Here is a 72,089-nt window from a genome sequence, read left to right on the forward strand (position 1 = left end):
TACACCTGCTACTATGTTATGTCGAGCTAGTACGCTGGCCACTGGTAGCTAGAGAAGTGACTCTCAATTGTACGGGACTACGTGGACCACTCATAGTTGGAGAACCGAGTCTCGATTGCACAGGAGTACGCTGACGGCTCTGCGAGGCAGAAGGTTCTCCTGATGCCATGGGGGAAGGGGCATAGGACGGCATGGGGGAAGGGGCTCGACCGTGTAGCCGGTTGGGTTGTGTTGACTCCGCTGGGGTAATCTCAGCTGGTGTGGGGTTGGGGTGGTTTGGAGTCTATAGTGCAAACTCCTAGGGGGTGTTTAGAGTACCTGTCATGTAGCTGTATAACTCCCTTGGGCTGGGAGGGTGCCCCAAAATGTTATATAACTCCCAAAAGATGGTCTCTCGAAGATCAAGTGAGCCTAAAGGGCTTCCTGGCCACATGATGAATTGAAAAAAAGAAAAAAAGAAGATTACTGATGAGCTGAGAAGAGAAAAAGAAGAGAAAAGTAGGGAAAAAGAGAGAAGGAAAGAGAGTAGAAAAGAGAGGAAAAGTGAGGATAAAAGAGAGGAGAAAAAGAGAGAAAAAGCGGGGATAAAAGAGAGGAGAAAGAAGAGGAAAAGAGAGAAAAAGTGGGGATAAAAGAGAGGAGAAAGGAGAAGAAAAGAGAGGAGAAAAAAAGAGGGGAGATAAGAGAGAAAAATTACCATGACAAGAGAGGGAAAGAGAGGATAAAAGAGAGAAGGAAAGAGAGGAAAATAGAGGAAAAGAGAGGAGAAAAAAAGAGAGAAAAAGAGAGGAGATAAGAGAGAAAAAGAGAGATGAAAAGAGAAGGAAAGAGAGGATAAAAGAGAGAAGGAAAAAGAGAGGAAAATATAGAGTGCAATCCCTTTTTTCAATCATCTTTCCATCATTCATGCAATCCCCTTCTTCAATCATGCAATCCCTTTCCATCATTCATGCAATCGCCTTCTTCAATCATGCAATCCCTTTCCATCATTCATGCAATCCCTTTCTTCATTCATGCAATCACTTATTTCCATCATTCAATATGCAATCTTTTTCTTGGAAGTGGAAGTGGAAAGGAAAAGGGAAGAGGAAAGAGAAAGGAAAGGAAAGGGAAGGGAAGGGAAGGCCAGGCTAGGGAAAAATAACAAAGCGCATCTATCTTCATGTATAACAGCGTGTCTATAGACGTGGCTATCTGTTTCCAAAAATAGAGTAGATGCATCTATAGACATGCTCTTAGATGCGCTTTTAGACACGCTCTTAGATGCGTCTATAGACGCACTCTGAAAGACGGACTATTCTAAAAACTCGAAAAGGATATGCGCTCGACACAAAAGCACAACACTAGTACAAAAAACATTTGTTTCTTGGATACAACAAAGGATGAATCCAAAGAGAGCAACTTTCAAAGAAGATCAAGTGTAAAGAGACTTACCTTGGATAGAGGTATGGAAGCTTCTTGTCCTTCTTCAAAGCTGCTTCTCTTCCTTGTTCACCCTTTGCTTCTCTTTCTTCTCTTCCTTGTTCACCCTCTTCTCTTGTGTGCTTGGAGATGATTGTGTAAGCCTGGAGATAAGTGTGGGTACTTGGAGATAAGTGTGAATGCTTGGAACTGTGTCTGTTAATAGCAAAGCAAGCCGCACAATGCTAAAAGTATGTGAAGAAAAGCAAGCGCGCTAAAAGTAGTTTTAAAAACTGCATCTATAAGCATCTCTGATTGCATGTCTATATATGTGTCTAAATGCGCGTTTAATTATGCGTCTATAACATAGAGCAGATGTGGTTTTACACACGCCTATAGATGCACACCATAGAATAGACAGACATGGTTTTAGATGCGGTATTAGATGCGCCACAGAGTTTTAAGATTAAATCTTTGATACAAGAGAAAATTTTTTGGGTTGTTTATTTGTAGGATGTCTTCATCTTCAACAAGTAGCTCCAGTGAGGATGAATCCGTTTGTATCCACCATCGCAAAATGTGGTTGGAGCAAAAAATCAAATCTATGTGTGATTGATGTCGAGGAAACATGTATCGTGCACACAAGGTTACACTCAATCACATCTCAAAGTATGGAGAATGGGATGCGACCGTAAACATAGTAAGTGTTAAAGAGTTAAGGTTGATTGAGATACCTATGGGTGTTCATATGTTTGAGTTATGATCCCATTTTAATTTGATATAGGATGCAGTACCACACCCGCATATGTTGCCCTATGCTCATCATGAGGAGGCCATGCGTTGGCGATATGAGGTGGGATCTTCAGGAGGGACCGTTACAAATGCATGGAGTGATGGTGATAGTAGCCTTCTGCCATTACCTCATGAAGCTGTGGAGGAGGAGGTGTTTGATGATATGGTGCAGGATTTATATGTCTATCAATCCGAAGGGAGAGATGATAGCATGGAGTGGGACGATCTTTTTACCGTAGCATCAACTCCACTATTTGAGCGGTGCACATTCTCTGTTCTACGTGCCTCCCTTGAGTTACTAACATTGCAAACCATCTATGGATGGAGCAATGCAAGTTTGAATGCATTACTCAAGTAAGCTTTAAAGTCTATTTTGCAAACATGGTGAATTAGGCTAGTGGGTCAATTACTTGAATGCTTTTCCTCATTTATGCATAGATGCAAAAATTATGCTAGTGCTTTTTCTCATTTATGCATGGACAAAGCACCCATAGACGCAAAAATTATGCTAGTGCTTTTCCTCATTTATGCATAGACACAAAAATTATGCTAGTGCTTTTCCTCATTTATGCATGGACAAAGCACCCATAGACGTGCACACAAACACATTTACTGAACTAAATAAAAAACTTACGGGCGCGTCTATTTACGCGTTTATTTTTGTGTCTGGAGACCCGCGCCTAATAGCGCGTCTATATAGGACACACATGCGCATATAGACGTGCATATAAATGCTTAAATAGACGCTCTTATAAACGCATTTGTAGATGCAAAAATAGACGCTTATCGATAGACAGACGCGTATATAGACACGTTTATAGACGCACTGATAGACATGCTTTATAATATTTTTTTTAAAATTTACAGAATGCTGTGTATGTTGTGTATGCTATATAGTTACAAGAATCCCATTTCCACATTGTGTAATTCAATTCTTACAGCCAACCGCATTTTAATTACAATTCCAAATAAAACATTACAAGTCCAAAACGCAATAAAATTGAAAGCTCAAAAAGTGCTTGTATGTACATATAGCACGAAGCTAAGCCACGTCATGTGGCTTCAAGTACAAAAAATAAGAGGAGTGTATATACAAGAGGCACGAAGCCAAGCCAGTGGCTTTAAGTATAAAAAAGAGTAGCTAGCACTACTACGACTAATCCTCGCTCCCTTCCATGCTCCCTTCTGCGCTCCCTTCTGCACCTCCTTCCTCGTCTTCCTCGTCGTCTTGTGCACCGGGCCTGTAAACAAGGGACAACATATATCAATGTATGAAAAATTAAATCTTTACTTATAATATTGGCATTATTTAATTACTTTCAAATACCTCGGGGGGCCCGCTCCAGTAGCCCGAATATACTGCTCCTCAGTAATCAACCCGTCATCATAGAAGTTCCTCCATGTATCTCCTCTGCGATGGTGGCAGTGGTAGGCTATCTCCACGGGAGTAGGGTATCTGCCCACGATCTCAAGCTGCAAGATGACACAATTTGCGGAGGGATTAGTACAAAGAAACCACCTCCTAATATACTACATAAGCAATATAATTTGAGATCGATACTTACAAATTGGGCCTCCCATGATTCAACACCCCCTGCTCCAAAATGCGCGCTTCCATATTCCTCCATCTGGATCCTTTGTGCCTCCACGTGCTGCAGACTAGGGTCCTCCCTCGCTGACTTCATTGCTTTCTTCCACTCACGCTTGTGAGCGGTGTGGGGTGGGCTCCTTAGTGGTTGACCTCCCTCGAGCATGGCAAGCTCCGCTAGTGCCTGCCTCTTAAGTGAAGATCTTTTATTACCAAGTATGATATAGATATTGAGGCCATTACCCCTGAGGACGAGCCTACCATTAGTGATGCTGATTTCGATGAGCACATGAGTAGCACAAGTAGTAGTGGGTTGAATGTATTTATAGATCTAAACACTTGTTTGGATTTTGAAGTAGATAGTTTGAAAAGGGTTGATCTCATTGAGGATGAGATTGAACCGTAACCCATCATTGATATTGGCAAAACTATTTTACATATTGTCTCATTCTCCTGACCTCACTTAATTCTTGTATATGTGGGCTTGCAAAAAAACATTGATGTTTTTGTTAAAATTATGTGCTTTGGTAATCATGGGCAATGTTTGGAAAGCAATGATGTACACCAAAATCTCACTTTCTGTATTCTCTGGTTTGCGTCTATATACACATCTAAATACGCATCTGATTCCCAGTGTAAATGTGCTAATACACGTGCAAATAGATGCGCTAATAAAGAAATACCTGTCTGATGTATTTCATGTCCCGAACATCACCAAGAACCTGGTTTCTGTTGGTCAAATGGTTGAGCAGGGCTTGCAGGTCAGATTTAATCCTCATGGATGCTTTGTTGAGGATATGAAAAATAATGGTTGCTTGATAGCAAAAGGAAAGAAGAAGGGCAGGATGTTTATGTTGGATGCGGACATGCCTGAATTGAGTGCAGCAATGTTTGCACATGGGACCGGTGTAGTTGCAGATATTGATATCTAGCATAAACGCATTGGTCATGTTAATGCACAGTGACTTAAATCAATGCAAGCCCAAAATATTATTGCAGGATTGCCTAAATTCAAGGTTGCAGAAATGCATAAGGTTTGTGAAGCTTTTGAAAAACAGGCAAGGAAACCATTTACTAGGCATGTTCAAGAGAGTAAAAAGCCATTGGAATTAATCCACTCTGATGTGTGGACTACTAAAGCTGCATCTATTGGAGGCTGTTACTATTTTGTCACTTTTATTGATGACTTCAGCAGAAAAGTTTGGGTGTATTTTATGAAAAAGAAAAGTGAAGTGTTTGGGCACTTCAAAGCTTTTAAAGCTATGGTTGAAAAAGAAACAGGCCTGCAAATAAAATGCCTAAGGTCAGATGGAGGCGGAGAGTACCTCGCAAATGAGTTTGCAAGGTTCCTGCAGGAGCATGGCATAAAGCAGCAATATTCATGCAGTCATACCCCATAGCAAAATGGACTTGCAGAAAGGAAAAATAGGCATATTGGAGAGGTATCTCGGTCCATGCTAAATGAAAAAGATCTACCAGATTATTATTGGGTTGAAGCAGTTGCTACAGTAGTTTACATAATAAACAGGACTCCCACTGTAGCAATACATGGCATGACGCCAAAGGAGATGTATACTGGTAGGAAACCAGACATTTCTCATTTGAAAATTTTTGGTTGCATTGCCTATGTTCATGTGCCAGATGAGTTGAGGTCCAAGTTGGATCCAAAAGCTGAGAAGTGCATCTTTATTGGTTATTCTCTGCAGCAGAAATGGTATAGATGCTATAACCCTTCTACTCGTAAGTTTACAGTGAGCAGAGATGTTGTTTTTGATGAGATGAGCAGCTGGTATAAACTAGTAAATGTGATGATTGATGTAGATGCACAAAATGGTAATGCTGCACAGAATCCACAGCAGCAATCACAAAATATCAGTGGACCTGCAGTGTCCTCTAGCAGTGGTTCACATACTTTGCCATGGACAGGCAGATTGAGATCAGGAGAATCTCCTCAAAGCAATGCAGATAGTGGTACGTAGAGAAAGGTATTATGCTGCTTGTCATTTATGTTGATGATTTGATCATCACAGGTGATAGTGATGAAGATGTCCTTCATGTGAAAATGCTATTGAAGCAGAAGTTTGAGATGAAGGATTTGGGAGAGCTGCATTATTTCTTGGGCATTGAGGTGATTAGATCACCAAGTGGGATACAGCTCTTTCAGAGGCAGTATGGATTGGACATGCTGTCCAAATATGGGATGACAGGTTGTAAGCCTATTTCAGTTCCTTTGGAGTAGAATGTGAAGCTGAGCACAGATGCAGGTGAGCTTCTGGAAGACCCTAATATGTACAAATGCATAGTAGGAAGTCTGATTTATATGACTATTACTAGGCTAGATTTAAGCTATGCTGTTGGATTGGTAAGTCAGTTTATGCAGGCTCCAAGGAAACCGCATTTGGATGTGGCTAGATACATACTCAGGTATGTGAAATCCACATTGCAGTATGGACTATTTTATGAGGCTGGGGTTCAGATACAGTTGCATGGATACACTGATGCTGATTGGGTTAGTAGTACTTCTGATAGACGATCTACCAATGGATATGTGTTCTCTTTTGGGAGTGCTGCAGTCACCTGGAGCAGCAAGAAACAACCTACAGTTGCCTTGTCGAGCACAGAGGCTGAGTACAGGGGTGCAGCAATGGCTGCATGTGAGGTAGCTTGGTTGCATAAGCTACTTTATGATATGCATCAGTCTACAGATGGGACAATTGTCATTTATTGTGACAACATGAGCAGTATACACTTGGCAAATAACCCAGTCTATCATGCTAGGACAAAGCACATTGAGGTGCATTATCACTATGTACGGGAGAAGGTTTTACTAGGTCTTATTGATCTAGTTTATGTCAGCACAGAGGATCAAGTCGCTGTCATATTCACGAAGGCATTGGGCGTAGAGAAGCTGCGCAATTTCAGAGACCTGCTTGGTGTGCAAGAATTGGGATTGAGCTCGATGGGGAGTGTTGAGATATCGAGCTCCACTCGTGATATGCCAGGATGACCGTTGTGTATTTATGTCACCGACTTGTTAGCTGTAGATGCGGTTGGTACACCGCCCACGAATAATAGCTGGATGACAGCTATCCTTATCTACTCTAGTTTGTGGCTCAGTTAGTATGCCACCTTAGTTAGTTGAGTTTGGTTTGAGACCCACATATAGGGTTCTTCTATTTCTTTGTACTAGAGTTCTTTTGGCTTTCACAACTAAGAAGAGGAAAACTGTTTTTAGCCTCCACCTGTGTGTGTGTTCCCCCATTGTGTATGTGAGAAAGCCACAAGTGAGACTCCTTCCCTCTCTCCCACTATCTTCATAGGCATGTCATACCTATTATGCCATGTTCCAAAGTGATGTATAGTATATTTACTAATATGGAGCGTATGGAGGATGATCATGGCCATGGAGGTGATGATGATTGTGATATGAGAGAGGAGGATGATCATGAGATAGGAGATACAGATATTGAGGCCATAATTACCCGTGAGGACAAGCCTACCATTGGTGATGCTGATTTCGATGAGCACATGAGTAGCACAAGTAGTAGTGGGTTGAATGTATTTGTAGATCTAAAAATTTGTTTGGATTTTGAAGTAGATAGTTTGGCAAGGGTTGATCTCATTGAGGATGAGATTGAACCGTAGCCCATTATTGATATTGGCAAAACTATTTTACATATTGTCTCATTCTTCTCACCTCACTTAATTTTTGTATATGTGGGTTTGCAAAAAAGCATTGATGTTTTTGTTAGAATTATGTGCTTTGGTAATCATGGGTAATGTTTGGAAAGCAGTGATGTACACCAAAATCTCACTTTCTGTATTCTTTGTTTTGCGTCTAAATACGTGTCTAATTCTCAGTGTAGACGCACTAATAGACACGCTAATACACGTGCTGACAGACGCAGTGTTAGACGGGCCCATATTTTCTCAATGTAGACGCGCTAATAGACGTATCAATGCAGTGCAAATAGACGCATTGTTAGATGCGCCCGTAATTTCTCTATTCAAGCAATGCCTATAGACGCGCCCACTATTTTGCGCATCTATAGTTGCTTTGTGTTGTTGTGGAAGACGATTGAAGAGAAGAAGGAGACAATCAGGATGCATGCGAGGAAGGCAGAATCATCACACAACAATGTGACATGTGGCGCAATGCAAGCACAAATGACGACACGTGCGACCTTGGAATTATAATTTTGAGAAATTTTCATAATATAGGATTTGTAGTTTCTCTAACACAATCTTTGCTAAGCCCTTCCAAGGGTCAGGCCAAAAATTATTATTGGCTTTTGCTTTCACTTAGGCCTACCCATGGCAAGGCCACAAAAGGAAAAAGGAAGCCTATATTTTATATGTTGGGAGGGCTCTTATAAATGGTCCATTAGAGAATAGGCACAAAATTAATGGTGGTTTCCCATCAAAGAGCCGCGCCTATTCGCAACCTTGACGAGGGATCATCAAGGTTATCAAACATACCCATACACTTTCAAATCGATCAGCCATAGCCACCCAGTAATGCAACAATCTTGCTGTTCCTCGAGATAGTTCCAGCTTTCAGCAGAGCAAGCAAGCCAATCGGATCCTCCCCGTCTCTCCATTACTACTTCCCGGCGCTTCCATCCACCAAAAAGAACCGTTTTTCTATGCCCGCAAGCGGGAAGGTCGTTTACCACTCTTCTTCCCCCATTTTCTGCTGAGGATGTAGAGTTCTTTGCTACTAAAGTTCGTTACTTCTGTTGGCAACGCTCCGCTGACAGATTTGTTCTGTAGAAAGAATGGACACAAAATGAGGCTTTAGTCTTTCCGCAATCCTTTGGATCCAAGCAATACCAGTGTCGACTAAAGCTTTTCCATGCCCGTGCGGCTTTTCAGGGATTCTGCAAAGATTTCATGGCTACCGGTGCACCGGTGGACGTTAAGGAGTTGAGTAGTTCTTTTATATTTGTAGTGGACATACCGGGCCTCAGGAACACGGACGTCAAGGTTTATTCTCCTACTTCTCTTTCTCCCCTTTGATTGAAATGCTCAATCCTTCGATTCTAGCAAATAGGGCGCAATCGTTACGTCTCTTCAACGTTAACAACGAAGAATTTGCACAGAGCCGTTAAGATTATTCGGCTCTTTAACAGGTCCAGATCGAAAACGACACGATTTTGAAGATAAGTGGCGAGCGAAAGCGAGACATTGATGGCCATGATGTGGACGTCAAATACGTTCGCGTTGAGCGACCCGCGGGCAAATTTATGCGCAAATTTAATCTACCAGGGCATGTTAATCTGGAGTCGATCTCTGCGGCGTGCCAGGATGGAGTTCTTACCATTGTGGTGCCCAAACTGCCAGCCCCAGAGCCACACAAGCCCAAGACATTCGACGTTCAAGTGGGCTCAATGACATTCGGGAGCGCTTGAATATGTAAGAACCGGCTAATATTCTAGGTCCAATTACATTTTATGCTGACCCAAGACGTGCAAATGTTCGCGCGAAGTACAGTAGTAATTATTCCTGCCATCGGATTGAAGTTCTGGGCTCTCCGTCTAACAATGCACTCGTGCAACCCGGATTGTGTGAGTTTCTACATTCACGTCGATCCGCAGTCTTCTTTGCTTACAATCAGGATGAACGGAAGATCCAAGTGCATCTGTGGAGTAGCAGCATTTGCCATTTCTCCCTACTGAGGTCCTTCTATATGGCGTCCATGCAGACTACACTACTGCATCACATTATTATCGAATATTATACCACTGATTAAGATCATTCGGTGGCCAATCAAACGTATAGAAGGTTTGATTAGTTTGTAAATCACCTCCATTCTTCTAATTAAATTCAGACTGAAACTTCGGATGCTTAAACTCTCTTACAGAAACTCTGTTGCAGCAAAGGTAAGCCTCCATCTAGGAAAACGATAAAACTATGTACAAAGATATTTATACAGTCATAGCAATATTTACGAATCTTATAAGGAGTACACGACCATTACTCCGACCAATTCTCTTGCTGTTCTATGCTTCAATAAGTAGAAATGTGATAGAAGTTGATGGTGATCGGCCGATTTATAACACTTCTTAAGTGCGACCAATACCAAGTTGAATTTCTCAATTTCTTAATTTGAAATGTAAACGACCGAAGTGCACATGCGTCTTATTCCTTGGGCTTTGGCATTTACTTAAAGCGTGTCACAACGAGTTTAGCTTCATGATGTATTATAAGTAATTTAAAACTATTCTTTGCTTTTCATACTTTACGAGCGGAGAGAGAGAGAGAGAGAGAGAGAGAGAGAGCGCAAGGCTGAACTATAGAGCACAAGTGCACGTGGGGTAAAGCAATTGTACCTAGCCTTTTTAGCCTGTTCTTTAAGATGATCTTTGCTATTGATAGTTTGAAACACACCCTTAATTATTTTTAGAATCACACTTGGAAATTCACAAAAAAGTTTCAATCTTTGACTATAGCACTACCTCTAAAGAGGTAAAGCTAAAAATGTTCCTATGTAAAGGGATCCAATCGGCCACCGAAGTAGAAGTGACAAGGTAGGTTTTACGTCCCTAATAAGACTAGCCATCATCCAAGGCACATGTACTCATTGCTTCCTATTTTTCCATATTATAACATACCCAAAGCATAGTCTAGAAAATTATCACATTGAGAGACATGGAAGTTGATTAATTGTCTGCAAACAAAACTACTAGGTAACTTGGGCACTAACCAGCAAAAGCATGCTCTTTGCATGCTTTTGCATCGCGTGTTAACACGCAGTCCAAAACCCAAGATATTGTGGCATTCATGTTCATGCTCAGGAGCAAATCATTGGGAATAGCTACTATCAAGTCAATGCCCTATGGCCTAAAACTATATGTGAGAAGTTTATCATGGTTAGTATGGTGTCATCACTGAAGGTGTAGGTGATAATGTATGCCACAATATCTTGGGCCAAAAGCATCTCTTTGCATGCTTTTAGACCGCATGTTAACACCAATCCAAAAGTATGCAAAGAGCATGCTTTTGGCCCAAGATATTGTGGTATTCATTGGGAATAGCTAACATTAAGTCAATGCCCTATGACCTAAAAGTATATGTGAGAAGTTTATAATGGTTAGTATGGTGTCATAATTGAAGGTGTAGGTGATAATGTATGCTATGAGGTCTTGGGCCAAAAGCATGCTCTTTGCACAGTCCAAAAGCATGCAAAGAGCATGCTTTTGGACATGTGTTAACACACAGTCCAAAAGCATGCAAAGAGCATGCTTTTGGCCTGAGACATTGTAGCTTATATTGTCATGATCTTGAGCAAATCATTGGAAACAACCACTATTGAGAACTACATGTATCGTGAGAAAACATAGACCATGACATACTAAAATCTAAAATATATTTCCTATGGAGGCTCGTTGTAGAAAAACTACAAAGTTCAAGACCTTGTTTTCACAATTTTCCCCTTTCCTATCTCTTTGACGCACCAAAGGAGAAGGTTCGAAGCAGTTAAAAACATTTCCTAGCTCTCCAACACACCACTTGTTGCATTAGTGAACTTATAGGTTTACTAAAAAGTATTGCGAGGGAGCTTTGATTATGGTAGAAGGAAGGGTTGATGGAGATTGGGCTGCAAGTCTATGGAGGGGAGCTTGGGCTAGTGGGGAGGCATGCACTTAAGTCTATGGAGGGGAGCTTGGGCTAGTGGGGAGGCATGCACTTTGAGTGCATTTGGACCGCGTGTTAACATGTGGTCCAAGAATTAGATGAGCTTGCATGCTCCACGATCATGCTCACACTTTCAAAATCGGTGTATTTCAATGTGAAAGATATTGCAGGTGGTACCTATGGTGTGTGGACAAAGTTGCATGATCTTTATGAGAAGCAAAGTGCCGCTTGTCAAGTGTATTGGCTGAAGAAACTCATAGATCTTCACATGGAAGAAGGGACTTCAATGTCTAGCCATTTAAATGAGTTTAACACAATTTTTAGTCAACTTTCAGCTCAAAAAATTGCCTTTGATGACTCAGTTAAGGCAATGTTCTTATTGGTCACCCTTCCTAAAAGTTGAGACACTTTTAGGACTACTATAGGCAATTTAGCTCGTGCAGGAGTCCTGACAAGCAGTGATGTTGAGAGTAGCCTTCTCACTGAGGAGGTAAATAGAAAGAACAATGCTAGAACTAAAAGTTCAAGTGCCCTCAATGTGAGAGGAAGGTCATATTTCAGGGGGAAATACCATGACAGAGATACAAGCAAGTCTACAAGCAAATCTCGAGGAAAATCCCATGCTAAAAAGGATTTGGAATGCTTCTATTGTGCGAAGAAAGACCATTTCAAAAAGGATTGCTGCAAATGGAAGAACAATAAAGGCAAAGGCAAAGCTAATGTGCAGCCCAAGAAGGAAGAGAAATCCACGATCAATATAGAGGGTGAATGCCATAAGTAACAATAGTGATGAGGGTGATATTCTTTATGCCTCTATGTTTGAGCATGCTTTTCTTGTGACTAGTGATGATGCATTGTCACAGAATTGGATACTAGACTTAGGATCATCTTTCCATGTCACTCCACATAGGGAGTGGTTTACCATTTATGATGTAGGAAGGAAAGGAGCTATGAGACTTGGAAATGATTATCCATGTGACATTGTTGGAGTAGGAGATATCCACTTGTCTCTTCCTAATGGTTCTACATTTGTACTCAAGAATGTTAGGCATGTTCCAAATCCAAAAAAGAGCTTGATAAGTACAGGACAGCTTAATGATGATGGCTATCATGTGTTTTCTATCAACAATACATGGAAAATTAGCAAAGGGTCACTTGTGATTGCTAGAGGTTCCAAGCATGGAACGTTGTACTCAATGCATGTGTCAGGCATAAGTGATAATGTAATCAATGTGACCGAGCAGCCATCCGTCTCTTTGTGGCATCGTCGGTTGGGACACATGAGCATGATAGGAATGAAGATACTTTCTGGTTTGCAGTATAATCCCGTGTTTAACTTTTCAGATTTTAGCATGTGTGAGCATTGCATGTATGGAAAGCAAACATGGTCTTCACATAAAAAATCTTTGGGCAAGAAGAGGCTTGAACCATTGGAGTTGGTTCATAGTGATGTGTGTGGACCTATGCCTATTGTCTCATTGGGTGGTGCTTCTTACTTTGCTACTTTCATTGGCACTAGATGGGAAAGTGCCAGCAGAGGTTTGGTCAAGCAAGCCACCATCTTATGGGCATCTCCGTGTATTTAGCTGTGAAGCTTATGTTCATATCCCTAAGGAAAAATGCAGCAAGCTTGATCCAAAGTCAAGAAAGTGCATTTTTCTTTGATATGGTGATTCAGGTGAGATGGGATACCGATTATGGGATCCAGAGGCCAGGAAGATAGTACACAACCATGATATTATCTTTAATGAGGACAAGATGCACAAGAAGCCAAAAAAGACTGTTGAGATACGCAGAGTGGTGTTTCAAGAGGATGGACAACCACCATATGAGAGGCATGCACAACCTATTCCACATGATGCAGGGCATGGACAACCCATAGATCGTGAGGTGGGAGAGCCACATCTAGGTGGACAACCTTAGGTTATGCAAGAAAATCAATTGGGACAGCAAGATGCTCATGGTGAGCAAGTGTTGAGACGTTTCACTAGAGTCTCACGACCTCCACAGAGATATGCTCCATCTCTAGACTATGTCATGTTGACAGATTGTGGTGAGCCTTCATGCTTTGAGGATGCTATGTCTAGGAATGACAAGCATAAGTGGGAGAAGGCTATGCAGTCAGAGATGGATTCTTTGATGAAGAATGCTACTTGGGATTTGGTTTATTTTCCCAAAGGAAAGCATGCATTGCCCTGCAAATGGGTTTACAAGCTGAAGATGTCTCCAACAAATGCATTGCTTAAGTATACGCCAAGGTTGGTAGCCAAGAGTTTTAAGCAGGAGAAGGGTATTGACTTTGATGAGATCTTTTCCCCAATGGTGAAGATGACTACCCTTCGTATAGTGCTTGCATTGGTTGCCAGAGAGGACATGGAGCTTGTCCAAATGGATGTAAAAATAGCTTTTCTACATGGAGATCTTCATGAGAACATCTATATGCAGCAGCCAAAGGGGTTTGTTGTGCAGGGCAAAGAACAGATGATATGCAAGCTTCAAAAAAGTCTTTATAGGCTGAAGCAGGCTCCTAGGGAGTGGTACCATAAGTTTGATGCATTTGTGCAATCCCAAGGGTACACACGGAGTGAGACAGATCATTGCCTCTACACAAAGAAGGCATCAGATGGCAGCCTTCTTATTTTGATTTTATATGTTGATGACATGCTTATTGCTGGGAAATCTACTTTGGATGTGGATGCCTTGAAGAAAATGTTGCATGAGACCTTTGACATGAAGGATTTGGGTGATGCCAGTCACATACTTGGCATGAGGATTGTTCAGGATAGGAACAAGAAACTCCTTCATTTGTCACAAAAGAGTACGTTAGCAAGGTACTTGAGCGTTTCAATATGGAGAGGGGGAAGTCCATAAGTACTCCGTTGCCTCCATATGTGAAACTCAGCCAAGCGGACATCCCTAAGTCAGATGAGGAGTGGGCTGAAATGGCAAAGATACCTTATGCATCTGCAGTAGGAAGCTTGATGTATGCCATGGTTGCTACACATCTAGATATTGCTTTTGCAGTGGGAGCAATTAGCAGGTATATGGCAAATCCTGGCAAGAAGCATTGGGAGGTAGTGGAAGGTATCATGAGAGATACTTGAATGGTACAAAGAACATGTGCATTTTCTTTGGGAGGAAGGACACATCTGTTGGATATGCAGATGCTGATTTTGTAGGGAATGTAGACACCAGGAGGTCTACTACAGGATATGTTTTCTCATTCACTGGAGGTACAGTTTCATGGGTCTCTCATTTGCAGCCATGTACGGCTTTGTCTACCACTGAGGCAGAGTATGTTGTAGCCACTAAGGCATGCAAGGAAGCTATATGGCTTACTCGTCTAGTGGGAGACTTGAGCATTGTAGAAAAGGTTCTAGTTTTGCACTTTGACAATCAGAGTGCCATCCAGTTGGCATGGAATCCTATCTTCCATGCGAAGACAAAACATATTGATGTGAAGTATCACTTCATCAGAGAGGTGATTGAGGACAAGCGCATCCAGCTTGTCAAGGTTCACACAGATGAGAACCCTACATGTCTTCTTACACAGAGTCTTTCCTCAGAGCGGTTTGCACATTACAGAGTATTGATGGGTGTCGTATGACATTAGGATGCCCATCTTTTCCCTTAAAGGTGCATTGGCCTTTAAGTGGGAGGTTGTTGGGGTAAAGGCCAATGGCCCAAGATATATCCCTTTGTACCATACATACATAATAAGAGCTTACCTTGATCTGGGTGAGTTAGCACCCACAATTTCGGTGTTCTCCCTTTCTTTGTTGCTCTCCAATAAGACCTCCTCTCCATCACCAAGGGGTTGGCTTGGGAAAAAATAGTGAAAGAATTTTGCCCACTAGCGAGAGATTCTTGATCCTCACATCTGGCAATCCTACCCCTCCCTTCATCTTAGGAGCTTTCAGTTGCTCCCACAGAATATAGTGCATTTTCTTCTTGCCCTGGTCCTCGGCCTAGAGGAATGCACAGAAGAGGGCTTCAATTTCCAAATGAATGGGTCTTTTTGAAATGCCCCACAATGAGGCAAGATAAGTAAACGAGGTTGCAAGGACATGTTGAATGACACGGGCATTCTAGCTTAAACACACCCCATTCCAACTCCTAAGTTTCGCTTTTATTTTATCTTTGAACCACTGAAACGGTTGCTTGAGGGAAATGTCTAGACCCAAAGGTGCTCCAAGGTACCTTATGGTTAGCCCTCTAGGAACCACCTTCGCCCCAATCTCAGCTACCCAATCAGGAACTAGGTCTTGATTCAAGTGGAGAAAGAAGGACTTAGTCCAACTATACTTCGAACCCGAGGCTCTACAAAATACATTAATTACTTCCATTAGGCGGGCCATGTTATCCCTATCTTCTTGGATAGCGCTACAATGTCATCAATAAAGAGATATTGGGAGAATTACTCTCTCGAAGGGAGAAGAAGGCCCTTGTTCTCACTGTGGGAAACCTTAGTTTTGAGCATGGACACTAGGAGCAATGTTCAGATCGTGTAAGGAGAGGTGCCAATGGACAACATTGGCAGATAGACCTCCTTAGCCTGAAATTACCTACAACTCCTCCATTAAGAGAAGCCTATACCAAAGCCTATGCTAGCCTTCATCATGAGGCTGTAGTCCTAGCGGACTCTGTCGTAGGCTTTGTCCATCTCCAAGCCAAAGACTAGCACTTTTTGCTTAGTCATAACGACATGGTCTAGGGAGAGGCCATGTTTAATTCTCATAGATGTCCCTCCCTTTGACGAAGCCATTCTGATCCTCATCATCGACTACTGTCCCACACAAATCTCAAATTCTCATAGCTAGCGCCTTGGTAATGATCTTGTAAGAAGTGTTCAACATTGTTATTGTTCTCCAGTCTCCCACTTTGATCCTTCACTGCCTCTTGGGGAAGAGTTTCAGGAGCACGGCATTTACGTCCTCAATCAGGGAGCTTGCCTCGACTGCCGCATTGGACATCTCTGTAATATCGTGCCCCAACAAGTCCCAGAATGCCTTGAAAAATTCTCAAAAAATTCCACATTCAATCGGGGATTTGTCATTTGCCAAAGCATTTAGGGCTTCCTCAAGTTCCTTGAGTCGAATGGCCGATCAAGGCGGCTCCTGTGGTAGTCATACACCCAAGAGTCAACCCTATCAAGAGCTTCATTAATGGCAACCTTCCAATCCGCATCTTGGACAAACTACGTGCCAACTATCACACTCAATTCCTACTGAAACACTACCGTAATGTGCCAGAATTTCGTCTGAACATTACCTTGAGCATCCTCTACCTTGTCAATCAAGTCCCTTTGCTAGTTTTTTTTTGAGGGCTTGAAAGAACCTTTCGAGGGGCAGTCGTCTTGGGCCAACCATAGCTATCTACTCTTAAGGTGCACCTATTCAGCTCCCACAGTTCCCTGTCTTGTGAAGCGATATCCGCCTCCACCAATAGGGTACTAATGACCTTGGATCACACAAGTTTTGCAATAGTTAGGCAACCTCTAAGGTTCCTCAACCACTCAGCCTTAAACTCTTGTATGGTCACCCCCCCTGCACCCCCCTCAAAAGTTTGGTATTTGTTATAGCAAGGTGTGTGAGAGTGCACTAAAGTGAGTTTGGATTCATGGTTGTTCCATGGGTTATAAAAAGGTTGTACATGGATGTAGCAAATCAAGTCTGAATATTATGTTGTGGTATGGGTTACAACAAAGTTTAGCATAGATGTAGCACACTAAGTTTGAAAAAAGAAATTTGGCATTGCCTGCAACAAGTCTTTATATGAATGTGACAAAGAAAGTTTGAATATTATGTTTTAGCATTGCATACAGTAAGATCTTCCATGAATGCAATGCCTATGGTTTGCATACTAGGCTCGTATATGTCTTAGCAAGGGTTTTCATGGAAGAAAAAAAATGGCAAGGTCTTTTGTGATTGTGGAAAAAAAAGATGGTGTCTCTAGTTTTTACTTCTTGTAATAGAAAAAAAGTGAAAGCAATTTAAAAGTCTTGGATATGTATTATTTATAAAAGCATCCTGTCTTTGACATAGGAAAGCTCTAGGTGTTAATTATGTTTGGTAAGAAATAAGTAATATTTATTGTCATTGATTTTTTTGTAAATTTGGCTAATCTAAATTTTGTTCTCACTTGTCAAAGATAGAACATCCATACATATGGTTTTTGTACCATTTTGACAAAAATATATACTTTAGAAAAGTTCCCAATATTTGGCTTTGTATTTCTATAAATGCTATTTCTTTTGGCTATAATGAGCTCTTTGCATATTTCAAGTGACTTTGCACACTTTGTGTGTGGTATCCTTGCTTTTTCTTGTTTAGTTCTTGTTTGTCTTAGTCTCTTGTATCACATGCATTGTCTTGTTTAGTCTATATTTTTCTTAGTCTTTTAGCATTGCCAAGAGTCCAAACTCAAGCCCACCAAACTTGCACATTGCAATTTGCCGATTGTTGCAAGAGGTGTGACCTCTCTTTCATGTGTGTAGATTCAAAAAGCACACATGAAGTACTATGTTATGTTCTGAATACCTGAAATTGCATCCAAAGTGACTCCAAAAATAGTAACATATCTTGTAGAACCAAACAAAATCATTGAACCAAAAACACCTTCATCAACAAGATAATGATCCACTTGCAAAGAGGCAAAACCATATAGATTAAAAGAACCATCACTGGCAAAGAGCCAGATCCCTAATGATCAAACTACCTAGTGAAGCTCTAAATTCGCAATCCTCTGAGTGTTAATAATATGCAATGGTCAGTTCAAAAGAAGCAGTAGAGTTATTTCTTCAACCATGCAAGGTTTAAGTTTTGAATCCTTGAGCCACTTTTTATGCTATTTTTTGTAGCAGTACTTCTCGGTGCCTGACTTTACCACAATACTCACAATTAGGTCTATTTAGATTCTTTTTGCCCTTCTTCTTTCCTTTACTCTTCTTCATTTTGTATTCTCCACCCGATTGGTTGGATCCTATTCTTCTCTTCTCGCTCAATAGCTAAGCAACTACACCTTGAAAAACAAGTCTCTCGAAACTCACATGCAATATATATACTGATTTAGACTATTAATTCCTCATCATTCTTCGTCAACTTTCGATCCCAAACCACTTAACTGCTTCAACAAGGCTTGCATATGATTCAAATGTCTTCTTAATCTCTTTGCCTCACCCATATGAAAGCTTGCATATGATTTAAATGTATTCCTAATCTCTCAGTCTCACCCATATGAAAGTCAAATAACTCTTTCTTTCAAAATGCCTTTGAATTTTTTATTCTTGTAGCAAAAAGAGATTTGACGATCACCTAATTTTTTGTAGCCATTCTCACCATGGTGACATGATGAAACAATTAGGTCCAAGTGCTATGCCTAGCATATCAATTACTTTTTCATTCTTCTACCCCCACATGTTGTATGGGTTGTGCTTCTTTGGCATCTTCTCGGTGCCATTGAAACAACCCCAATAAACCTTTGTGCATGAAGTACAAGGTGGTTCTATCGTTGCCAAGATGCAATTTTTTCCCAGTGAATGTCACAACTAGATGTTCCATAGACTTCTTTGGCTTTGACCAAGTATCCATCTCAAAAATTTTGACATACTTTCTTGACAAACATCTCACAAAAACTATGACTATACAGTCTCAGACCTCTAGAAAGGATGTAGAATTAATTTCACACTCTTTTGATGAACATAATGTGGCTCTAATATCATTTTTATATCAATGATTTAAGATTAGGAAAATTATAATAACTCACAACTCCCTTGTAATTGAAACTCAAAATTAACCAAAACCGTAAGAAGGTCGACATAGCAATAGATAATGACTACATGTAAGGTAAAGACAAAATACACCTCCATGCCTCTTGATAAATCAAAACCGCCTCAACCTCATTGGTCCACATTGTTCACATGCCTTGATATATGGTTGTCCATGCATTGGGAGAGATATCATATTTAAAATACCACTCCTTCAAACCTTAGGAAAGACAAGTATAACCACATGTGACTATAACCATAAATGCATGCATACATACATACATACCGTTAGAAGATTGATAGATGCAACCAACAAGCTCCCAAAAGGTCTTGTAGAATTCAATGGGAAGACCATTTTCTCCAGGGTCTTGCCATTTGCTATTACATCTACTGCCCCATTGAGGTCCTCTAGAGTCAGAGGATTTTCTCAGAAAACTTGTCAAAAATTTGGGCAGTTTTCTGTCTAGCCTCTTGACATATTCTTCTTTCTCTCTGAATAGACTCATCTGGAGTGATGGAATTGAATAGAATATCTATATAATGATCATGAAGTATCTGCAAGTTATCTTTAATGCTACAGGCCAAAGTGCCATCCTTTTTCTTGAAAAGAGGAATTTCTTCATTGGCTCTCTTCCTTCTTATTAACTTGAAGATGTTTTTTGTTGCTCTGTCAAGCTTTCCAACCCACCAATCCCTAAAGTGAACCTTTGTCTTAGTAAGTTTGATCTACTCTTGAATTCTCAATTGCGTTTTTGCTTTCAGCAACTGCTCTTGATCATCATTGTCACCCTATCTTGCCATTTGTTCAAGATGATTGAGTTTTTAATCACATCCATCCTCTGAGCTCTTATCTTGGCTCTATATTCTCTTGCTTCCTTAATAACCCTCAGTGTTTTCTATAGCCATTTTCCAAGCTTCTAAGACAAAGTTTTGATCCAAAAACAACTCCTCCAAATATTAGATATCTGAGCCTGAACACTCTTAAGTGTAAAGAGGCTAGGGTCTAGCTTAAGCCAAGAGGTGGCTCTCCTCCCACAGCCAAAATCATAGGTCAGTAGAACCAATTTGTAATAAGATAAGCAAATAGAGGAGAAAGTATGTCCTATCAATCCAGTTGTTTGGCTACTAAGGTCCTTAGAAATGTGTATCCTATCAAGACTAGCTTCCCTTCTATTGTCCCCTACCTGATTGTTGTACCAAGTGAATTTCCTTGAAAGGGAAGAGTATATAAGGTGCAAACTATCTTTTAATTCATTCTAGGCATGCATTCGTTGACCACGTGATAACTAATCCCTTCCCTAACCATCTGTCCTGTATATTCTCAACCATATCGAAATCCCCTAGTACCATACAATTTCCTTCCATTATTGCCAGTGACTCCCAAGTAAGAACTCTTGATTGTGACTCAATGGGCGCATAAATAGAAATTATAGTAAAGCTGATACCTTGAATTTCACATTGGAGTGATACTAGTTCTTGTGAGGGTCAAGGAGAAGGTTTTTGAGACCCTCTTTGTAATTCCTACAACTACACCTCCTCTTCCATCTTGATAATTTGTATAAAACTAACTTCTTCTCCTGTCTATTTGCTTGAGTATAGACTCTAAAGTAACTTCTCGTAGAGTTGGAAACGTAGGAGAAAGAGTATTAGCTCTTGCAAGGCCAATAGGCAAGTTCTTCACCTCTTCCAGGACCCCTAACATTTAGAGTCATGAATGAAATGGCTTTACTAACCATTCTTCTTTTGACCCTTATTAGCCCTAGGATAAGGACTATTAACTTGTGGGACTTGAAACTGCTATCTTCTTTTATTCTAGACAGTAGCAAAGGCTTTGCCCTATAGGGAAAAGTCCTTTTCTCCAGTGTTGAGACCAAGGATGTCTTCTTCAAATTCTTCCTCTTGTAAGAGTTCTGCGACCATGTCATCCCCTCTATTAACATCATCTTCAAATTTCTTTGACCATCCTTTTAGGACCATATCCTCCATCATGTTCTCATTTTCTTTTATCCATTCTACAATCTTTTAATCTACCAAAAGCCAATTAAAGAATTTTTGGGAACATAAGATATATCTCTCTCCTTACCTTTGTTTGAAGGGATAGCTATAGCCTTTGGCTTCTTCTGAGGACAATTCTTGACACCATGGTTTATCATCCTCACTCTTCTCAGGTAAATCTAAACAGAGTTTCTGAGACCTAGCTGTAAATTCAGTGTTACTCTGGTTATCGAATTGCCTGAACCTTTCCCAACAGAAGGTCAATTCTTATTCATGCCTCAGAGGCATGAAGGTGGCCTTAAGCTACTCTACAAATTTGAACCATTGAAGAATAGGATCTTTTCCCATTTGTAATAAAGACCACCACATCAAAGCATCCTTCTGTAGATGCACTATGGCAAAAGCAAGCTTCTCGTGGTCAATCTTATCTTGATTCTCTCTCGGGGTTGGAATTTAGCTCTCCTTGAGGGGGTACTTAAAACGTCATCCCCAAAATTCAGCACTCTCTTAGTCCCAAATTTGGTCATAATGGGCTGTTCAATCATATGGCTAAGTTGAGAAACCAGCTTATCAACGAGAGACTCCTCTCTCCCTCTTGCACTTGGATTATAATCCATGTGTACGGGATTTTGAGTTAAAGCATAATCTCAACGCCTTGCCCTTGGATAGACTCGTTTCTCCCTTCATTTATCAACGGGAGACTCCTCTCTCCCTCTTGCACTTGGATTATAATCCATGTTTACGGGATTTTGAGTTAAAGACGTAAACTTAGCGCCTTGCTCTTGGATGGACTCGTTTCTCCCTTCATTTCTGAAGGAAAACTCCCTATCAAGAGGTTCTTGAAGGAGAGATGAATTTAATTTTATACGTGGGTTATCATACTCAATATGTGTGTAACTCTCATCTACATTATTCTCTTCATGAGGTGATGGTGTTCTCTCCCTATCTCCTTCTAGTAGTGGAGGAAAAAGGACAAGTTCATTATTAAATATCCCTTATCCTTCCATTCTTTCCTTTTAGTAATACAAGAGAGAAAATTAGTTGCTGTAACTTCAGAAAATGAGTTTTTTTAACACTGAAAGTCAAGTGTTGTAGAGTTGGTGGTACTTATCCGACTCCCGCTTCACCTGTGTCAAAAAAGCACTTCAAATGATCTCTTCTTCCTTCTGTTTTAGGCCTTTCTTCTTGAATTTCTGCTGTAAACTAGTGCGCTCCTTTTGGGCTACTTATTTTGAGTGGATTGGAGCTCTAGATACCATTATAGGGGGTACTTGGTGGGTGGATCACCCCCTTAAAATCTTGTTCCGATCCGACTTTCCATTGGGGAGAACATGGGGGTCTCTTTTCCTCACGATCTAAGGATTTTAAGGGTCTATTCGCACCCGGGGGAAGGGGGGGGTCACCCCGTTCCCCATCCAAAGATAATAAAAAATCAGAGAAAGCCCTTACCTCAAGAGGTCCAAATTCACGCATGGTTCTTCGGGGTGCCATGCACTCCTTCTTGCAAGGCTTCCACGCACGTTGCTTCTCGCCTGGATCTCCGCACCCGTGCCTTCCTACGTTTGGGCTACTTATTTTGAGTGGATTGGAGCTCTAGATACCATTTAAGGGAGTACTTCGTGGATGGATCACCCCCTTAAAATCTTATTCCAATCCGACTTTCCATTGGGGAGAACATGGGAGTCTCTTTTCCTCACGGTTTAAGGATTTTAAGGGTCTTTTCCCACCCGGGAGGATGGGGGGTTCACCCCGTTAGGACACCCGTTCCCCGTCCAAAGATAATAAAAAATCAAACAAAGCCCTTACCACAGGAGTTTCAAATTCATGCACGGTTCTTTAAGGTGCCATGCACTCCTTTGTGCAAGGGCTTTCACGCACATTGCTTTCCACTGGATCTCTGCATTCGTACCTTCCTACGACGCTCTCACTATGTATTTCATTAGTTCACACTCTCGTACGGCTCCATACCACGTGCATTCTACATTGACTGCTATACCGCACGCTTGCACCCTCCCTCGTGCTCGCTTCTTCTCCTTCTATTCTCGTCTCGATGGTGGATCATCGAAGCTCTTATACTAAATGTGAAGAACCAAGCTTTTCAAGAATGCAAATGTGTGAAATGCATGCATGATTTGAATGCCAATTGGCCCTCCAATGGGAAAGAGTGCCCTCGTGAGAGTACTTGTTTCTATTTCGACCTACATTCACGGTGTGTGTGAGATGGCGGATGAATGCAAGGTGAATGAAGAATGCTACGTCAGATTCACAATGAAAGGATAATACCCTTTCATTAATGTCCCTTGAGATCACTTAAGTTCCATCTTCCCATTTTCACCTACCCTTAGCCTATGACCCATACATCTACCATTCAATGCACCTTAATGCACAATTCCCTTCCTATAGCCCCTAGGACCTAGACAAGTGTGCACATTTTTATTAATAGAATAAGTGTCACATGTCCAAATTCGATGCCATATGAAGCAGTGGCTCCAACTCGACTAGTCCTATCTATTGAGATGATCCACCACCATAACAAATCGGTCGGTGTCCATCATAAATACATATACATGTTACACCATTGGCATATAATATATAATAATGTTTTGAAGTCTACTAATCACGGATTGGTGATTTCTCTTGTCATAACACTAATATGGTCGGAATGTTTTTCTACATGATTCCAAGAAAATGCTCAAACTCATCTTCTGAAAACACAACAAATAGTGCAGTTTCAATCTCGTGATAGTCACTTGCAAAGTAGAAAAATAGACTCCATCATGCATAGCAAGGGACTACCTATTGTACATTTGCATAAATAAAAATTATCTCACAACCGCATTTTCCTCATACTAAGGTTGACCCCACCTATGTACTCACCAAATATGAGAACTCTGTGAAGCTAAAGAACACCTTCTAATAGCATGTCGGTGGCTTTTAAACTTGGAGAAGGATGAAGCTGCAACTGGCCTGTGATGAAAAAGACTTGCACACAAGATAGAAGTGATGAAGATAGGAGGCTCATTATAAAAACATTGGAATTAACAAACTTTACAATCAACACAAGGAGTACAGTCAAGGAATCCAAGCCAATACCCTCAGTCTTCCAAAGTTAGGCATCATATTTTATGTAAAAGAGATACTGTAGAGTGTAGGCCTTGACAATTTCCCTCTCACTACTTGATTTGGCGAGCAGAAACTTGGCTTGAAAGCATGGCATAGAGTTCTGACAATAAGCACTGACAACTTCAACAGCCTTCAAGAAAATGTCCAACTGGACATCACTGACTGGGTGCATCAGTCACTTGCCTTGTAAGCTTTCCTTGAAAGAATCTGGCAAAGCTTCCTGCTGCCCCTTTCAATTTATTTCTTTTCTGAGGAGCTATTGAGCTGTTAGCTTCCATGGAATCTGCAGCCTGTTCAGGCGTGTCTGCTGCATCATTTGAAAAGTGGCTTTCCTTGTTTCTCAGAGACTTTGTGTGACTCTTCGATACAAACCTGGGAACCCTTAAATAACTTCCTCTTTCATCAGGTGAATTAGGATCACTGCCAGGCAGAGATCTGATGCGGCTCTTCATTGTTAATCGGCGGACCATCTTCATAGTGCTTCCTTTTCTTTTTTGGCAGTCTGCATCACTGCTTCTTCTGCCATCTACAGAATAAGATTGGAAGTCCAAACATCCCTCGATATTGCTCGGTCTTTGCCTATAACAGAAATTACATAAATCAACTGAAAGGGTGAGAGAACACGAGATCTTATCAATAATGCACTCAGGACAACAGTCAATTCTAGACAATAAAAGCCTGTTAAGAATGTCTCACAAATACCTATGGTCTCATGTTCCATTCTTTTTAGTTAGTCAGGATCTTAACATTATTGAATGGTTCTTAACAAATTAGTCAGATTCATTTCAGGTAACAACTTCATTGGAATTTGATTACAGACTTCACACTCAAGGGACGAAACTGAATATAATATTGTAACCAAACAGAAAACTACATCAGATTTGATGCATTGGTGTTCATATTACTTACCGGTTTTCCTCATCACATATGGCAGCAGCATCATGAGACTCGGGCGAGAGAAGATCAATTTCACCAACCTCTCTCTGTTCTTCACCTGATAGATCAATCATTTCATCATTGTCTAAGTCTCGCATGTAGCTACTTGCACTTGATGGCTTATCTTGCCCTGTTCTTCCACCTTGATATAGCGATTCACTCTCAATCTCTACTGCATCTGTCAGATCCCCGCATGCTGAAGACATTAAGGGAGAGAATCGTCTGGCTTCATGTGTCCAAGCATTTTCTTGTTGCTCTCCCATAATGGTGTTTGCATCGAGTGGATGAGCAGGTTTGCCCCCTTTATCTGAACATGGCATGTTGCTGCTTTTCCAAGTGGAAGCTTCTTCAAAACATGTGTTGTCTTTGGAAGAAGCAAAAGAAGCCTGTGGTATGGCAGGAAAACATCCACTAGCATTTGATTGATGTGCCACACCTCTTTTTGTTAGGCCTCCTTGATTCTTCCAGACATTCAAAGAGTCCGCCTCTAGAGCAACATTCTCTGAGTGATTGCCAATATCATTGGTGGAGATTCCATTGCAATGCTTAACCAGGCCATGTGTTGATCTGGATTGTTCTTCTGGAAACAGCGTCCTAACACCTGGTTTTTCTTCTGCTGGGAGGGAAGCAAGGCTTACTTTCACTTCCACAGGAAAGCCCAGAACTGCTTCGAAAACATTGGAAACGCTCTTCTGTGACCTTTCACATCTGGACTTGTGCTCCAGATGACAAAACTCCAGATGAACAACAGCATCAACTGTAAATCAGTAAGTGGTGTCAATAAAGTTCCAAAACAAACTCTTCTTACAGGGTCAAACAAGCACAGCAACATTTCCGACTTTTTACCACTCAGATCAATAAAAGATGTGAAATTACAGTAATCCATCTGCCCTGATCCGAATTACTTGATGAATTGGTCCAAAAAGTACTGGTATCAGGACTTTTTCCAAAATAAGATAAAATAACATACTGGTATTGGTTTACATTTTGAGCTCCTGGGCAGACACCTTTGCTAACACTGGCCAAGTGCAGAAGAATCTGATAAAAAAAGGCTTAAAGTCATAGAGTAAATTGTAATTATCCTTGGCCATTCACAGTGCTACTAACGTACTATGGCATCCCCACTCAGCTCATCTCCAGCCGTGACTAGGTGCAACTGTCATACTATGGCATCCCCGCTCAGGTCCTAGCTAGCCAGGATCACGTGAATCATATCTTTACAAACAGTCAAAGAAGGAGAGGTTCTATCAGTACATATCAGGGCAAAGTCTAAACTGAAGTCCATATGTCTTCCATTTTCAATACACAAGTCTCAATATTCAATACACAAATCTTAAGTTTAGATTCATTTCCAAATCTGAACAAAGGTTCGACAAGTATTTCTACTACAGGCTTAGATGTCCTATGGTAAAAACAAAGGGTTATTTGCAAAAGGAATTTCTCAAGCTGCAAGCACCATCTAAGAAATTCAAAGGTGGAGGATACACATTCTTGAATCATAAGGTGGAGGATACTCATTCTTGAATCATGAACACATTGAAAAAAGAATGCAAGGAGGTTTGAGGAGCATAATTAAAGACTATTCCACTTGAAACTAAACTAAAGTGGAAACTAGTGCTTCTGAAATCGGTTCATGCAGTATAGGTGTTAATATCGTTAAGCACTAAGAAATATAAGGAATTGGATGCTTATCATGTGAGTGCTACCCATGCATGTTGCCTGTCACCAATGTTAAAGCCCATATGTGGGCATCATGATTTGGGTGAGGATGCACACTAATGGGACATAAAGGGATGAAGTCTCAGTTTTGGGGCTTAGGGGAATTCCTAGGCCTAGGCATACATGAATGGGAGAATAAAGGCCCAGAAAAGGTCTTTAGTGGAAGGGTCTGGAGGGAGGTACCACAAAAGGAGCTCATGAGCTCTAGGCTGTGTCGCAATCCAAGCTAGAGTCCTCGATTGTTGTTGATGTCCATCATTGAGACCTTTCGGAGACCCTTGCAGCTTTAAAGGTGACCCTTGCAACTTTAAAGGTGACCCTTGAAGCTTTTGTAGTTCAGCAATCTTCAGTGGCAAACCAGCCTTGACTTGGAGACCTAATTTTGGTCAGCTTTTGATGGTGTTCTTACTGATGCCATGGTTCACAGATATGGGTGTGTCCTTATGGTCTTCACAAGAGGCCGACGGTAGGCCTTTGTGTATGAAATGTTGTGCATGCTCAATTAATACAGGGAGGAGGATCCTACTTTTGCTGAGTCATTTCAAGAAGTCCATATTTTATGTTACCTTGACGCAAGTGGCATAGATTATACACGAGGGTTTCACTCTTCGATTTAAAGAGCATCAGGATTTCGATACTGACTATGGGAGAGTCACTTCCTTATCAAAGGATCTCATTCCATCAAACTAATTCATCTGCACTACCTATGCATGATGCTGTTTGGAACTCCTATGCAGCATAGCTGTATAGAATATTTGAAATACTTATTGCCTTCAAGAGAAGGGGCGCTGACTTGTTCATAACTTTGTATTGATAGTTCTCCCTCGATACAAAATAACAAGGCAATGAGGTCATTGCTAAGGTAGCTCACCTGCGTTCTAAGTCAGGGTGCCTTTCTAAAAACCTGAAGCTTAAATATACCTTGTCCACCAATACACATGTCATCACTTGGCATTATTTGCCACACAAATGGTCCTGATGGCTTTGTTTAGTCTAGTTTCTTCACCGACCTACATGGCATGATTTGGCAATACTCTCCTCCTGAATGCCTTTTATCTATCTATTTAAAGATCCTTCCATAACTGATTTTGTCACTGCCATGGGTTTTGTATGAAATCATCAAGCATTTGATCTTTCCTTTTGAGACCCTTAGGGTTTCAACACTCAATTGAAGAACCTTGTAATCCAAAAACATCAGGAAAAAAGAAACGACAGAGTGTGATCTGCCAGAAGGGTGCCAGCGGCATGACATGATTTTATTTGGCCCCCTTGCACAATTTTTCCTTTTCGTTGCATTCCATAACTTCAGCCTTCTCAGCATTTTTTTAAATTAATGTGAATGGTTCCAAATAATTTCTCCAATATATAAGATAAATCCAGCTTGCAAAGAAAACCATTGGTATCCATGAAAGCATATACCAGAAGACATATTGTTACAGTCTCTTTGTAAATATGAATATCTCATGATCCAATGTATGAAATATCACGTAGGGTTCTTTTTTGACACTGACATTATTATACGGTCTCTTTGCAAATATAAATATCATCATGATTCGATGTAAATACAAACACGCTGACATTTTTATTGTATATATAAATATCATCATGATCCAATGTATCAGATATCATGCAGGTTTCTTTTCTGATTGTTCATGGTCTCTGCCATTCATCATAGCTCGCATGCTTTTTCACAACACCCTGAAAATCTGAATGATAAGAAGGAACTCAGACGTATCATTGAAATAAGTACACATTTGGTATCAAGAAATTCATTCTGGTTGTTATATCTGGATCGAATAGTGAAGTCAGTCTATAGGAACATACAGAATGTCAGGCAGAGTTGTACTAAGCATGTATCAAAAGGTCAATGACGTTGGTCATGTCTAGGCACCTTAACATATTTGTCTCCCACTTATCCATAAAGATAGCATCAATTTCCTAGTGTCTCCCATGTATGTCAAGCACCATTACAATTTGATATATGTGTGTCTCAGCAGATGACCACATTTTTTCATTGTGCACAAGTCTACTCTTATCGCCTGAGTAAAGAGGTACTACAGTACATAAACATTTAATCTCTGTATTTGAAGGTTTGAACAATCATGGATGCCTAGCAGGAGACTATAAGACAAAACAAAAGATGTGGATCACAAGTACCTTCAGACATAGAAATTGATAGAAGTTTTCCATGCATGTATAGCAACTGCCTTAGAGGAAGAGGGCGGCATGTCTCCACAACTGAAGACCATATATCGTTCAGCTTTCTTGGACTCAGCAACTGCTCATTGCTACTGCCATCCAATGTATCTGGAGGAGTCGCCAACAGACCTTCACCAAGCTGGGGCTTTTCTGCAAGTTGCATGGGCTCCTGTTGTACCCTGCTCTGCACAGAGGACCTGCTTTTCACTTGTGACTTGGCAGATACCATCTCATCGCTCCTATTGATGCACCACTGACTGCCTTCAGTAGAATTTTTTATATAGTTGATGTAATTGTTGTCTCCATTGCTTGTAGTCTCAGATTTTGAAGTTGGCAGAGAATCTGGGCTTGTGTTGTGACAAAGATTTGCATCATCATCCCAGGTCTGTCTGCCAGAAGATGTATGCTCAAAATCTATGCCATTGTCTCCAACATCATCCAGTGCAACAGGGCTCTGTGTAATACTTGTCCCAGCACATGATGCAGGAAACATGAATGAGTGATCAGGACCAAGCTGTAGTAATGCTGCCATCAGCCAGGTGGTCCTGTCATTGGAAACTCTGAGCTGCTTCTCTGCCTCAGAAAGGGTCCTCATTGCCATGCGCAATCTCTCCAGCTTTTCTTTAGAAACTGATTCAAAACACGGTAGAGATCAGTGTTGACTTGTAAATTAAAAAATGGAAAATAACAATGAATAGCCTGTTAGAGAACCAAACATGAATAAGATAGATCAATGCATGACTAAGCCGGTTCAGAAGAATTTGTAATGTTCGAGTTTATATAGCAATCTCTGAGACATAATCTGAAATATCTCAGGGTCAACTATGTTACAAACAAACCAAAAAATTTAATTCCAAGCTATGCGGTCACTCCGTGATGCAAATAACACTAACTTGGAAATCCAACCCATTAGATGAGGGAACTTGCACTTTTTTTAAGGTTTTGCAATTTCATGTGGAATACAAAAGGCACACTTCTCATTTGGAACATTACACTGAATTAGCAGGCAACCAGGGAACCACTCCACCATTTGGACACCTTTTTGTCTCTCTTTTGCAGTTTTTTAACTTCACTGTGGAAAATAATCAACATTACCTTAGCCACCATTTATTTTCCAATGGCAATGTAATTTAGTCTCTCCCTTATTACTGGAAAATAGGACAGCACGTGATGTAAGGACTTAGTTACACGAGATTAGGTGAATAGTCACAGCATTTCCAATTGCGAAAATAATTTCTTGATTATTAGTTGATAGGAGTTTTAGAATACATTACCTAATGCGGCAAGAAGAGCAAGCTCTACAGAGAGCCAAGAACCCAAATCTTCCCACCTATGTGTGTGCACCTCAGATTAGGCATAGTGAAAGTGGCATTTGATTGAAATAGAGTCAATCTCTACTAATCCTAAATTACTGGTAATGAAGAGAAATCTATGTAATAAGGCCTTGTAATGACAATATTCATTAGATATTGAGAATATGAATTCTTATAGCCACTCCAGTTGGAAAAAATGAGCACTCGTCAATCTCACTTTAATGTATGGATTGTGTGATTATGTCTCAGCTAAGTATACGATATTGGTAGTAAGAATCTCACTTTATTGTATGGATTATGTGATTATGCCTCAGCTAAAGCGTCTAGAACATATCATTGGGTTACAAGATTGTCTCCAGTACAATTCGTTTCTTTGAGTCTGAACTTTTGAAGCTGTCACATCAAGAAGCAATTAAAATACTGAGCACACATGTAATTCAACTTACAAGTTTGTCGCCGGAAAAATCCTTTTCTTTGTTTGTCTGAAAATTTGAAGCTGCCTGCAAGTATATCTGTGATTAAAGTAGCCAGTCGGGACATCAAAGCCAGTGGCTCTACTCCTGAATCCACCAGCTCTCTTGCCCTTCGCACTGTATTAACTGTGTCTGCAAGAAGAGCACAATCCAGCAAACTTACCATTCTCTCATCAGAGGCAGAACCAACCTGGATGCATAATCATAACCAGTGTTAGTGACAGGTTACAAGAGTCCTCAAAATGGAATTTATCGAACAACCGTATTACATCCTTCTAGAAAGAAACTCTCGCACATGTAAAACACGAGAAACAAGACCAAAGCTCATTTTCACTTTTCAGAATAGCCAAAATTGCTCACCATGTCACATCATTAGGAAAAAGACCTGTATTAGAAGATTTGCTCTACTAAAGGAGAAAGAAAATCATCAAATCTGACAACACATATGACTGACAAACAGAAGATTCCAAAACAGAACTGTTCAGTCACATAATGGGAAAAGGAATTTTAATTCTGAACAAGTTTAACGGTGGTGTGTTTCTAAACTATTGAGAACGTGCCACTACTCAAACATGATCTTACAAGTTCATGCCCAAAGAATGAGTCCAATACGTTCCTACTTTGCACATTTTCTTGTGCTATACTGAGATTGACAACTCCCTCTGCTCAACTGGTAGTAGTACCTTGAAAGTCTAGGGGCAATCTTGTGGATCATGAATTTGAGAGAAATAATGACTTTGACCTTTTCAGCCATGCAATCATTCGCATCCATAGGTCTTAGACGGTTAGGCACTGCCAAAACAGATGCAGGTCATCCTCTATACCTCTTATCACACAGGGGCCAGAAGGGGAAGATGTCTACCCATTTACTCAGTTCACCTGTGAGTACCAGCCATTAATGCATGACTTTCCATAGCAGCACTTTGCTTTTGGAGGGTATCAAAGCTTAGAAAAGATAGCACTCGATAACACTTTTCCTGTTCCTAAGATCCATTGAAATGGACAATATATTTCAAAAAACACCATGCAGAAACTCTTTCTCTGCAAGCTTGTCCAGTTTTATAAAAAACTGTTACTTTACACACGTTAGTCTGACCAAAGTTCTACCAGATTTTCAATTTGCATTGGTTCTTTATCTTCTCCCCGGCCCCCCTCCTAAGATATTTTCACTTACATCCTGATACAATCTTCATTAGCACGAGAAAAAAAGGTTCTGAAACATCCAAAAAACCAAAGTGGACCTCCTGCACTATTAATTTTGCACAGACAAATATATACCTTTGTACAACTAGAATATATCCAATCGTACAAATTTAGAAAATTTGTTATTCTAAAGTTTAAAAATCTACAAACAGACCAAAACATCAGTTGACAGTCAATACAAGGCAACATTATTATCAGTTGGCGCTTTCAACATTTTCTGCATAGCATGCAAAGAGAAGATAAACTTACCAATTCATAAACTGTCAATGGATTAATCTTCTGGCCTAACAGGCTGAGCTGATCTAGAGTTGTTTCTGCATCACGGAGAGAGCCATCTGACCTTGAAGCAATTAGATGTAAAGTGTCAGCATCTATCTCCAAATTCTCTAGATCAGCCAACAATTGGAGCCTCCTCACAATTTCAGAATCTTTAATTTTAGGAAATGGAAATTTCTGACATCTTGACACCGCAGTGCGAGGTAGCCGATCTGGGTCTGTCGTAATGAGAATGAAGACAACATTCATGGGAGGTTCCTCCAAAATTTTTAGGAGTGCATTCCAAGTTTCTGTGGTGAGCACATGACACTCATCTATGATGAATACTTTGTAGCGTGCCAATGATGGAGCACAAATCGTTTCTTCCAGAAGAGCCTTCACTCTTTCAATCCCGTTGTTGCTAGCAGCATCCACTTCTTTGACCTCAGAGCACTTTCCTGACGCTACAGAGGTGCATTCTTTACAGGATCCACAAGGCCTTGGCTCCTCAGGTGATATGCAAATCAAGGCAGCTGCAAAGATCCTCGCAGCAGATGTTTTACCGGTACCACGAGAACCTTGGAAAAGGTAAACAGGAGCGATTTTTCCTTTTGCTATTGCATTGGAAAGCGCTTGTGTCACAATGTTTTGCCCAACCACCTCTTCAAAAACTTTGGGCCTATACTTCTGGCTTAAATTGCGGGGTCTATCTTTGCGAAGGGCCAGCTCCTTACTTTCTGGGACAGCAAGCTGGAGCCTATCTGTGTCTGCAACTTGAACTAATCTTCCTTCGTAATGCCGATTGGATGCGTTGAAAGCTAATTCCAATTCTCCATGAAACTCGCTTTTTGACAGCCTTCCACAGTCACCATCTATTGAAGAGCCTGCGAAGTCATCACTGCCACTGTAGTCCTCTAGTTCAGTCAGCAAGGGAAGAGGTTCAATTTGTGGGTTCTTAGGAGAGTAAGAAGCTGATGTAAATCCTCGTTGCATTACGAATTCATTGTCCGCCACCGTGCCGTCCTTCCTTCTCGAGGATTTTCTGGAATCAAGAGGCATATTTCTGTCTCGCCCGGGAGACTGGTTTTTGACGTGTTTCTGGTTCTTGGACCTGTGGAGAGATCTCCTGCTGCTCTTTCTAGGCAACTCCAACTCCTCTCCCTGATACTCCAGTCCATCTTCCCACGGCCCTGCCCTCAAGTTGCTTCTAGTCCGCTGGGTCGTACTATCAACCGGGGGAGTGAAGTCCTGCGAGGATCTTGCATTTGAATAACTCGTTTGCTTGTTAGTTGATCTCCGTGCATCCTTTGACGCAAGCGGCGATTGTGATCTTAATCCCACCTTCAGACCTGAAACCTCCCTCTGCACTGTTACCGACCCACTTCGGAATTCTTCTTCCAAGTACTGCTCCTCCTCATTGTAAGGCTCCTCTAAAGTGAAAAGGGACTGAGACTGACTAAATTTTTGAATGTCATCGCGGGAATTGAGAACCAAAGGAGAGAGTATCTGACCATTCTGTCTCGCTCCATTAGCATTCGTAGATGACCTAAGGGAAGCCTTGACTCTTGCAGCGTCTTCCAGGAAAGGGACGACTTTCTTTGCTTCAGCATGGCGTTCAAACGCACCTTGCTGCCCAGACCAACTTCGGCCCATCCTCATTGTATCTCTTCCGCTACGACCATTTCGTATGATGTTTGGAGAGTCGGGTTCTCGCTGTCCAGTGCTCTCTCTTGCTGTAGAATCTTCGGTCTCTAAGTCACCTACAGAATTTGGAGTTCTCCAATTGTGCAGAATCGATTTCCCCCCCACCTGCCGACCCCATCCTGTCGTCTCACCGAGAACCCCGAGCTTTTCAAGGTGGCTTCTAAAGTTCTCTCGTTGGTGATAATCCGTTGCGACTCCATCGTTGGGGTCCATGGCGACAAAGGTCTCTCGTCCCAAGTCCCAGCTCAACCTCGGATCGACGTTCGTCAGTGGCTGGGATCTGAAAGAGCCTTTCTTGACGGTCGCTCGTCTGGTGTCCCTGCGACCACTGCCACCGACTCTGGGATCATTCTGCACAACCCCTGCATCAGTTTCAGACCCTTCCAGAGGCAAATCTAAGTCAGCAATCCCAGGAGCAGGCTCGAGAACAGGAGACTTGCGAGAGGGTACTGTAGATGGATCCCGCAAACCCTTAGCTTTTCGCAGCGCGATTAACTCACTCATGAGAGGGAGTTCACCGGGTTGCCCAACCTCCAACATGGCCGATTTTCTGCAGGAACACATTCGTATTACGAGAGTTAGCCACACAGCGTAATACCAAAGCGTCCTCCTTTACGCCCCTCCCTCGCTCGCGCTGCTACAATCTTATCTACAAGGCGGCTCAAATCAACGAAAGAAGCTCCACAGTGTACAATGCCGTCAACTCCGGAGTGAAATACAACCAGGATGGCATGGGCGACCAGCGAAAGATTGCATGCAGCCACGTTTCTAAAATTTAAGGCAGCCCCGACGTAGCGTTTGCATTTATGATGACTACTACAGGCCAGCGGAGGACGGAGCAGTAGCAGGTGCAAGCAGCTGTACTGTTGCGTTCACGCCAACTTCGTGAACGGAACAGAGAACTACGGGTAGCACTGACGCCAACTGCGCAAACAGAATGCCGCCCATGCATGCGTGATGCACCACAGATGTTGCTATCGAAGCACAGAGATTTGCTACCGAATTCGCAGCAAAGAACGTGAAGACATAGTCGGACAGCAACAACGAGGATGACAGGCGAGCAAACATGCTGCGGGATCCGACCAAGAGCTGGGAAAAAAGGGTGGGTAACTCACCGGCGAAGAAGATTTGCGAAGGATTCACGGTACAATGGTGAACGATCCGAACAAATGCGAGGAGGGAGAAGCTGCCTCAGGGGTGAAGGATGGGAGTTGAGCAATGTTGGGTGGTACTCCCTACTTTAACTGCGTGCTGGTGCTGCGCATGGGAGCCTGCGGGAGCTCAACAATCAATCAATAACAATATTAAAGGTAGAGTGTGACTTGGCTACAGTGCCGATGACTTGATAGTAGTGGATGGAGCGTTGAGGGAGGGAGAGGGGGTCGCTGAGAGCCACAAGAAGCAAATCGAGTGTGATCGGACGTGGGGTCTGAGAGAGAGCAAGGGCACATGGGTAGAGAGAGCCGGGGAGATGGGTCTGGAATGCTTTGCAATGAGAGTTCGCCAGCTTGCAGATGTGATCGGCAAATAGGCCATGTTGTCTCGTGGCTCGCTTCTTATCTTACCGAGAGAAAAACTCATCCCAATTCGTTGTGGTGAAATTCAGCAGCAGTTGAATTGGAGTTGCCATCTTTTCCCGAGAGAGCAGTTCTCGCCATATTTCACTCTGTGGGTACAATTCTTTGCGTCGTGTGGATTCTTTGCGTCGTGTAGAAGATGCTGGAGACTACAGTTGAAGATGCGCCCTTTCCCGAGAAAAGCTCTTAGCAGATTCTGCGCACTGCGCAGGTGTGGAAATTTGGTTGTGGTGGTGCTGTTGCGGCTGACTATGAGCTTGGAGAGAGAATGCTGCTGCTGCTGCTGCTAGGAACGGTTTGGCAAAATGCTAAAGTGAATGTTTGTGGCGGAGTATTTTGTGGAATATGGTGTTTCTTCAGCATTAATGGGAGCCGCTAGGAGAATCTCAATATGAAACGCTGTGAGAAGGTGATAATTTATGTAGCTGATTCTTCCTTTTTATGTGGCTATCCTCTTCATTATGCAGTGAATTGCAATTTGGCAAACATGGAAGAACAATGTCTCGCGGGAGATGATGCAGAATCGCAGATGAAAGTTAGTAGTGTGTAGTAGGATGGACTTTGGACGCTGGAGACTGGTATTGGTAGCGAGCTGGGTGAGAAATTCAATGCATGCAGCGTGCAAGCCTCAAGGATCTGATGTTTGGCTGCTGAAAGCGGGCAGCTGGCTACATCTTTGCATTGAAGGAAGAGGACAGACACAGCAGGAAACAGATATATACGATATAGGCGCTAGAGAGGATATTATAAACACCGATCAGATTTTGTATGGTGGCGTGCGACATTTTGTCGCTACTGGAGCGTCCACCACACTTAAAGGCGAGAGAGCAGATGATGCACCACTGACCATTTCACGTTTTCCACCCACACTGCCCACAGACATCTCACAGCTCAGGAACCAGAAATCATCAGTTTGTGACTTTGTGCAATGTGCAGCCTGCAAGGCAGGTACCCAAAAAGCGTGTCATTACGCCATGAATTTTGGAGGCCTTCAAGCACTACCTCTATACATCATCTCCATCATCACCCTACATAGTACTAACACACTCCTTTGATGCCCATTACATCGTACAGTAGCTATGATTTCTTACCATAGACCTTGTAATTTGTAATCTTGTATTCTTTTTTTTCCTTAGATTTCTAATAGATCATCGCTGCCGTCTACTTAGTACCGTATCTTTGATTTTGTACCATAGATCTCGTGAGACGTTACAGACTACAGTTCCGTAGATTTCTTACCGCAAACATGCAATACATTATGATAGATTATATTTTAATCCCAAAAAAAAAACATATGATAGATTTTTTTAATTGAAAGAAAAGCATACGATAGATTATAGATGCCGTCTATCCGACTCCACATAGTACAGTAGCATTATTTTCTACCATAGATCTCGACGATCATCTCCTTCGATCTCTTATTGCAATAGACATGCATCACGATAGAGCTCAACCATCGATCATGTTCCACCATAGATCTCCCTGTTTCTACGTCGCTGTAGAGACCTTGTACACGTACAGTCACCGTGATTATTTACCATAGATCCCAGAATTCTTATATTGCAACATATATAATCGACACAGCGATCACCGATCTCCGTATTTCTACTTTGCTCCGTGATCGGTAGATACCAGTGATCACCTATCAACTTCCACTGCTTGACGATAGATTTTCCAATCACTTTCGACGATAGATTTCCGATTTTTTACGTTGTGAATGAGTATAGTGTCCACTATTTGCCAATTCCGTGTGGCATTCCACGGTTTCCACCGTCACCGCTGGATGATGGCGTGCTCTCAGTGCATGCATGAATCAGAGGGGTGTGTGAAAAGATCTGAATCTGATCCTTTTGGGTTTTGGGTAGCGCGATGATGGTGCAGCTCTGTTTTGTCCAATCTCTGACGAGCTTTGGATTTTCATGATGAGATTCTGGCACCACGGGCAACGCCGAGAATCCAGAATTCACCAAATTTAGTTTGTGCAACTTGGAAGGTGCGATAATTGGCGAACTGTGCGCCGTCTTTCTTACAAGATAAAAAAGTCGTCTCTTGGAGGGGCGCTGTATCTAGCTCTCCTTGGCACTTGCTCCATCGCTCACGATAAACATTCCTGCTATTAAGACTCGCACGTTAAGAGTGGCACGTTAACGAATCCAAGATTTTTGCGAGAGCATCTCTCTATATCAGCATCAAGGTGAGAGGACTTCCCCACCGCGCATGCTAGTCTGTTGTCTCAGCCCCACTAGCAGGCAAGTCTCACAGCCCCATGGAGGGCTAGGGCTGGGTGAGAATGCTAGGCTAGCATTGCAACTCTAGCTCAACATCCTCAAATTTCAAGACTCTGGCTCAGCCTTGCAATGCCCAAAGCTTCTCATTGGCCCAAAAATTCCACTGGCTATGGGATTGGCTGTGATAGCCTACAACCAGCAACAAGCTGCATTAAAGAAACCTTCAAGAAGACAATGGACCTTCACGAGGCTGTGTTTCTAGGAATGCTGACTGGGCAGCAGCCGGCTAGAGATTTCAGCACTAGAGGCAACGCGGGCAGTTCTCTGCGCAGTTATAGCCTACAAGGTTGTCAGTTATAAAGATCACGTCACAGTTTCATCGGGTTAACCAGTCCAGCATTTGGCTCCTCATCCAGGCCAACAGTCCACTCCACTCCTGGGCTGGAATTCCCAAAATCCCCTCCCTCAGGCCAACAGTCCACTGCCAGGCCAAAGTTGGTCCAACCCTACTCTCATTGGCGTAGGGATCCCCTCTAAGAGGACCTTCCCACAAAATGCCCACTCAACAAATCCCACTGAGCGTCAACAAATTCCTGCATTGTGTGGAAATCCTCCTCGTAGTAGCTTGCATAAATTATATGGTTTGCAATGTCTGAGCGGTACATTGACTAAGTTTTCCCACCTTAATAGGACAGTGCAATGCCCACTTTGGGCATTTCGTCTCCGAGGGGCATAGATGAGACTTTTTGAGCATTTACTGAGCACATATGTGAGCATTGTTGGTTATTGGCCATCTACAGCTTGTCAACTTCTACAATTGGATATTTGAGTCTTGACCATTGGTTTTGGGCGGAGGAGCGGTGTGGTTTGGGGGAACTTGGGGCAAACCTTCCTTGTGCTAGACATGCCCTTGCTTTAATCATAAGAACCACATCAATCAATACCTTTTGGATGGATGGTGTCCGCCCCATCTAAACCTAACCATTGGGAGCTTGCTCAAGTAGTTAGTTTTATTCAAAGGAAAGAATAGATTTGTAGTGGTAAAGAGATGGGACAAACCTCATGTTATTATTATTATGATCCTTTTGGGTTTTGGGCAGCGAGGTGATGATGCTATTCAATGAAAAAAATAGATTTGTAGTGGTAAAGACATGGGACACCAAAAAATATTTTTACCAAAGAGCTTATCCTTCTGGGTTTTGGGCAACGTGATTCAAAGGAAAAAGTAGATTTGTAGTGGTAAAGAGATGGGACAAAGAGATGTCCATTTAAAGGAGGTTAGATCACATGTTCATTGGTGGCTTAATCTCTAAACTTCACCCTTAGTCTCTTAGCATCGACATTAAAATGCCTGGCTAGGGACTCAATTTTCTCATCTGACTCCCTCGAGGTGATGAACTACTACCCCTTGATAGTTAGTGGTGCTAGTAAGAACATTGCAAGTTTGTAGAAACAATGCCACTTTGTGGCATTATTGCTCTAGAGGATGCGAGTAGGCGCGCCTAATCAGATCTGCAACCTCAATCATTAATTAATTACTCTGAACCACCTCCCATTTCAATTACACGCATTAACCTAATCTTACAACCCCCTCAATTTCTAAAATGTGTACATTAATCTAATCTCTCGCTTCCCTTCCCCACGTCTGCGCCTCTCCCTCCCTACATCTGTGCCCTATCCCTCCACTCCTACACCTCTCCCCCACTCCTATGCCTCTCCCTCCCTTGCCTCCTCTCACTCCCTCGCCTCCTCTCATCTTCTTCCTCCCTCCACTCCAGCCTCTCCCTCCCCCTCCATTTGCTCCGTCCCTCCACTACCTCCCTCCTCCCCCCTCACCTACGCTCCCACTCCTCTCCCTCAGCCCCCCTCGCCTCACCCTCAAACCCGTCCCCCACCCCTCTTTCTCTCTCCCCCACTCTTCCTCCCTCTCCATCGCTCGCTCTCCCACTCTTTCTCACTCTTCTGCTCCACTCTCTCTCCACCACTCTTCCCCTCTTCCTCCCTCTCCACCGCTCTTCCTGTCTCTTCCACTGCTCACACATATTACTCTTCCCCTCTATTTTATTGCTCCATGGCTTGCTCGGAATGCTATGGAACTAAAATCCAGAATGAACATTCTAGAACTCAAATTGTGCCTTACGTTCATCTCATTAATCGTGCGTACCTAATTTTGTCATCTTACATTAGCTTAATTCTTTGTGTGCGGCCCCCCCACACAAACAAAGTCATTAATAGTGAGTTTTTTCTCGTTGGGGGGCCCTATTGGGGAAACAAAGATAAGGACTATTTAGTTATATCTTTCACATTATATACTTGTTGGGATTCATGTTTCGTGCAACATCAATTTGAAAAGGCAAATATTGAAGCTTTATCATGCCTATCTAGGAGAGAGTCAATTTAAAATATTTTATACATGGCTTAGTTTTTAAATACAAGATAGCTTTAGCATATATTTACATTTAGTCAATTCTCAAGATGGTGGATCCAAGTCAAGACATTCATATGGGGGACACAAATTATAAACACAAAGAGACAACTAATGACATTGTCCATTATGTCATATGGAACTCATTTGCATATGGAGGTAATCTGGGATGTTTTAGATTTCTTGCAGGTAAGTTCTACTTATTGTTCTTATTGCTTGCAAGTAAGTTGTGCTTATTGTGAGTCTTTTTCGCCCTTCTTAAGGACTTTCCATGTTTCTGGCCTACCCTAGAGGGGTAGGGCTTAGCAATGATTTAGCAGGTTTTTAAAGCTAAAAGTAATTTTTGAAACTTTTGCGTGTCTAAAATTCGTATTGGTTGCTCTAGGGTAATACTCATGGTTTTGCTTTTATGATTTATGGCTCTTCTTTGTCACCTTTCTCTTTTCCTCATTGTCATAATGAAGGTTTCTTGGTGAATTTGATACAAGTGTCAATGCATCTGGGCTCTCATGTCCCAGCCTATAAGCCCTTTCTCCTCCCTTCATAGCAACCTTGCTTGCCACCAGATAGAACCAGACACTCTTGGTTTTCTGGGTGTATTTGATACAAGCATCAATGCATCTAGGCTCTCATGCCCCAGCTTGTCAGCCCTTTCTCCTCTCTTCATAGCAATCTTGCTTGCCACCAGATAGAACCAGACAGTCTTGGTTTTGTCTATTCTAGTTGCACCTTCACCAGGTTCCTTCTTGATAAGTTGTGGTATGCTTCCATGATTCAATTCTGCTCTGTTATGACATGTGAGCCATGAGGGTACCATGAGCTAACTTGGATAGCATGGCCTAGAATGATGCTTGAACTAGAGACCTCCACTTGGGAAATCGAGAGCTGATCCACATTCCTTATGTGACAAATCCTCTCATTCCATCCCTTACTTTCTCGTCTTATTTCTATTGTGGCCTCCTTTTTCTATATATTCATTGTCATATGATGGGCTTACATTGCCTAAATTTAAGTCTGCCATCAACTCTAATCCACTAATGTGCTCTCCAATTGGGAAGCGGATGATTTGCTCGTGGACAGTAGTGGCTTGGACCCTGAATCCTCTCGAGTTGTGTCTCTCAATCTCACAAGAGATGCCTTTTCTAGCGTGGGTGGCTCATTTGAGTCTTGCCCTTCACTATTATGGTAGATCCTGATTTATAGTGCTCTTCTCAAGGAGGCTTTTTCATCATAGATGTCTACCATTCCCATATGTTTGCAATAAGTCTGTGTTGGAATCTGCCTCTGGTTACACTGGCCATGATTTCATCCCTTACAAGATGGTAGGTTCTCTTTTTTTTGCTATTGGAAACATCTCAGAACCATGGGTTCTTGAGCTCCCCTTTAATGCATTCCTTGGTGGATTGCTGAGAGAAGTTGGTTTGGTTGCCCCTACCTCTGCGAGTAAAGGCCCAAGGGGTGGCCACCTACTTCCAGGGAGCTACTAGACGCATGGAGAGTTGGTGTTGCACGTCCCCACAGTCTATTTTCTCTACTGGCCATAATCTAGTGGGAGGATGAGTTGGAAAGATGGTGGTGTACTCCCCCCCCCCCTGGCACTTCTCAATGTTTAAAAAGCCACCAAGTTCAAAGACTTGCACCATGTGCTTTGTCACCATGTAATTTTCGCTCACCACCCGTACACCCAAATCAAGCTTCACCTCCTATCATTGCCTCATTGCTCTGTGTGTCCTCCCTCATCCACCCACTCCTTCCTCCTCCTCCTCCTCTTATCAAAGGTGACTCCCTTCTCCTTCCTCCTCCTCTATCATCCAAGACAACTCCTTGTCCTTCCTCCTACTCGCTCATCCAAGCTAACTCCTTCTCCCTTTGTCAACTCATCTCCTCCTCTCTCATTCAGTGGAGACTCCTCTTCTCAGTCATGTACAAATACTCCATATTTCTTTTCACAACTCCTCCTTTTCTGTTGTTCATGTACATCTCCTCCTCCCTCACTCACATGTGATATCTTCTTCTCCCTCACACATGTACATCTCCTCCTCTCATTCAGTGGAGACTCCTCTTAGTCATGTACATCTACTCCTCCATATTTCTTTCCACAACTCCTCCTTTTCTATTGTTCATGCACATCTCCTCCTCCCTCACTCACGTGCGATATCTTCTTCTCCCTCACACATGTACGTCTCCTCCTCCCTCATTCACTTGTGATAATCACCATCCCTCAATCACATGCACCTCCTCCTCCCTCATTCGCCATTCATTCCTCCTTTTCCCTCCTTCACATACATCCTACCCTCCCTCTTCCACTTGCACCTCAATTGTGGAAAGGGATGCCAATGTCTTGGCATATGTGGCTACATCCCTCCTAGGTGTGATGTTGGCATTACAAGAGTAGCTATCTACAACACATGGCTTCCATGAAGAAGACATAGGACATGCCGATGGGTGACAAGGATGATGAAGTCGAGCTCCCTACTATCTCCTCCCTATGGAGGAAGAATAACTCACTCTCTCCCATGACGCCGTCACTACCTTGCACTGCATTTTCGCTGCAGCAGGAGCCAAGTGAAATCACAATCTCAAGAGCTTCGACTTGATGTTTAGTATGTTAGCCATGAAGCCAAGAGTTTGGGAGACTTTCAATGGATTTTTCAAGGGCTCTGGTGAAGTTTGTCTTGAAGAGCATCTCTAATTATTTGCGACTTGGTCTAGGCTAATCTCTCTCAAAAACTAATACTTGAGCAAATCACCGATAGTGTTCTAACAAGGGAGTTTGCGGTTGAGAAGAAAGTGCAATGTTCCAAGAACACACACACACACACACACACACACACACACACACACATTCTAGTCATTACAAATTGGCCTTGGGTTGATTTCAGCAAGATCATATGTTCTCAAATTTTTAATCAACCCAAGGACAATTTGCAATCTCTGGTCCTGCCGTTGTACTCACACACAATATTCTCAGTTTTGAATGGGTCTATGCATGCACATACAATGTGTGCATGCTATTATACTCATCACCACATCATTTAAGGTTTGAAATGAACCTAAGGTAGATTTGGAATCCTTGGCATGTGTGTCTTTGTGTGTGCCTACTACCTAGTCTAGATATGAGGATTGTATGCCTTCTTCAATGCTCATCACATCATTGCAAACTGACCTAGGATTGATTTGAAAACTCAAAACATGCTCTAATGGAGTTCTAATTGGTACACAATCCCCCCTTGCAATATGGTCATTATCCTTGTGACAATCCCCCCTCCCCCATTACAATATGAGTGTTGACGCACACAATCACCCCTCCCCCATTACAATATGAGTGTTGAGGCAAACAATCCCCCCTTCCCCTTACAATATTGAGGCATACAATCCCCCCTTCCCCTTACAATATGATCTCTAGACATTATCATCATCACCATATGGGTCAATATGAAAATCAATCTAAGGTCAATTGCAAACTGTAGAGCCATTGTGGTCCACATAACATTTTATCATGTCTCAAGTTGACCCAAGGTCGATTGTGGATCTGCAAGCCACCATAATAATCAATAAATAATATCTATTTTCAAATTACTATCAAGGTGGACTTACAACATATTTGTTTTTGACATTTGTACATCATAATGATACGAGTTTCTTAAATCTACATCCATGTGATTGATGGGGATGAGGATATTGGATATGATTTAGATTGGGCGATGAGGACTCGGTTTCTACTTAATGGGTGGTCACCTCCTTATTTGTGTGGATTATCATAGCTTTCCAATTTGTGAAGGTGATAGCTAATCTCATCCTATTTGATTGGCTCCTATTTTGTGGTCCTCTATCACTTTTCCTTTCTCCCTTTGTGAACATATTGTCCTCCACTCTCTTTGTTGTTGTTCTACATGGTATCAGCTCTTGCACTCTTCTCCCATTTCTCTTTCACACCACAAATGACTAACTGTACACTAAATTTAGTTGAAAATATAGAATGTATAAAAACCCATTTAGGGTCTCGGGGATGGGGTTAGCAAGAAAATGGAAGAAGTTAGGTGTGAGGGGATGGTAAGTTTGCGACTGTTGGGTTAGTTGAAAGTGGTGAGAGACATGAGCAAATAGACAATGAAGGGAGTAGATATTTGGCTAGAGCTCAGGGAAGGTTAAGAGGGTGGTAGTAGTAAGGGTAAATGAGTTTTATGAGATTGGCATAGAGAGTGGTTAGATATGGAAAGTTAGATGTGAGATAGGCCATGTCATCCTCCAACACTTCTTTTTATTGGTGCTATGGGATCAGAAGCTATTGCAAGGGTGGGACTTTATGTCATGCCTTGTAGATAATAGTGATGGCTTTTGTAGCAATGGCAATAGACCACCAATGATCCTAAGGGGAGGACTGCCCATGAGGCATACATATGCGATGAAAGCATCCATCCTGAGTGCAGTAAACTCGGCATGTGTAGACAGGCAGAATATATTTTTTTCATTTTCAGACAAGTCTTGGCAAATTTTGGGTAGAGTTTTTGCCCCTATGGAATGTTCCCATTTGATGTTTGGATGAGTGGATATGATCTTGAGTTGGAATTGTTTCCATTGGATAAGCACTTGTGCTTTTAGGTGATCTTCTCCTTGTAGAGCGGCAATAATCTCTTCGTATACTACCATTGTGCACTATAGTGGGACTTCATTTTTGGTGTCTTCCATTGCCTCATTGTTTTGCACTAGCAAATGGAGCTTAAGATTTGAGATGGCTATCTTTTGGGATTGCATCTCATCCATTTTTTCCTTATGATAGATGGATGTATATGCATCCTTAAGCTTTTTCATTTGCAAGGTGACCCGTGCTTGTTGAGGAATGATTTCACTGGTATTGGACCATTGGTCCAAGACTTGTGCTTGAGTGTAGTGCTTGCCTTTGTAGAGGTGGCAAGTTGGTCCTTTAATATTTAGCATTCGCTTGTAAGCTCTTCAATGCTGAAAGTGTGTGTTGTCAAATATTATTGCATGTCTTCAAGCTTTTCCTGGCAATATTAGAGCTCTTCTTCTTTTTGGATTAGAGTGAGTTGAGAGCTTGTGCAAGTTCCTCTACCTATTGAGCATGTGTTGAGGTCAACAAGTGGTCATAGGAGGTCTGTAGGATTGCCATAGCTTGCAGTGCTGCTTCTCAACAAAACAAATGTATGGAGTGGGAGGGATCGATTCTTGCCAATTGACTCCCAAGATTTTTGATAGGAATGTTGCTACTTCCTTGAGTCGATGGTTGATGATTGTGTGAAGTAATATACTGTCCCTATGTAACTTGGTGCCCTTAGCGAGGAGAGGCTATATTTCAAGAAATTTGGCATTGACAGGCATTGTGGGGTATTTTTGCACCTTGAGTTGGGAGTGAGAAGGCCCTCTGAATCATTGTACTATCGAGTATAATATTGAATTGGCTTTGATTTACAGTGATGGTTTTGTTCTTGCTAACTTGTGCATCGCTCGGGTGGTAAGAATGGAGAAATTCTCTGATGTATGTGGTCATTATAGGGCTGTCCTCCAAGGATTGTAGGTGCTCAGACAAACTGCCAAGAACCCTTTTCTCTAAGAAAGCTTTTGATTCATTGGAAAGTTCATAAGTCAATGGAGGTGGCCACACAAGATCCAAGGATTGGGCCCCATCAATGGTCATGGGTTCACATGGTACTTGTTGGATATGTCCTCGAATGGTGCCATGAGTACTTAAAGAGAGGTATCGGTGATGCAGGCTAAAATGTAGGGGAGAGCTGGCAAAGATGGAGCAGTGAGAGGGAGAGAGTAGCAAGGAAGAGGGAGGAGGAGAAGCAGATGAGGGTAAGAGGAAGAGGAGGAGAAGAGTAGGGAGACAGGTGTAGAAGGGAGGGAAGGAGCTGCTGTAGAGGGGAGGAGGAGGGGAGAGATGCTACAAGAGGGAGGAGGAGGGGAGAGATTCTCTCGGGGGGGTCACTCATCATATGTAACCCTATCACGTGAGTTCAACAGAAGGATATTTTTTATTCCTAAAATTTAGAGAAATAAATATACATAAGGGACTATTTAAAATAGTTTTGAAAAAAATTTATAGATTTGTATAGAAAAGGGGTACATTTTATTGATGAAAAAATTTACAGATAAGGGATTTTAAATATAGGCCTTGAACGCACGTGATATAGAGGGTTTATACATAGTGACCCCCCCAAGGAGATTCTGTAGAAGGGAGGAGCAGAGGAGAGGGATCCTGGGCGGCTGGAGAAGTAGGGGAGAGGAAGGAGGGAGGAGGAGCCAGAAGGAGGAGGAGGAGTGAAAAGGAGGAGGAGGGGAGAGGGAGGAGGGAGGAGGAGGAGCAAGATGGAGGAGGAGAGAGGAGGAGGGAGGGGGAGGGAGAGAGAGGGAGAGGGAGACGGAGGAGGAGGGAGGGAGGTAGGGAGGGAGGGAGAGAGAGGGAGAGAGAGAGAGAGGGAGGGAGGGAGATTCAAAATTTGAAATTCAAATTTCAAAAAGTGGCCCCATCCCCTCATTGATGGGGGGAGAGGTGGGCTCAAATGTGGGCTTAACCCACTTAGGTTGGGCTGGTTAGGCCTCTTTGGGACCTCCAAGCCCCTTGCATTAGCCCACTAAGCATTCCCTAATCCATTCCTTATGAGGCCCTTTTGAGACCCCAATTCTCCCTTAATGAATCGATAAAGGACCTTGAGAAAATGTGAGAAGATGATGTTAAGGAAGAACGGCCTTGACTTTGGCCAAATGTTGGTAATGACTTGTGCCCAACCTATGGACTCTTTGAAAATGAATTCAAATTGCTACTTCCACTTCCATATTATGGACCGAAGAAGAGAGAGTTTATGCCACAAGTAGATATAGATGTCCATTGTTTTGTTGTAGTTCAACGATCAGACAATGAACATGAGAATGTGAAGTTTTGGGTTGCAAAAGTCGTGGACATGAGCATGGATGACCACGGGATTGCTACAACATTTACAATAGTATGGTATGAGCCAAAGGGTAGGAAGGAGAACCAAGATAACAATACACTATAAACTAATTGTATGAAAAAGGAATGAGTTCCAAAACATGAAGTAGTTTCAGAGCTTTCCACAGAGATAGTCATAGTATCCTAGAAATCAAGAACAAAGAAAACAAAGAAGCACATGGGGTATGATGTAGAAAAAAAAACTATATCGTTGTCAAAATTACTGAGTTTTTAAAGATGCTCACTAAGGAGGAAATAGAAGGAGATAGTGCAAATGAAGAATGCCCATGATAACACCATTCAAGCATCAATAAAGACTGGAGATGACATTGGTCCAACAGGAGTGAATGAAGATGGCACCGACGGAACAAGTGAGTGAATGAAGATGGCACCGATGCAACAAGTGACCATGAATTAGACCTTCAAATGAGGAAATGTCAGGATCTCATCCACTTAAGTCATTGTAAAGGCAAAGTTAAATTATTGAAAAGGCCATGACAGCCTCCTTTGTATAAAGACTCATCCACAACAATATTTCTTGTAAACATAAGATAATGTAGAATTCCAAACATAGCTATTGCTACTTTTTGAGTACAAAAGAGTGTTCCATGTCTGTTCTCTATTTAAACATTTTAAATTTTTGAATATTATGAGTGTTATTATTTTCTACATTGAATTTTAAGTGCATTTTCATGGATTAAATAAAATCAATAATTCTTAATTTATAAGTACTTTTCATGGATTTAAATTAATAACACAATAATTTTTTAAAATATGAATAGGATTCTTAAAAATAAAAATATAAAACTACGATTTAATAGTAGTTTTTGCATTATTGCTGCAACATTATAGAGAGAAATTATGAAATTTATTATGTGGAAATGACAGTGCCAAAAGGTAAAGCCTTGACTCTCGAATGATATTTTCATAAAGTAAACTTTCCATTTGGGAAGGATTTTTAGGATTAGTAAAAAACTAGACATGTGAGTCCAAACTTAATGAAATCTATGTTTCTCCCTCTCACAAGTGAACAATACGTCAGTCAAGGATAGGCGATTCTGACCGGCCGATTTTCTATCCCAACTAGCACACAAACATGCAACTCTCTCTCTCTCTCTCTCTCTCTCTCTCTCTCCCCCCCCCCCCCCCTATAGTCAACAAGGGTGAGGTGATTTTGATCGGTCGACGTAGGCCATCACCTAGCCTGACTAACACACACAAAAAGACCTAGAACTGGTGAATAAATCACCAAAACCTAAAGACCATAAAATGATAGCGAAGCAAGATTTTGGAAGTGAATGACGAAGTGACATGTGTCCAAAGTCGCACTGTGTGCCGACACATGTTGCTACTAAATTTACTAGGTAGTAAACTAATTTATCATGCAATATTTTAGTTTATCACATGGTAAGTTTGTGGATATACAACATGTATTTTTGTGTATCGCATGGTATTTGTGTAAAGAATAAGGGAGAGAGATAGGAGACTCAAGCTCAGCTTTCTTCACAACACACAAAAGAGAGAGGACACAAGGTTGGAGGGTGAAGCCTTTCTTCACTTTTGCACACAACAACCAATAGAAGAGGGAAATACCCTATATGTCAAAACTTAGAATACGTGTTTCATATGTGAACCCAAACCAAAAACATACGTGGTAGTCTAACTACACCACGAGTGCAACTATCATAGGCGGTGACATAAATGATAGTCATCCAGGAGATATATCGGGGGTAGAGCTTGATATCTCACACTCACCCTCAAGCTCAAATCCATCTCACGTACACCAAGCAAGCTCCTAAATCTGCGAAGCTTCTCGATACCCAATGCCTTCGTAAAAATATCAGCCACCTGCTCCTCAGTGCTGACATAGACAAGATCAATCTCACCAGCTAGAACCTTCTCTCTCACAAAGTGATAATGCACCTCAATGTGCTTCGTTCTAGCATGATAAACTGGGTTATTAGCAAGCATGATGCTGCTAATGTTGTCACAATGAATGACAACTGCTGCATGAATTGACTGTCCCATATCTGCAAGTAGCTTCCGTAACCAAGCTACCTCACATGCAGCCATTGCTGCACCCCTGTACTCAGCCTCTGTGCTCGACAAGGCAACTGTTGGCTGCTTCTTGCTGCTCCAACTGATGGCACCACTCCCAAGGGAAAACATAAAACCACTAGTAGATCTCCTGTCTGAGACACTGTCTGAGACACTACCAGCCCAGTCAGCATCTGTGTATCCATGTACCTATAATGCACACCCAGCTTCATAAAACAGTCCATAATGTAATGTGGACTTCACATACCGCAGTATGCGCCTAGCCGCATCCAAATGTGGCTTCCTCGGTGCCTGCATAAACTGACTCACCAGCCCCACAGCATAGCTCAAATCTGGTCTGGTTATAGTCATGTAAATCAAGCTACCTACTATGCGCCTGTACAAAGTAATATCTTCAAGAAGCTCACCTGACTCTGCATTGAGCTTCACATTCTGCTCCAATGGAACAGAGATAGGCTTACAGCCTGTCATTCCATATTTGGACAGCATGTCCAAACCGTATTGCCTTTGCAACAGCCATATCCCACTCGAGGATCTAATAACCTCAATGCCCAAGAAGTAACGCAGCTCTCCCAAATCCTTCATCTCAAATTTCTGCTTCAACAGCAGCTTCACTTCATTAATGTCTGCATCACTATCACCTGTTATAATCAAGTCATCAACATAGATGACTACAAGCACAATCCCTCTGTTTGTCCTTTTCACATAAAGTGAAAAATCTGAATTGGAAATCTGAAATCCAATAGTGACAAGATATTGCCCTATCTTGTCTGACCATGCCCTCGGCACCTGTTTTAAGCCATACAAGGCTTTGCGCAACCTGCATACAAAATCGGGGTGTGAATTATCCTCATAACCTTCTGGCTGCATCATATAAACCTCTTCCTGCAAATCACCATGCAAGAAGGCATTTTTCACATCCATCTGATGCAAAGACCATCCCTTTGCAGCAGCCATAGCAATTACTGCTCTCACGGTTGCCATCCTTGCAACTGGGCTGAAAGTTTCCTCATAGTCAATTCCATATGTCTGCGCAAAACCTTTGGCAACCAACCTTGCCTTGTACCTGCTAACAGACCCATCAGCATTGTGCTTTACTTTGTAAACCCACTTGCAGCCCCAATAGCCTTCTTATCATGAGGCAAAGGCATCAAATCCCAAGTGTGGTTTGCATCCAAGGCAGCCATCTCTTCATCCATAGCTGCTTCCCAATTTTTATGCCCTGCTGCATCCTCAAAACATGTGGGCTCTGGCTCCTCTAGAACCTTGACCATATAAGCATAGTGATGTGCTGTATACCCATCATATCTCAGCCTGTCAACTGGATACTTAATACGAGTGGACCTCCGTACAACTGGATCAGTTGCAGGAGTCTTTAAATCATGCCTGCTTTTCCTTGCACCAGGTGTAACAACAGAAGGAATCCCAAGTTCCTCATTAAGGCTCATTTCAGAGCCGCTTGACTCTCCATCAACATGAGAGCTACCAGCAGACACATCAAACACTGGAGCATGGTCTACTTTTTCTTTTCCCTTATGTGATACCTGCACAACACTATCAGGGCTGCCATGTGACAATTCACTAGATCTCAATCTCCCTGTCCATGCATTAGATCCACTAGTAGAGGACTCTCTGGGTCCACTCAAGGCTTGAGATTGCTGCTCTGCATTTATTGCAGCATTCCCATTTCCTGCATCTGCATCTCCTACCATAACAGTTGGTGCATACCAGCTGCTCATTTCATCAAAAACAACATCTCTGCTCACTTACATTTTGCGGGTGGAAGGGTTATAACAGCGATACCCTTTCTGGTGCAGAGCATATCCAATAAAGATGCATTTTTCTGCCTTTGTATCCAGCTTTGTTCTCTTCTCATCAGGAACATGAACATAAGCTATGCAACCAAATACCTTCAAGTGAGAAATATCTGGTTTTTGGCCTGTATACATTTCTTCAGGCGTCATGCCATGGACAGCTGCAGTGGGGGTTCTGTTCATAATATAAACTGCGGTTGCTACTGCTTCAGCCCAAAAATAATCAGGCATGTTTTTCTCATTTAGGATCGCTCGTCCTACTTTTGCAATATGCCTGTTCTTCCTTTCTGCAACCCCATTCTGCTGAGGGGTAGACCTGCATGAGTACTTCCTTTGAATTCCCTGTTCTTTCAGATATTCACAAAATTCTTCTGAAAAGTACTCTCCCCCTCCATCAGATCTTAGCACTTTAATATGCACACCTTTCTCTTTTTCAACCATGGCCTTAAAAGCCTTGAAATGGCTGAACATTTCACTTTTGTGCTTCATAAAATAAATCCACACCTTCCTAGTGTAGTCATCAATAAACGTCACATAATAATGGCATCCACCAATAGAAGCAGTTTTGGTAGTCCAAACATCTGAATGGATCACTTCCAAAGGTCTTCTGCTCACCTTAGCATTTTTGGGAAATGCATGTCTGGCCTGCTTACCCATTTGGCATGCTTCACATACCTTTTGCATTCCCTCAACTCTGAATTTAGGCAAACCTGCAACAATGTTTTTCGTTTGCATAGATTTCAGCCTTTGTATATTCACGTGCCCAATGCGCTTGTGCCATATCTCAATATCTGCAATGACACCTCTCCCATGCGCAAACATAGCAGCTTTCACCTCAGGCATATCAACATCCAATGTGAACATTCTGCCATTTTTGTTGCCTTTCGCAACCAAGCGGCACTTATTTTTCAAGTCCTCAACAAAGCATCCATCAGGATTAAATCTAACCTGCAGACCTTGCTCAACCATCTGGCCAACTGAAACCAGGTTCTTAGTGATTTTTGGAACATGAAGTACATCTGCCAAATACTTCGTTTTGCCATTCTGCATAGCCAATGGCACTTTACCAACCTGCGTAATTGGGTGCGCAGTATCATCACCTGTTTCAACATAACTTGGCTTATCCAAATTTCTAACATCATGAAACCACTCACCATGACTGGTCATGTGGTTAGAGGCACCTGAATCAACATACCAAACATCATTGCAAGCTGCAGCATCTCCTGACATGGAGTTAACCATATGCTGCATCACAAAAAGGTGCTCATTTCTGTCGTCACCATGCCCACTTGATGATGCATAGTTGCTTTGCTGCAACTTCCCACTTTTGATGTCATTCTGCTTTTTATAGCATGTATTCTCCTTGTGTCCAGGCTTTCCATAATAATAGCATTCTGTGCTGCTATTTACTTGCTGGTTCCTTTGCCATGAACCACGGCCTCTTTGGCTCCCCCTGCCTCTAGAACTACCATGTCCTCCTCCATAGGACTGGTTTTCCTGTTGTTGCTGTTGATTCTGATTTCCTGCACGGCCACCAAAACGGCCTCTTCCTCTACCCCTGCCTCTACCTGTATTCGAGTAGAAAGCAGTCTCTTGAGAAGTTGAGGTGGCTGAACCACCATTCCTTTGCTCTTCACTCAGCAAGAGAGCAATAAGTTCCTGAAAATCAGGAAATGTTTCACGGACTCCAATGGATGTCCGAAACTGTGCATAATCTTTCCCAAGACCATTCAAGGTCACGGACACTAAGTCCTCATCATCAACAGGTGCTCCAATGGAGGCAAGAGAATCTGCAAGGCCTTTCACCTTCAAGGAATACTCATTTATATTCAGATTTTTCCTTTGCACATTGTGCAACTCCTGCTTTAGCTGCATCTTTCGTGCTTTGGTATTTGTGCTATACAGCTTCACCAATGTATCCCATGCCTCCTTAGGCATCTCTACATCCTGTATATGCACAATCATAGAATCTGAAATGCTAACAGATAGCCAATACAAGCATTTTCTGGCTTTTTCATGCCATTCTTTAAAGGCCTTCAATTCAGCAGGAGTGGGAGCAGCACCCAAAACTGGTTCTGCAGTTTCACCACTGATGTACTCCCAAACTCCCTTTCCCATAAGGAAGTTTGTCATCCTGAACTTCCATGCTTGGAAGTTGTTCTTGTCAAGCTTCTCACTGACAATGGTAGATAGATTCTCAGACATTTTACAAATCACGAATTGCAACAGCAACCTGTAAACACAGCAAATGCCTCACAAGGGCAAATAGCAAGACTTCTGCAAAAAGCCTCACAGGGGCAGATCTGCAACACTGACGAAAGTGGTATTTCACCACACAGTCACTTCCTAGTGATGATTTTGCATCAACAGGCAACAGGCATGAATCTGCAACTCCCAATATCTCTGCACACAGGCATACGATGCAATTTCTGTGGCACCTTTCCACCGACTAGCCGCGCAGTGGTCGCACAGCGAAAAACAGGGCCTTTTTCTGAGTGCCTGCGAAGAACTTCCGCCTTCAAAACGGGCCCCGAAACGGCCTCAAATCAAAAAAATAAAGTCACCAAGGGCTTTGCCCTTACCCGCAGCATATACTGCGCTCTGGCCACACCGCGAAGGGCCTCTCAATCTGAAACAATGCACTCCTGCACTTCTGGCTGTGCTACCTGCAGAGATTTGCTCCCAAACTCGAAATAGGAAAGCAACACTGGTCCTCTTACTAGGACACCACAAACTTGGCTTGCTTTCTTGAGCTCCTTACCACGAACAAGGCTCTGATACCATGTAAAGAATAAGGGAGAGAGATAGGAGACTCAAGCTCAGCTTTCTTCACAACACACAAAAGAGAGAGGACACAAGGTTGGAGGGTGAAGCCTTTCTTCACTTTTGCACACAACAACCAATAGAAGAGGGAAATACCCTATATGTCAAAACCTAGAATACGTGGTTCATATGTGAACCCAAACCAAAAACATACGTGGTAGTCTAACTGCACCACGAGTGCAACTATCATAGGCGGTGACATAAATGATAGTCATCCAGGAGATATATCGGGGGATATATCGGGGGTAGAGCTTGATATCTCAACAATTTGACCAATCATAGTCCCCTCTAACCAGATGAAAAAATGTATTTTTTGTGTTTTCTATGAGACATATTTTTTAATAAAAAAGTATGTTAATTTTTTTAAATGTACTTTTTAAACATTTTTAAATTAGAATATATGGTGCTGTAAGAAACATTTATCAAAATGTATATAGTAAGGGTGTCTTTTAATCATTTATATTCACACATAACGGAGTTAGAAAATATGCCTTGAATGCACATGATGTATAGGGTTTACATAAAGTGACTTCCCTAAGCACACATGTACACACAAGCATGCACGTGCACTCACACACATTATTAACAAGGGTATATATATATATATATATATACCCATAAAATATGAAGGGAGGACTCTCACAAAAGTGGAAGTGGTGAGCAGCATAACCCCAAGCAATTTTCATTTTAGTGAAAGTGTGACTTTGGGATTTTTCCAAATGTTAAGGGGCCACAAGAGCATGAAGATGGTAGCTCCATAGAACCATTTTCAGGTCTGAAAGCAGACCATGGAGCCTTATAATTACTTGCAAGCTCAAAAAAGGTGATGGCAGCTCATGAGGGAAGGAGATGCATCTTCTACTACTATTAACCAAAAACTAACTGTGGAAAATAGTGGACCTTAAGGGTGTAGGAGTTCCATGATGGTAGGCGATAGACATAGTTGGGAGCTTGTCATTGGAAAGGGGATTTGGGAGCAACATATTGATTTCTTTGGTCTGGTGCACTTTATTTGTAAGCGATGCAGCCCAAGTGCATGATTGTGAGCACATTGGAAGTGGCATGCATCTCCATGAGCCACTTCTTATGGCAAGTTGCCTACAATAGCAAGGAGTTGAGTGGGACCTTACTGCTTGCCTATAGGCTAGATACACAGGGAATAATGTCAAAGAATTGTCATCAAGAATTCCAAAAGAGAAATCTCTGATATTAGTGGAAGCCAAGCCAAGATATGCCTAGATGGAGAGACGAACACACCATTCAAAATTTTTAGACTTTCTCTCGTGGTGTGGACTTTTTTTTGGAGCATATCCTCTCCACTCAACTTCACTTAGTGAGCTCAAAAATTGGGTTTTTTAGATCACTAAATGGGTCACTTATATACAAATATGCCTTATTAAGCTAAAAGGTCAAGTGGTGACCTCTAATTTTAAAAAAAATGGCTCAATGAAGCTATAATTCCCAAACTTGTGCATGGTGCCCCCATCCAATAACTATAACAATAATAATAGTAGTCTCCTAACTCTAGTTCAATTTTAACACTATGAAGTGAAAATATGACACCGTATGAAAAGAGTGTTGAATTCCACATATAAGTGGTGTATCGATACACCATTTTTTTGAAAAAAAAGAGTTTGTTGAATTCAATATATAAGTGGTGTATAGATACACCCTTTTTTTGAAAAACAAAGCATTATTGGTGGTGTATGGATACACCATTTGTATGGAAAAAAGCATACAAAACATAATCTTATGCATTTGAGTCTCGTTCAGAGTCATCAGATTCATATAATGTATTTGCGCTTAATGGGTCAAGTCTTGCCAAATGATGTTTAATATGGACACGACTTGGATCCATTTTTCAACATTGTATCCATGCTTCTTTTTAAAACTTCGTGTCCTCGATTTCCTGCAATAAATAATGCTATTGACTTCTACCTCTATTAATCCCTCATTATTTGGAACCCATTCACGTTTCTTTTGCAAGCATCGCTCATAGAGTTGTTTTATTGTATATCTTCTTGGGAGATTTTCCAATGGCTTTGGTTCTCACCATAAAGTTGTGAATGTTATAAGAGTTCCCTTGTCATCCCTTTCTATCTTAGCAACCTTTGCAACCCAAATTGGGCCACCTTGGTCATCCAACTCTGAACCTGGATCAGGAACATGGATTAGATGCCCAAACTACAACAAATAGACCCTCTTCAATCTCATTAGATGGTATAAACTCTAGTAAGGGTTTGTTTCCCATCCTGCCACAATATTTTTGAGGTAAAAGGCATTCCTCTATTTCCTCCATATCTACTAACATATTTATATCCAAAGGAAAACTTGGTGACCTAGCTTGTTCCGGCCAAAAGGATTCACAGTATTCAATGCTCATTAAGTTTTCTTGTCTTTCTAAAGATTGGATAAGTGCTTCGGTTGATTTAATTGTCTCCAAATTCTTAGTTTATTTCTTAGGATATTCTACATCATACTTTGAAGATGTTTAATGAAGGCTTTCAAGCCTTTCATTTCATCTATGTCAAGTGACTTGTTTATTGCAAGAACAAATCTAGTTTCCTCCAATGGAATTATTCATTGTAATAAAGCATATGATTCACTCCATAAATGATCTCCATCTACTAAGTAGTGCTTCCATTGCATCACTAGAATATTGTTATGCATGTGAAACTGAAAGTAGTGTGGATTTGTGTCTCCTATTAGGACATCATCTCCTGTTTGTAAATGTGGCTCTATGAATGCTCTCCAATCTACCATCCTCTCTAAGGTAGCATATCCTTGTGAGACCCTCCAATTTTTTTCCCAATTCAAAATAGCATATCCTCCATTATCAAAACATCCATTGACTTCAATTCACTAGAGATAACACTGAAGATTTGATCTATGTCTTCATGTGTATGGCTGATAAGAAGAAAGCCAACTTCCACTTCATCAAATATTTTCAAACCAACCAGCATAGAGCATAAAGCAAATATATATTTATTCTTGTTCTCTCTCCAACAATTATCAGCTTGTATTCGCAATGTGTTATAGTAGGTAAACATCCGCGAGCATCTCTGACCTTTCTTATTGCTTTCATGATTGATGTAACAACTTGGTTACTATCATGGTCATGCAAACTATCAATCCATAAATCACAAAAGATTTGGTGTCCATGTACTAATACTCCACACAAGTGTGTTTTTAGTCCACGTTTGCCCTCCAATGCCAGTGGGATACGTCTATATCATGGCAACATTGTTGTATTCTGGTCCATGCCATCAATGGTGATGCACATGGACTTATCGACATGTGAAATAGCTTCCTCTCTCCAAGAAGCATACAACTTTCGAGTATCCTACACATGATGTAAATGGATTGATCGCCATTTAATATATATTTCTCCTGCTTCTCACATTTACTATGTTCAATGGCATTTTTTAATTCATCACATGTCTTACATTTTGACATCCTTTGCTTTGATGGCATCTTGACATGGCAAAAATCTCTACGCCAAATTTTATACAAGGTTGACCGTGAAATCATGCTCTTGTCTCTATCTTGTAAAGTTTTATTGACAATTTCTAGGACGACCTTCTTTGTCATTCCCAAAGGAAGATGTTGACATTCGACACGTCCCATCTAGCATTGTTTATTGAAGATGAGGCTGTGGTAATGCATGGTCTTCAAGAACTTTCTTTAATGTTGCGATTGCATTTATAGTGCTTCCATGGCATTTAAGCTTGTAGGTATTTCCATGAATTGTATGAACCACTTTTTCTTTCACCTCTGCCCAGATGGGTCCAAAATGTGCCATGTGATAGCCCAGTTAACCATTGATATCCTCGATTGCAAATGGGTCTCCAATTAACCATGGGTTTCAATCTAGGTTTACAGTGTCTTGTGCTCAAATCTTGATCAGTGCCTTGATGAAGAAAGCATGAAAACTCTTGAAGAAGATAGTTATGTCTATTAGGCGCTGTTTTACTCCAAATACCAAGGCATATGGCTCCACAATCATCTTTCCCAACTTTTCTAATGCAAAGTCTCTTGCAACAAACTCGCATAAGCATCCTTTCCATATTCTCCTCGGATAACATTACATGTCTCTTTGGTTCTAGAATTGATGCCATGATTCTTTGCCTCTTAACACTCACATACTTTCCTTTTTAAATAGTGTCTTGCGTTTTCCAATTGTAAGACTATCAAACCTCGAATCCATTTCCCTTGAATCTTCATCTCTATAATCAAATGCTATGTGGGCCTGAGAATTATTTGATGCCTTATAATATCTTGGAAATGGCAACTGGTAGACATGTTCATTGATGTCAATTTGTTGCTAATGCCTCTTGAATTTTGTGGTTGAACTCTTTCTCCTTCATAACTCAAGATTCTCCCATCTATTTTCTCTGGCATGCTAGCAATAGTATTACGAACAACATGACAAGTCTCAGATTCTTTGCCCCCTTTGCCCTGCATTCGAGTGGTAACGCCATGATCATTGTCACTAATATCATCAATTCTTGTTATTGCATCACTTATCCCATTGATATTTGCGTGTATTTTTCTTTGTGGTCCCATCTTATTATTCTCAACACAAGACAAGTCTTCTATATCAATAAGCATGTTTGAGTCACTTGCAACACAAGACAAGTCTTCTATACTAGTGAGCCTGTTCGAGTCACTTGCAACACAGGACAAGTCTTCTATACCAGTGAGCCTGTTGAGTCACTTGCAACATAGGACAAGTCTTCTATACTAGTGAGCCTATTTGAGTCACTTGCAACACAAGACAAGTCTTCTATACCAGTGAGTATATTTGAGTCACTTGCAATACAAGAAGCCTTTTCTGCATCAACATCTGTTACTATAATGTCCTCAATACCTGTGAGCATGTCACTATGATACTCTTGATCACTACTATAGCTTCTTATCAATTTGGATCCCATTTGTGTTATAGTTCTTTTCTTCTGATAATATTCTGTTGTGTCTTCCATGGCATTGAAGGAAACTGTCTTGGGAAAACTTGATTTCAAGAAAGCTAACCCCCATTTACAAGTACTATGAACTTGTAGATAAGACGTAGTATTATGGACATCTAGATGTGAAGTACTATCCATTGCATTCTGAATGACACCTGCACTAGTCAACTTAATTATCTCCACTATCCAGAGAAAACTCTAAGCATAGCCCTTAGAGTTGCCAATTGCTAAAACTTCTCTGAAGCAAGATAACATCTCTACTTTTCCCCCCTTAAAATAAGTTTTCGTGATATCTTGAAAGTATGTCTTTGGAACAATTTCATCTTGTCCCAGAGCATTCTGTGTGCTTGCATATCAAATATGTCACATTGTAAGATATCTCCCAATGTTTCAAAGTCTCCATGTGGATATTTTAAATGTACTTTAGGATTTACAATGTTGGTGATTATCACTACACATCTTCTCTCACCACAACGTTGGAAATGATACACATTCATAGGATCAAGACAATGAATTCGTCCAAAAGCCACCACTTCATTCTTCTTAAATAACACCACATCCATACCCTCTGTTAGGGTGAATACCTATTTTATGTACAAAAATAGATTAGCAACTCAAAAAAAGACATAATAAAATAATCATTGAGCTTATTATTACTTGATAACTTTTATATTAAAACTACCAAGGAAGGCATTAAACCTGAACCCTACATCCTAAACTTTAAACAATTAATACCAAAACATCTTAACCACCGTAAATCCTCAACTTTAAACATTTAATCCCTAAACCCTAAACCCTAAATCCTAAACTCCTAAACACTAAATCCTAAACCCTAAACCCTAAACCCAAAACTCTAAATCCTAAACCCTAAATCCTAAATCCTAAATCCTTAACCCTAAACCCTAACCCTAAAATACAACCAAAATTTAATGAATTTTTTTTATTTGTGCAACAGGTTGGATATATCCCCCAACCTATTGGTGGATATATCCCCTAACCTGAGCAACACGTTGGGGGATATATCCAACCTGTTGCACAAATCAAGAATTTAGGTTGGGGTGACTGAACCTGTTGCTTGAGTAACAGGTTGGGGGATATATCCAATTCTTGATTTGTGCAACAAGTTGGATATATCCCCCAACCTGTTGCTTGATAATAGGTTGGATATACCCCCCAACCTGTTGCTCAAGCAATAGCTTAGAGAATATATCCAACCCGTTGCACAAATCAAGAAAATTCCTTGATTTTTGCAATAGGTTGGGTGCACCATTAACCTGTTCCACTTGCAACAGGTTGGGGGATATATCAAACCTATTGCAAAAATTGAAAAAAATCATTAAATTTTGGTTGTATTTTAGGGCTAGGGTTTAGGGTTCAGGGTTTAGTATCTAAAGTTAAGGATTTAGGGTTTAAGATTAAGATTTAGTATTTACGGTTTTGGGTTTATGATTATGGTTTTAGGGTTTAGGGTTTAGGGCTAAGGGTTTAAGATTTAGGGTTTAGGATTTAAGATCTAAGATTTAGGATTTAGGGTTAAGGATTTAGGATTTAGCATTTAGGGTTTATAATTATTGTTTTAAGGTTTAGGATTTAGGGTTTAGGGTTTAGTATATAAGGTCATGAGCTTAGAGTTTAAAATCTAGGGTTTAGGATCTAAAATTTTAGTTTTAGAATTTAAGCTATAGGGGTTAGGGTTTAAGGTTTAGGGTTTAGAGTTTAGGGATTAGAACTGTTATATAAGTTAAAGAGCTTAGATTGTATAACCTAAGATTTAGGGAACTTTAGGATTTAAGATTTAGGATGTAAGATTTAAGGTATATAGACTATATAAAATATGCATTCCAAAGTATTTAGTTTAGATATATATAGACTATATATTATATGCTTTCCAAAGTGTTTTGTTTATATCCAATACTAGGTACGATCCTTTGCAAAGGCTTTACTTTAAGTAATTATAAGTCTACCTAGTCAAAGTATCCTACTGTGATTAGGGACAAGCACATAGGCTAAAAGCACACCGATTCATATTTTCTTACATTCATGCTGCATGGTGTATCAAAAGAAATGAATAAGTATGGGATAAGAAATATTCAGAAGAAATATGTATTCCATATTATGGATTCATACCATGGATATCTAAGAAATAAAGAAGTATGTGATAAGAAATATTCAGAAGAAATATGTACTCCATATCATGGATTCATACCATGGATATCTGGTGGTTGCTAAAGTAGAAAAATGATATGGATTCAATGATACTGTAGTTCTGTGCAAAGCCTTTAAGGCTTTTGCAAAATATTACATACTGTAACAAAGATAAGCAAGTATGCTAAACCTCTTCTAGATTCTATGGTTTTAAATACCTACCTTACAACAAATACATTATCTAATTCTTCATTCTTCGACTAATAAGTATTATACACATGAAAGAAAAGCATACATGCTTTTCTTCCATGTGTATAATTTAATATTTTCTTATTTTTAAAATTAATTCAATTCTTTGATTGACTACTTTTTAAAATTTAAAGGTTATTACTATATAATATACATAATTTTAAATGTTATTAATGTATAATATTAATAATATATATATATATTTATTTAAATTTATACAATAATTACATTATATTTATATTAGTTCTTACGTTGATAATGTATATTTTTATTAAAACTAAAATTTAATATCTAGTTAATAGCAGAAAGAATATTGTAGAGATTTTTCATATTAAGAACTACCTTACAAATACATTCACTAATTCTTCATTGTTTGAAGAATAAGTATTATATAAAGCATATATGCTAGAAAACCTCCCTTTCAAAAATATTTTCATCGTTATACTTTTTTAGTTAATGTATTTATATAATAATTATATAATATTTATATTAATTTATAGATTAACAATATATATTTTTAGCAAAATTATATTTCAACATTAGTTAATAAAAATTTATTATATGATGGAGTAAAAATATTATAAATGGATTTCTCATATTAATAAAGTGTCATGAGAAGAGTTTTTGGAGAGATTTATGGTTAAATTTTTTTTTGAAGTTGTTGCATACGCAATAGGTAGGGAGGTTCGAGTGGTTTTGAGGTTGAGAGAGAAATTTGTAATAGATTGCTTTCTAATTTATTTTTTTTGAAAAATTGTTGCGTGCCCAATAGGCTGGAAGAGTTTGAGTTTAAGAGAAATTTGTGACAATAGGTTGTGAGAGTTTGAGGTAAAGAGGGAAATTTGTGGAAAAAAAGATTTAATGCAAAAGATGGTTTTTTGAAGTAGTTGTGTACACAACAAGTTTTTGAGAAAAGAATCGGATTTGAAAAAAAAAATTAATTTACAAAAACTTGATTCTTAGAAGTTCTTGCATACGCAATAGGTTGGAAATGAACTCACCTCTTGCAACATTTTGAAAATTTTAAGAATCCTGTAATAGGTTGATGAGAGGAGAGAAGCATGGAGTGTGAAAGAATGAACTTTGAATGAAAGAGAGAATGAAGAACATTTTACTTATAGTGAACCTAAAAGAACTAAAAAAACCTAAAAAACTAAAAAAAGTTGACTTACCTAAAACAGCTGACTTGACCTAAAAGCTACCCATTTCCTATAAAACTCTACTTCTCCTCATTCTCTCTCACAACTTTCCTCGAGCTCCTCCACCACCTCCCCACCCAGGTACTCCCTCCCTCCCTTCCCCTCTCCTCTCGCTTCCCATCCCCTCTCCTCCTGCTCCCCTCCCTTCCCCTCTCCTCCCACTTCCTTCCTCCCCCGCTTCCCCCTTCCCCTCCCTTCCCTTCCCCTCCCTTCCCCTCTCCTCCCCCTCCCTTCCCCTCTCCTCCCTTCCTCCCTCCTCTCCCTTCCCGTCTCCTCCCGCTTCTCCCTCCCTCCCCTTCCCCTTCGAGCCTTTTTTTTAATCCTTTTTTTTTTGGAGCGGGGAGGCGGGGAGCGAAGAGGCGGAGGGTCTTTTTTTTTTTGTGGGGAGCGAGGAGGCGGGGACCGATTTGGGGAAGGAGAGGTAGAGGCGAAGGTGGGGAGGCGGAGGAGAGGAAGGAGGTGGGAGGTGGGAGGCGAAGGCGAGGAGGGAAAGGCACAAGGGGGGAGGCAAAGGTGGGGAGGGGGGAGGCGAAGGCGGGGAGGCGCGAGGGGGGAGGCAAAGGCAGGGAGGGGGGAGGTAGGGAGGAGAGGAAGGAGGAGGGGGGATTAACCCCCTTATGCGCACAATAGGTTAGGGTAGTCCACATGCGTATTTGGTTAGTACGTGCACCATTTTTCATACGTAGTCACTAGTAGGGATTGTAAAAATGTACACATCATACCTTCCACATGGCACATACCAAATCAGTTAGAAACCAAATCTTGCATGGATGTAGGTATAGGGTAGCCTAAGAGCCATGCAAAGTTTCATCCCCAACAGATAAGTCCACATGCGTATTTGGTTAGTACGTGCACCATTTTTCATACGTAGTCACTAGTAGGGATTATAAAAATGTACGCATTATACCTTCCATGTGGCACATACCAAATCAATTAGAGACAAAATCTTGCATGGATGTAGGTCTAGGGTAGCCTAAGAGCCATGCAAAGTTTCATCCCCAATAGATAAGTCCACATGCATATTTGGTTAGTACGTGCACCATTTTTCATACGTAGTCACTAGTAGGGATTGTAAAAATGTAATATCACCAATACACAACATATCTGTATGTTGGTCATAATCTCTAGAGGAACTGAATCCCACATCCTGATCATCATGTACCTCCTCCCAAGGCTGGAAGGGAGAAAGCACTCGCCGTGCCCATGGATCAGCCCATGGTATCATGGAGCACCCTCCCCTATCATCATCAATGCATGTGGAGCAAAAACATGCAAACCGTCGAGAAAAGATCGCGGGGTGAGACTCACCTATGCTCTTGATGGAATGGAAATCAAGAGTGCCAGACACTGAACGACAATCAAAAGGCCTAGACAGATCAAGACTCCCAAAGCCCACGCACCAAAAATACTGGCTCACCACCCTATCATCATGCGAATGACACGAGGAGATAGCACTAGTGGATAAGTGCTGGTGGATAAGTGCTGGCTGCACCACCGCACCACATCATGTGCATCCTTGAAGTGATCGGCATTATGACGCAATTGGTATCGATGCAAAGCACGCTTCTCACAAGCACCTGCACCATCATGCTCTCCCTTACCGTGCCCTGTCTCGAAGTAGCTCCATATGATCGGAATGCCTATCTCACAGTGCCATCTATAGAACCAATAAAACTGTCTAGCAGATTTGAACTAACCACCACAGTCGTCTGACCAGATCCAGCGCCGCTGCCATGTGACACCATGATCCCTCAAGAAACTATCATGCAAAGTGAAGTAATGCTGCACAAAATGGGCATCATGCAATCGATCATCACTAATGTAGAAGTGATACTCTCACACAATGACGCGTGAGTCCATGGTGCTATCAATGCGATCCACATGAGCCTGTGCATGACGATAGCTAATGTGCACACATATAGCAACCTGCAATATGGCATTGAAAAAAAATATGACTATTGAAATAATTCAATATAATGAGGCCATAAAAAAACTAATAACTCAATCACACGTCACCTGTTCGAAGAAATAATACTCCGATTGGATCTCATGCTGTGGTGCAAAGGTATAATTCTCCACAAAGTCCACCATTGAGACAACCACCCCTATAGGAAATGTCCTCAAACATGCATGGAACTGACGATCCTCCCACTTTGCAGTGTGCGACGAGTGGCGTATGTAGTGGCACAGCTTTCCTCGAAAACTGTCAATGAATACAACACGTGGTGTCTCCTTCCCCACAAGCTGCAATCTCCTCAACTGTGCACCACCATCTAATGTCAGGGTATTGTACTCATACTACTGCCAACGAACCATTTGCATGTCACAAGTATCTAGTGCAACTCGTGGCACTCTAGCAAAGTCACCACACAAAGTACACCTGCCTTCCACACAATCAAGGGAGTGGAATAAAGCATCACCTTCTCGTGTACACAATATGGAATGAATGAAGTCGCGACGGCTAGTAGGAACCACTCCCTTATGACCATCAAGGGAACGGAATACGTCATACATCAATCCAAAATCCACATGGTAGCGACAACAGCATGTGTCACGCTCCTGAGAGCATCGCACAAACCATGGCCTGTATCGCTCAAATGACCTCTGCCCAATCCTGAACTCTGGGTGTACCTCTACAAACTGAGTGTACAACTCAGTCTGGATACACTCCAAAAAATATGCACCATGCTCAATGTACACACCGCGTGACACCCTCTTTTGCAATGCCTTCTTGAACACACCAGGGATGCTCTGCAATGCTCCTCCCAAAACTATTGTATGAAGGACCTAGTGGAATCATCCAACAATCGATCATTACGAGGTGCACAACCACTCGAAGCCCAAAGAGCATCAGTCTCACTATCCTCTAGACTTTGCCTCCTAATCATGCCTGCTTGCAATGTGCACGGTGCAATCTGAAGAAGATGTGAAGCGGTATGCACATGGCCTATCATATGAGGTCTACTAATGGCAGCCACAATAGCATGACGTGCTGCCAAGGCATCACTAGAGTTCCTATGCTTAATAGAATCATAGGAGTGTCGAACACTGCTAAGGACCTCACTACATACAACCCTATCTCTACATGCTCCAAGACCATCAAGCCTCCTACACTCTACCAAGGTAGGGTGATCAATTAGGGACGTGAGAAGAGCTGACTATGAAGCTCGCGCGAGGTCACTAAAAAAAGACTGCACAATCTTGCTAGTACGACGACGGATAGTGGACTTCGGCAAGTCACATCGTGAAGCAACACTGCTGCTACAAGGTGGGGCAAGGGGATCAATGGGAGATGGTAGGGTGGAGGGGGGAAGGGAGGTGCCAAGGGGAAGGGGGGGAGGGGGAGGGGGAAGAGGTAGAGGTGGAGGGCAAAATGTAGGTGGCTAAGGGAAGGGCGGAGGCTGGAGGTAGGGGAGCGGATGAGGTTGTGGAGGGGGGGACAATGGAGGTGGGGGTGGGGGTCGGGGTGGAGGTGAAGGTGGAGGTGGGATGTAGAGGTGGAGGTGGATCAGTGGTGGCAGCGCGAGCTCTAGCTCTAGAGGCTCTCTTGCGCTCATGAGCCTTCCGCTTGTGCTCCTTGTCAATGAGATTTGGGGGGGGGTTCCTACATCTTTCAAGTCTACTAGCTCTATGGCTTTGAGAACCCATTCTCAAAGAAAGTAGGATGGAAGGTGTGACAAAGTGATGGGGAGGCAAGAATGGCTAAGAATGGGTGAAATGAACCAAAACGTGGTGTCTTATAGAGAGCCTCAACTCATCCACTAGATTGCTCTTACTCATCCACTAGATTGCTCTTGATTTTTAGTGGTGGAGAAGGTGCTAAGATTGAAAATAAATGGCTACTAAAATTACGTTGGATTTTGTTTTGAAACTAATTTTTGTGGTCTACTCCAAATACCTTGATGCTGGTCATAAACCATGACGATTTGATTTGTCATTTGATTATTTTGCCATTTCCAAATACCTCAAAATACCTTGATCATGGTCATAAACGTCGATTGAGGTATTCTATGCCTCACGCACACAGTGGTCATAAACCTCGATCGAGGTATTCTAAGCCTCACGCAGATCGTGGTATTCTATGCCTCACGCACATCGTGGTCATCAACCTTGATCGTGGTATTCTATGCCTCATGCACTCAAATCACATGCATGTATAACTTACCATGCATGTTGATGATGTGGCTCACCATCATCATGATGTGTATACATGTGGCTGATGTGGCACCATGCATGGTGATGATGTGGCAATATGGTGTAGAATATATGAGTCTCTTTCATGATGTGGAAATGTGATGTGGCATGATGAGTTGGCATTCATGAGGTGGTAGATTGACATGGCAAATTGAGGTGGAGGGATTGGTGACATGGCAATGTTGACGAGGTATGCCAAGGTGGCAGGGTGTGATGACATGGCTCCAAGAGTTCCTATCATATGGAATGATGAGGTGTCACATGTCACTGATGTGGCGGCACGTGTGGCAATCTAAGGTGACATGGCAAGGAGTGATGTCACATCTTCTTGATGACATGGCACCATGCGGTCTAACAACGTGGCATGGTTGCAAGGCAAAAATAGATGACTCAGCCTTCCACATGGGTAGGATGCACACTCCAAAGGCTTGCCACTAGGGTTGGTGATGCTCCTAGCCTACCTCACCAAGCCTAATACCAAGCCTACCTTGTCTTGGTATTAGGCTTGGGTGGCCCTTTTTTCCCCACAAAATGGAGATTTCAGTCTTGGAGGCCATATTGTACATTTCCCTTACTCAAATTTAACCAAAATTTTTTCATATTATTCATCATGTGGAGGACTAAAAATATTGACATTTTTGAAATGTTTGGTCATGTTTGAGAATTACTAGATTTATTTTTAATATTCTTTATTGATCCTCTAAGGAGTAAAAGTAAAAATTAAACTTCAATCTTCCTAAATCTAACCGTTGGATTTGGGATTTGATGATTGAACCACACACGCTTATGTGCCTACTAAGGATTTGCTTAATTATTCAAAATACTAAAAAAATGTGGTGTGCTACTAAAATGCATGTATTTTATGACTTTATTTATTATAAATAATTATTTATAATTAGATAAATCATTCAAATAATTACCAATAAATCAAGTTAAGCTCTACATAATGTAAAGAGAACACCTACAAAGTTCCAATAAGATTTAATCTAAAATGAGTGAGAAATTTAGAATTTAATATGACACTCTCTGTTCGTGACAAAGGTGTGACCGCCCTGGAACCATGCCGTGTGACACAAAGAAATTTTTTGTGTGTGCATCGAATTTTCGATCAAACTATACCATTGTGTGCACAATAACATGTGTGATGTTGTGTCTGAAGATTTCAAAGACTAGATCCATAGGGAAGTAGGTGAGATTTGCATTTTTGTGTGCTGAAAAGCTTGTTTTTCCACCTCCTAAGGATTGGGGAGTGAACAAAAAGTGGACACCCTTAGCTTGCTACTTTCCTACAGCACGTCGTAGGAAAAGGTAAGGCTAAAGAGATGGAAACACTTTCCTTGAAATTAAAAGTGAGGAAGGCACCCTTAATCTCAAGGACATGCAAGTGGATCAAGCAAGGAAGCCTTACCCAAGGAAGGTATGGACGAGGCAAAGCATGACCAGGAGGAGTTACCAAGAGGCATAGATGGTTCTTTAACCATGACCTTATAGACTCCAAAGCAGCCTGCTAGTCAGGTGCTTGGAACTGAAGAGCAAACTACTGAGGACCTTGCTACTCAGACTCCAGTCTTAAAGCAGCCTATTAGTCAAGACCTTGGTAGTCAAGGGCGCATTGAGGGCATTGGTATTGTCTTAGAGCAGCCTATTAGTCAGGACCCTGGTAGTCAAGGACCTGGCATTGAGGACATTAATAAAAAGTTAACTACTTTTTTTATTTCTTTACTCTCATTATTGTGTATAAAGATTGTTTATGAGGTCCATTTTATACTTAATGGTGTATTTTAAACTTTATGTCAATGTATTTGTATAGTTAAGGGTGTTTTTTAATACCAAGTGAGGTGTATATGTACACCACTTACACATAAAAGGATTTATGTACACTACCTTTCTAAAGGGTTTATATACACCACCTTTCTAAAAGAAATAGTCATAAGGGTATGTGCACATCACTTATACATAAAGGTGTTTATTTACACCGCCTTTTTAAGAGAATTGGTCATCTATTGATGTTCTTAGGTGATAGTAGCTCAATTCATAAGAAGTTATGAAGATGTTTATGTAGACCTCCTTTGTAAGAGATTTGGTTATGCATTGATGTTCTTAGTACTTAATCACCAAATCTTTTGTTTTGAGTTGTCAAATCTAGTTCAAAAAACAACATTACTAGTATATTTAAAATTTTTGGACTGTTTTTTAGTCCATTTCTCACATTAGACTTTACACAAGTCCAAAAATTTTGAATAGTGTATTGACGGATTTTGTCTCGATTGTGGTGCCGAGTTTTCAAGGACAAGATGTGAGAATAAGACGGGTGGTGGTATTTCTGGCAAAGTTTCATCTTCTACCACGCGGGGGAACGACCTCTAAGATGTAGATGAGAGAGAGAGAGAGAGAGAGAGAGAGAGATTTGTCGCGTTTAGAGCGTGAAGGGAGAAGACCGAGGCTGGTGTGAGTAGGCCTTCGGAAATTGCTACGTCTCTAAAAACAGCAAAACTCCGGCTTCATCCTCGCAAACCCCGCCCTTGGTTTTCGTCCTACCTCTTTCCTGCAACATCAACCTCTCAGCTCCTCTTCCATAGCTGCTCACCCACCTTCAACATTCAAGCTCCCTCCATAGACCGCTTCCCCCGCTTTGCCCTCGTTCACAACAACACATACAGTCCAGCCCATGAGCAAGCTTATTAACGCTTTCCTTGGGCATACCCTCCACATTGACATTTTCTCTTCCTTCCTCTTCCCTATTGAAGTTTTCTTGTTTTCCCATTGCCACGTAAAGCTTCCTCTTCGGCTACACAGAGCTCACGTAAGGAGCTGTTGAAGCTCTCTGGCCGCCAATTCTAGACTATAGTCTGCTTGGCGTACCTGGGAAGACTAGGATGCAAGCGCGTGGATGAAGCTTCATGCGAAAGAGCAGAGGGAACAGGATGCATCGAACTCGTACTTGATTCCTAGGACGCGGGCAATGGGACGCTTTCGGAAGAGTCGTCAAATAACCAGGTGCTGCGATAACTAGGGCAGATGGGTTTTCTCTGACTTTCATTCGCGCTTGTTGTAAGGAAGTAAGAAAATGCTCGAGCTGAGAGGTGCGCACTGAAGCAAGCATTTTAGAACGTTTACGCAGATCAAATTTCATTTCACTGATCATTTGTTTCCCGTCCCTTGACACTTACTTTACGGCTACAATTTCAAGTGAAATCGCAGGGCAGAATATGAAGATTGAATCACGGAAATCGTATGATTAGAAACTTAAAGGAGGCCGAGATCGTTCAACAGCGCCAACCAGTGAACAGAATTGGACCCCTACTCGAAACGGATCCCCATTAGGAAGGAAGGCTATGAATTCAACGCTCGCGCTGGCGTTTCTCTGCATGGCCATTTGCTTAGAGCTTGCCTCAACAAGAACTACTGACGGATCTCCGCGAAACCTTGGTACGCAAACTATGCTCAATGTTGGATCATGTTGGCGCAAGGCACTGTGGTGGAATAGGAAAGATTATTGTCATAAAATCAGCGATGGGAGGAGCAGACACAAATATAGGTAGACGAATAAGCGCTGTTTCGCCGTGAAATTTATGTCTGTATGTGGACTCATTAATGAGTCTTGTTCTAATAAAGTAGGGTGCGATGCGGCATTAGAATTTAGCATATACGAATTGGCTCGATGAGTGAACGTCCCTATGCAGTGCGATTCTGTCTAGGAGAAAAATGAATCTCATCTGTCATGTATGGCAACTTTCTGTGACATCTATGCATTGGAAGTTGAAACTTGTAGAAACAAGCTGTAGAGTGTATTTGTGCAGGATCTATGGACAGAACATCTGATGATTTGTTGAACTGTCTATTTAGTATTAATGTTTAGGGAATCCATCAATTCTGTAAGGTGGAGTACACATAATTTGCCCTATAACTTCCTGTCACGATAGGGTAAATACAATTTTGCAGGGTGAATGCGCATATATGGCCGTGAAATTATGGAAACAATTTAGTAGACTGTGTTTGTGCGGGATCTGCGGATGCATACCTGACGATTTGCTGCATGCTTGTTGTTTGATTCTTGTGTTGTGATCGTCGAGCAGCACAGGACACATGCCCGCTTGCTATGAACTTACTTAATTACGATCCCCAATGCTTCCAGCTTCAAGGGAATGACACTGAAACCATATTCCAGGACACAATCCCCTTCTGTTGCACGGAATTGCTCACAGGTTTTACAAGACTCCTCGCACAAAACGCAAATAAGACTCTCCAGCTCTTCTTGGCACCATCCCAGCAGACAACTTGCCTGAACCAGATCCAAGGCATCACTCCATGCACTCCCACGTTTGAAAAGTTCGTGTCTGGACACTCTCCTTGCGCCTTCGGAAATGTCGCTGACCTCGTCACCGCCCTCAACGACAACGCTTTCAATACCGTTCTTAGCGGTTGCTCCGGCTCCCCCAACAGCAACAGCAGCGTGAACTGTCCCGCATGCAACTCGACTTTCACGGACGCTGTCGATACACTAACGCGTTCCCAGAACGACGAGCATTTCGTTTGTGCAGGAGCGCTGTTTGTCAGCTTAGCAAGCAAAAATGTACAGAATCCTCTTTCGACGCAATCAATGTTCAGCTGCCTCGAAAAAGTCGACACGTCCAGAGACATGCAAACAACTTTACGATCAAAAGATAGTAAGGACAACAGTTTTGCAAAGCTTGGACAGCTCGAATTCAAATGTCAAAATTTTTGGATTCCTAGTATCCTACGATTGAATTGTGTAGTCTAATGTCTTGTAAGTAATCCTATCTGTGCTGTGATCGAAACTGCCAGGAAACCAGGCAAACTTGTTCAAGGTTATTATCGCTTGTGTAGTAGCCGCCGTATTTCTCATGATCGCTCTCGCTGCGTTTAAAGTCCTCCAGAAGAAACGAAGAGGAGACAAACCCACTGAGAAGTATAATTCAGTGAAGTTCCTAAAAGGTTGCAGTCGTATCTTCCCAGTAAAAGATTTATGTTGATGAACAGCACACACGGTTGATTAAGGATATCATCGTTCAACTAGCTCCGAAACTGGCTGAAATATACAGAATAGTGTCGTCTGAATTCATACAGACTGCTTTGTGATGCAGGTGCAGATGTATCGAAGCGAAATAGGTACAGTGCGGCTGATCCGAGCGACTTCATAGGCAGCGAGGGGCTATACACGTTTTCAGCGGAAGAAATTTTGAAAGCCACCAATAATTTCAGCCACGAAAATTTTCTAGGAGAGGGAAGTGCAGGTAAGCAAAAGTTGATGAGAAGAAGAATATACCTTTGCTTTAGTGAATGAAGGGAATGTAGAGTTGTGGGATGCAAAATGCTTTGATTCGAAATTTGCA

The 72,089-nt window shown here is 41.5% G+C and overlaps 3 protein-coding genes across 3 annotated transcripts in view; 2 read left to right on the forward strand and 1 right to left on the reverse strand.

The window, feature by feature from the left end:
* Positions 1–8,232: 8,232 nt before the first annotated feature.
* Positions 8,233–9,470, forward strand: LOC147897037 (17.3 kDa class II heat shock protein-like). Its single transcript, XM_087382044.1, has 3 exons — positions 8,233–8,445; positions 8,657–8,767; positions 8,914–9,470. Exons 1-3 carry the CDS (start codon positions 8,428–8,430, stop codon positions 9,190–9,192), a joined length of 408 nt encoding a protein of 135 aa, XP_087238170.1. The 5' UTR covers positions 8,233–8,427; the 3' UTR covers positions 9,193–9,470.
* Positions 9,471–24,196: 14,726 nt separating this feature from the next.
* Positions 24,197–34,833, reverse strand: LOC147897038 (uncharacterized). The gene is made up of 5 exons (XM_087381437.1): positions 32,395–34,833; positions 30,916–31,132; positions 29,115–29,786; positions 25,212–25,995; positions 24,197–24,881 (listed from the first exon to the last, which is right to left on the reverse strand). The coding sequence occupies exons 1-5, from the start codon at positions 34,666–34,668 to the stop codon at positions 24,458–24,460; spliced, it is 4,371 nt and encodes a 1,456-aa protein (XP_087237563.1). The 5' UTR covers positions 34,669–34,833; the 3' UTR covers positions 24,197–24,457.
* A 36,001-nt stretch (positions 34,834–70,834) lies between these two features.
* LOC147897039 (putative serine/threonine-protein kinase PBL26) overlaps positions 70,835–72,089 on the forward strand; it is a 9,312-nt gene continuing 8,057 nt past the window's right edge. Inside the window, exons 1-3 of the mRNA XM_087381202.1 lie at positions 70,835–71,402; positions 71,542–71,691; positions 71,841–71,990. Coding sequence (XP_087237328.1) covers positions 70,835–71,402; positions 71,542–71,691; positions 71,841–71,990 — 868 coding nt within the window. The remainder of the gene's footprint in view (positions 71,403–71,541; positions 71,692–71,840; positions 71,991–72,089) is intronic.

This window comes from Dipteris shenzhenensis, chromosome 11 (assembly GCF_047967505.1).
Source record: "Dipteris shenzhenensis isolate YYH24624 ecotype China chromosome 11, Dip_SZ_1.0, whole genome shotgun sequence".
Taxonomy (NCBI): Eukaryota; Viridiplantae; Streptophyta; class Polypodiopsida; order Gleicheniales; family Dipteridaceae; genus Dipteris; species Dipteris shenzhenensis.

What these genes read in the sequence shown, in the direction of transcription:
- LOC147897037 (XM_087382044.1), top strand. An exon ending in TCAGGAACACGGACGTCAAG is followed by an intron (nt 8,768 to 8,913) that starts GTTTATTCTCCT and finishes GCTCTTTAACAG; the next exon opens with GTCCAGATCGAAAACGACAC.
- LOC147897038 (XM_087381437.1), bottom strand. Translation starts at nt 34,668, where the DNA reads ATGTGTTCCTGCAGAAAATCGGCCATGTTGGAGGTTGGGCAACCCGGT. An exon ending in ATTTTTCCGGCGACAAACTT is followed by an intron (nt 29,787 to 30,915) that starts GTAAGTTGAATT and finishes GTTTTGAATCAG; the next exon opens with TTTCTAAAGAAAAGCTGGAG. An exon ending in ATATGTGATGAGGAAAACCG is followed by an intron (nt 24,882 to 25,211) that starts GTAAGTAATATG and finishes TTTCTGTTATAG; the next exon opens with GCAAAGACCGAGCAATATCG.